Raw genomic sequence first — 61,126 nt, forward strand, 5'->3', positions numbered from 1 at the left:
AGGAGCTGTGGGGGAAGCTGGCAGCAGGGGACAAGCCCACGGGTAGGAGAAGGAGCTGAGAGCTGAAGGGGGCAGTGATGGAGGTGTGGAAATGAGGAGGAAGGACGGAGGAGAGACAGGTGAGGGAAAGCAGCAGATTTCAGGGTGGCTCTCCAGGCAGCAGCCTGCTTGGAGGGCTCCGGCCGGCGCTCCATTTCCAATTTGGCTTGTTTGAGAGCGTAAACCTCCCTCCAGTCTGGGCACCAATAAAAGAGGCAGCTCTGCAGAGTCTGCACTCAGCTGTGGCAAGCTGCCGACTTTCATTTCTTTTTACTACTGACTTTGTGCGTCTCTCGCCCCTTCCTCCCATTCTGGGGACTTTATGGACTGAGACGCAGCATCCTCCTTCCCCCAAGCAGGGGCTGGCTCTGGACCTGGAGTTCCAGGAAATTTCCAGGGTTGCCTCTGAGCAGCAGCAGCAAACGTTGCTGCCTGCAGCACCCAGCCCTGTGCAAGTAGGGCTGTGCCGCACTGACCCTGCCCTCCTGGGGGAGCACGCCCTCCTTGGCACACCAGCATGGGGTATCTCCACCAGAGCCCCATTTCTTCCTTCCAGAAGGGCAGCTCCGCATCCGTGTTGTCCATCCCAGCTGCTGTATATATGAAAGAGATGGCTACGTCACACGCTGCTGATGCTGCAAACTGATCAGGCAATCAAAATGTTTCAAAGAAGAGAAGAACAAGTGACAAAGAGCAAATGAAAGTGAAACAGAAGAACGGACCTGCCTGGAAAATGTTACCTTTTGCACAACACATGACAGTTTTTCTGTATGCCAAACTGACAGAGGGAAATCCAAACGTCCCTCCAAATACAAGCTTTGGCTGAGAAATGTGGGCTTTCCGGTAATGGTGCCCATCACTCCAGCACCTTCCACTTCTTTCTTGTCTTTGGAAATGAGTACAATGTGATTTGGGTTTCCCTGGTGCCCAATGACTGGCCTACGGACACCACCCACACCCACCTACTCACCTCCTCTCTCCAGGACACAGTAATTTTTCTGGGACCGAGACCATGGAGTTGGTTCTCGTTTCCACCAGCCCTAGCACAGCAGCAGTACTAACTTTTCTCTAGCACCTGCCATCCAAGTGTTTCAGATGGTTTAATCAGCATAAGAGCTCTGTGTCTTTTTCCAGGGTAGGAAAATATCGTATCAGTGTTTTGGAAATGGGAAAACAGAGTTTGGGAGGTGGTGGGAGTATCTAGAGATGCCAGGGAATTCACCTGGAGGGGTTAGCAGGAGCACAGTCCTTCCTGTGGGGTAACCTTGGGCATATCCCTTTGCCTTCCTCTGTCTTCCTGGACACCATCCCTGAAGACAGCAAATGCCTTGGGGTTAGGACCATCTCACACATGGGCTCTTGCACAACCTTGGCCATATCTCACCTGTGCCCTTACCCCGCGGCAGCTGCAGCGGCCACTGCAGGGCTTGCCAATACAAAACAAAGGACACCCATGTTGATTACTTCTACTGTACCAAATGCGGCCGAGCTGTCACAGCTCCAGAGCAGAACAGGAGACAACAGGGAGCTTCTTGTTTCAGACAAAAACTGCAAATCCCAACCTTAGCATTAGACAGCTTTGCAAATCTTGGCCTCCAGCACCCCTGCTGGCTGCTCCCTCCTCACTCAGCAGCATGTGCGTGCGTGGACACATGGTTCCTGGCACATGTGGCCTGTATGCCACGATCACCGATCACCACACGTCTCACAGTGTCCCCATCCACGTTTCCTAAGGCACCCCCCTGTTCCCCTGTGTCCGGATCCCCCAGCTGTTGGGGTTCCTTCGGTCTGATTTTGTCACGCTGGTGGCTGCATTTTGGGGGGCACACGTGGCCATGCCTCATGGCAGTTCTGTGTATGAACACACACTGTTGCGTTTTACCTATAAGATCATGCATTTAGGACCCAGTCTGCACCTATTTTGTGGTGTAATCATTTGTTTTGACCTATCTATACTTGTGCTGTATATGTACGTCATAGTATTTTATCAAACCTGCAAACTGCACTCTATAGTATCCACATATAATTGTTTCATAACTGGAGTGGTTCTTTTTAATTTAATTTAATTTAATTTAATTTAATTTAATTTAATTTAATTTAATTTAATTTTATTTTATTTTATTTTATTTTATTTTATTTTATTTTGGCATGGATACCAGTGAGTACTAGAATGGCAGAAGAATAGGGAAGATCACACTGGGAAACCAAATATCTTGGTATTTGTGTTTGTGTTTCTTCTTCATGGGTCTTTTTTTGCCTCAAGGAGCCACTTACGGGGCTGAAATACTGCAAGATCTGGTCTTCTTGTGGTATTCCTACCAGCCAGAGAGTGAAACACCCTGAGCAGAACAGATCTTACATTATTTCAGCTCCACAGAGTGCTCCCTGAGGCATCTGCGAGAAACGTAAGCACAGCTACAAATGCACAGAAAATGCTTGCTGCACAGATGCAAGTGCTGAACTCCCCGCGTCCCCTCCTCACACAGACAAGGGGCTGCATCCACCCCGGGCATGCTGTGACACATGGGGTGGCTGTCCTGCAAGGGGTCCAGGCAGCAAAGAGCCAAGCCCAGTCCAAACAACAGGAGAAGGACAAGGAGAGGGTTTGCAAGCTTGTGGTTCAAAACTGGGAGCACTCACAGGGTGCAGAGGACACAGCAAAACTGGGACCAAACTTGTGGTCATTTCTCCAGAGTGACTCGCAAGAAGGGGATGCCGATTGGACTTGGCGATGCTCTTGGTGTAGGCTTGCATGTGGTTAGGTGATGGAGAAAGGCTCATGCTCTCTGCAAGGGTGAGTTCATTTCTGTTACATGTCTAAAACACTCCCACACACTCCCATAAGCACCTTTCATATACCTTAAAGACAGACAGCAGCAGAACAGCACTAGCAACAAAGCAGTAACACAGACACAACTCCCAGAAATGTGTCCATTTTAGGCAGCAAAGCCTGCATGGTAGAGGATGAGGGGTGCAGCCCCTGTGCTCCTTCCACCAGCATCACTGGGTGCTGTTTGCCAAATGATGTGGCTGGGGCCATACATTTGCACTGCGGTTCCCTGCACTGTGTGGGCGGATCTGGGCACTGATGCAGACAAAACCCCATTGTCCAACCCTATTTCATTGAAGATGTCTGAGAAGTTTGGCTTTTCTACAGTAACCAAAAAATTTTCAATGGAGATAAATATTTTCCGATTAACATCTTCTGTCTTGTCATAATGTTGGGGAAAATGTTCCATTACCTACTAGCTTTGCTGATCTCTAGAAACATTTAGAAAATAGAAGTTCCAGCCTACAGGAAATTCTGTTATTTCTACATTAATTTTCATCATGAAGTGAAATGAAAAAATAGAGTGGGCAGGATGGGGTAGAACAGAATGTTAATTCTGAAACAAATTCAATGCAGAAGCATAAAAATCATGTTAAAGTTTATGTTTTGATAACATTGAAAACACAAAATTACTTATAAATATAATGAGGAAGGCAAAAACAAATAATCCATTACATTTTGGGTCAGTTCAAATATCTGCCAAAAGTTCCAGTCAACGTTTAACATTTCTGCAAAATGGTTCAATTTGGAGGTTTCTGCATTTTCCAATGGAAAACCGGTCCATCAAAGTTCTTTTTTTGATCTGCTCTCTTGATTATAGTACGCCACTAAAGAAGGATGTTTTCTGCTGTAACCGTTTTTTTTTCTAGCTGCAGGCATGTAATTTACAATTATATTTCAACTGACTAATACCGCATTAAGCATCCTCTCAGAACTGGACGTTCATTATCAGAGATTACATAACAACAAAAGGAAGCAGCCGCAATGACCAAAAAAAAAAAAACGGGGCCCACGGCAGAGGAGCCCTGTGCCCACACTGCTGCAGCACGGCCACATCCTGCACAGGGCAGCAACCTGCACCCTGCAGGTTCTGCATCGGGGCACAGAAACAGCTCTAGAAAGACTGAACACTCGGCTAGAGTCAAATGGAAAAGCCATTAAGGTCTGGGTGCCCTGGTCCTTCTCTCTCTCTCTCTCTCTTTTTTTTTTTTTTTTTTTCTCTTTCCTTTTTCTTATTTTTATTTTTATCTTTCCACATTCTCTCCCCTTCTTCCCCTTCTTCTTTCTTCCCCATCATTTTCTTCATTCTTTCCTAGTCCTGTATTAGGCACTTCCCACCTCATGGCTGCATGCCTGTGGTTCACTGCAGCTGGTCCTGCCTCCTCCCCTGACCCCCTACCCCACAAGGGGACTCCTCTTTCCAAGTCCTGGCTCCTTCCCTCTTCCTCCACACCAAATCTCCCCATCCCGTGGCTCTAGGCTCTCAGCAGGGACGTCATCCTAAACCCGCCCTTTGAGTGACACGGCGGGCAGCCCCAGCCTGGTGCCGTCCCCACCCCGCTCACGCAGCATTTCATCAGAAATCAAAAGACAAGTTAATCTGTTTGGGCTGCAAATGAAGGAAACAATGGGGGGAAAAAACGGTGAGAGAAATGATATTTCTCTCCTCCGGCAAAGGGGCACGATGGGGGTGGGAAGGAGTGTGGGGGTGGGTAGAAGGAAGGAAGGTTGCTTTATTTTATTGATTTAAAAAAAAACACACACATATCCCACAGGCGCCAAAAAGCACAGGGCAATGATTAATGTCCCCTCAGAAAAAGAAATTATATAGAATAAATTAAACTACTGTGGCAGCAAATTGAAAAATAAGGATGTAAATGAGGTTTGAATACTTAATATCTGAGAAGGGAAAGCGAGTCCCGGGCATGGAGAGACTGGTGAGGAATTGCCAGCGACCCGAGGGGGGATGCTCCCCTCTCCCTGCCCAGCAGCAAGGAGCTGGTGTTGGGCATGGAGCAAGGGCAGCCCACATCTGGGGATGGAGGTCCACCCTCATTCTGGACTTGTTTGGCCTCAGCTCTTATTGCCAGGCTCCCCTGGCCCAGCTCTGCCAGGCCGTGAGGAGGCCCAACTCCAGGTGTGGGTGCAGGCCGACATTTGCCACACAGAACCGCAGCAATGCTGCTGAACCCGCAGGCTTTCGGCCTGCTTTCCACACACGGTGTGGTGTAGTGCCCATGGATGACGAGTCTACAAAATTCAGACTTTGTTTGGCTCCCACCCCTGGCGCCGTCATGTCACTTCTTCCCTTCCTCGCCCCAAGCCCAGTGGTGTGGCGACGTGGTGCAGCCCCTGGAGGAGGCTGACCTCCACGTGTCGGGGCCGTGGGGCTGGTGGTGGGTGTCGGGGGCAAGAAGGTTCCTGTGGGGAATGTGTCCTGCTGCTGCCTGCCACCCCGTGCAGACAGATCTCGGTCTGGTTTGCTGTGTTACAGGTGCAGGTGAAAGATTCCGCCCAGGGAGCAAACTCTTCATTCACATCAAAACAAAGCACAAAAAGCTCCCCTTGTGGCTCATTCCTAGTACCTCACTGGGCTACTAGGAGGAAAACTCTGCTGATAGACAGCAAACAGCCCCTGGGGTCTCAGCTGCAAGACATGGGCTGTGTTTCCATCCTCCTGTTGAGAGCAGCAGTGGGGCTGAGGACAGAAAACCTGGTTACCCACAAGAAGGGGCCAGGGAGGACAGAAAGCTGCCACTACCCTTTGTGCTGAACCTGACCATCACAACAGGCGCAGGAGCATGCATGATGTCCCCCCTTGCTGGGCCAAGGGAAGCTCCTGCACTGGGACCCTGCTGCAGAAGGGTTGTGTCCCCCGGCTGTGGGACGTGCTTACCCAAGGGTGGGGAGGCAAAACGAGGAGGTGTGGAGGACCCAGCTCTGGGGATGAGTTCTGGCTGAGGGGCAGCCCTTTCTTCCCCTGCCCTCTGGGCTTAACCCCAGGCACTGCCATCAACCCCACCCAATGGGAAATTAATATTCCCCAAATTGCTGGAGAGCTGCTAGCTCTGGCTTATTTTCTTTCCATCTGGCTGTGGTGGAGGAGAACCTGTCCTCAGCTTGCTGCTCAGCTGGCTCTGCTTTATCTCGCACCTCTCCATCTCCCTCTCAGGCCCCTCTCTGCATCCCCTCTCCACTTCTGCCAGTGCGTGCGTGTGTGTGTGTGTGTGTGTGTGTCCCTCTCTCTTCCCTTCTGTCTTTTTTGTTCATATATATTTAGTATTTATTTACAAGCTTGATTTTTTTCCCTCTGAGTGAAGCCAGGCATGCACAGAAATCCTTAAGATGCTATAAAGCCGCTGAGGTATAAAATGGAAAGTGCTTAGCCTGCCTGTACAGAAATATCTCACTGCGCCGCACTGGAAGCCACCGAAGCTGGGCACTGTAAATCTCATAGAGTTTAGCTTGTTTGTTTACACCATGACGACGATCTAAAGAGAAAAAGAGAGAGAGAGGGAGAGGGAGAAGCTCTCGGTTCCTCTGTCAGACCATGGCACACATCCCCTCCCCAAACCGCCTGCAGGACCTTATGAGCACATCACCTCCCAGCCCCACGGCCCCTGCCCAGCCCCTCTGAGGGCAGCTCAGTGCTCGGGCAAGGCAGAGGGATTTGCTACCACCTGTCCCAGGACACGTGGAAAGGCACTTGCATTTCCCAAGGCACAACTGAGAGGGGTGTGATGAGTCTCCTGCTGCTGGGGCAGACTTTCATGCTTCTTGTTTGTCAGTCAAACCAAGTCTTTTTTTGAATTTTCAGCCTTGGGTTTCTGAGACCACCCTGAACATCCAGCAAAGGTCTTCCTCAAGATGTAGAAGTGGTCCTTGCTAGAAACAAAGAAAACCTGAACTTGGGGGAAATAGGTTTACTTTTGGGTTAATTTTTTATCTTGCATGAACCAGGGCCCCCACCTGAAACCTCTCCTGCCCATGTCCCTGAAGCACAGCTCTACCACCAGCCCTCCCACCCAGACCTTCCCTACAATGGGGCCCAAGAGAGGATCCCCCGTGTAAATCTGGTCTTGCTTCCACCACCTCCAGGTTGGTCCAGCCATGGCTCTGGGGCACAGGCCTCTCAGCACACACCAGGGCAGCCCTGGCATTGGGTGCAGCCCCACAAAGAGCCCCACACACTCCTCTCCTGCGTGGCCGTCTGGGCAGGCAAACTGCTGGAGCTGAGTCAGGTTTGTGTGCTGCCCCCTGAGCCAGGAGTTGTACAGCTCTCCACTGTGATCATGGAGGACCTGCATCCAGATTTATACATTTGCCAAACATTTTGGTCTCCATCTGAGCAAAGACTGGAGCCACAGTAACATTTGTGAGAGGAGATCTGAGAAGGAGAGGAAAGCCAAAACAGTATAAATCAGGAATTATAAGTGCTATATATAGTGCAGTAGCAGAAAGGCACGGTGGAAAATGTGAAAGCCTGCAGTGATGGCACTGTAAAAACATCTTTCATTTAAAAACAAAACAAACAACAAAAAAAACAGGCTGCTGAACTGCCTTACATCACAGGTGGGGAATTAAGCCTGCAATGCTGAAGTGACCTGACCTAACCTATACAGGGAGTTTGTTGTGCATCTGGGACATGAATTCAGGTCTTCTGTGTCCTGGACATACAACTCTTTCCAACCTGAAGGTAAAAAAGCCTTGAAACAATAAAAAATAAAATAAAATCATAGGCTGTCTCAGCTATTGATGGGCAGAATGAGTAGAAAGAAAGGAATTCAATTCTCTGCATTTGTGGCTGCACCCAGCTGAGGGTGCAAGGACCCTCAGGCTGCCTCCCAGACTCCTGCAAACCACGCTGGATCAGAGTGGCAATGCAGATCTCAAGCTTGGTGTCCTTCTGAACCAGAGCGGAGGTTCTTGGAAAGGGCAGGACGAGCAGTGACACCAGCTCCAGAAGCAAAAGCTGTACGCAGGGAAGGTCTCGCTGTGATGTCAGCCTGCGTGGACTCATGCTGTCCAGATACAACACGGGAAGAGAAATCTGAAGTCCAATATCTACTTGGCATGCTGGTGGGCTTGCACCTCTTTCCATGAGCATCCACTGGAAAGAGAGCTCCATCCATGCTCACTCAAATAAAAAAAAAAATGCAAATATGAAAACCGTAGAAAACCACTTGCAGCTGGTTGTTGTCACAAGCTGTTCTGTACACTGCTATTCCTAAAATCCACAGTGCTTCCCAGGCAAGGAGAGGAGAAACTGGAGGAAAGCACAGAAGTCATTGCTTGGGGTGCCAGCCTGCCAATGTGGCATGCAAAGAGGGTGCAAGAGTGCTCTCTGAAGGAAGATCACTGGTTTGATGTCTTGTGCTGGGCGAAGCTGCAAGACCCTTCAGCCACTGGAGCCAGAGAGAGCAGGATCTTGTATTCCTTGCTGGCAAAGCAAATTTACACTGGGGCTTGCTGGTGGGCAGTAGGGTAAGGTTTTTATTCCACCACCATTCCACAATATGGCAGTTTGTTTGTGCATCCTGATCCATCCCCCCTCCTATGGATGTATGCACGTTGGGAAGGACATTCCACCACTACTAGAGGAGCATCTGGGTCCTGCCACAAAGATAAAGACCTCATGCACGGTAGGGATGGATTAGCACTGAAATCCTTCCTCCCTCATCTTTTGCTGAAATCCTTCCTTTTTGTTTGCTTTTCTCTTCCTTCCCAAATGGCTTCCTGGCCTCTTCTTTAAGGGGGCATGCCAGGGCCCAGAGTAGGGGTCTGCATGGCGCTCACAACAGGCCCCGAGACAGCTGCAGTGAAAGGGATGCTGCAATCCTAAATGCCCTGTGCGCTCTACATATTGTGGAAAAAGCTGTTGCATTCATCAATGTCAGACGCAGAGTTTGAATAAATTTGAATGCACTCAAGCGTGTTCCCTGCAGTTTTCTATAATATCACTTTCCAGTTTGAATATTTCACTTACTTTTTTTCAAATTTCTTTTTATCCACCAGTTTTTCCTCCTTTTCATCCTCTCCTCCCTTCCTCTCCTCCTGCCACCTCACCCCCTCTCCAGGTTTTCACATTTGCAAGCCAAGCAACTGGGCAAGGAGGGCGTGCTGCAACCTTCCTCTCAGCAGTGCCCTGGGGAAGGCAGGCACTTCTCACAATGCAGTGACACCTTCCCAGCCTCTGCCCAGTTTGGATGCCTTCCCACCCCAGCGTGGCACCCTGCAGAGTGCTGTGGGTAGCAGAAATGAAGTGTTTGCGAGGCACCAGCACAGCATCAACTCGTGGGGTGCTCACAAGTGGCTCTCAGTTGCCTTGGCTCAGGAGCTGAGCTCTGGATGTGGAGAGGGGACAGCATAGTCAAGCAGTGCCATGAGCCACCAATGGTGTCCCATCGCATCCTCTGAAGGTCAGAGCTCATCATTGAGGAGCAGCAGGTCTGAAGCTGCCCTGCTGCTGGTTTTGCATAGCGCTGTCCCAAAGCTACACCTGGGCAAACAAGTGGAACTGAATTTGTACCTTCCTTTTTCATTTTTGCCACCAGCCTGGAGCAAACTATCAGCCCCTTTCATCTCCCACATTTGACTTTGTTCCCTTTGTAATGGAAATTAGACTTATGTGTTGGTAGACCACCGAGTGATGCAGGTTAAGCAGACATGCTGAAGGGTTAATTGTACTCTTCACCAGCCAAAGAGAAGGGGGTGCTCTTTGTAACCCCACTTCTTGGCTAGGTTTCCCTGCATTTTGTAAAGCAGGAGGAGAAATGGCTTGTTCTGACCTCCACGACTGCCTTCTCCTGCCTGGGAGCATCCTGGGGTAGAGGGCTGCAAGTGTGCTGGGGAGCGGAGAGGGGGAAGGGGCTGGCAGCACCCAGGAGTGAATGAATTCTGCTGCTTGTATTGAGAATTCACTGCTCTCCCTGGTAGTGAAAACTCTATGATCTTGTGACTAACCACTTTCCCCTTTCACTGTTTTTGATTTATATCCCATTACTTCGCCTGTTTGTGCCTTGCAGACATGAATTTTTTCCCTGACATCTCCTATGCAGCAGCCACGTCAAAACCTTTGATAAAATAATAGTGGTAAGACGTTTGCATGGCTGTTTTTATGTTTCCGGGGATATAGACATCAATTAAAACTCTTCATACAATCTGATCCGTCGTTATTAAAGGCATTAATACCGGCACGCCCCTCAGATTAGGGGCTGCTCACTGGGCGATTGAGGAAAGCAGGGAACAGTGTCCGCATGCGTCCCCTTCCTGCTCGGCTCCCACGGGGACCCTGCCTGGAGCACGGCTGGCATGGGCTGCCCAGGGGGGGCGTGGGGCAAAGGCACCAGCAGGGCACGGCACTGCCCTCCCCACACCTTTTACGTTATCAGGAGACCTTGAACGATGAGCACCAGCCCTGCCACTGATCCCAAAGACCAAAGGTGCCCGAGTTTCTTGCGCACACAAGCCCCAGGGTGGCCAGAGAGGGCAGCTGAGGTCACAGCCATGGAGCAACCGGTGCTGAGCGTTCCCTAGGGAAAAGCCATCTCCTTCCGCAATGCAGGTAAAATGGAGAGATGAGAGATGTGATTTTTCCCATAGCAACTTGTGCAGCTTTTCCTCATTAATGATATCTACGTGTTGTCAAATACAAGAAGCATCTCTCAAACAGGAGGAAACTGAGGACATATGGGTTATATTGAGCAGGCACCTAACTGAAGGGAGAAATGGGCTCTGCAGTGGTCAGCCTGTAAATAATGTCAGTGTCATCACTCAGGGCTTCACATGGTGAGGCAAACCAGGAGGCCTGAATTATGCTTTCCTGTCTAGACCCACTTGTGCCCAGCATTTCTCATTCAACACAGACTAAAGCAACTCCTGCTGGAGCTGGGCACAGTTGGTGTCCCCACCTAACCTCCTCACAACGCCTCTCATGGGGTGAAACCTGAATTTGCAAAGAATGTTTTTGGAGATGGGGGCTTTCCCTTTTCCCTCCAGTGTCCCCACCACCCAGAAGCTGTGCTCCCTCCTGTCAGCACCATGTGGTCCCCCAAAGGCTCCTGTTGGTGATAATGCCTGCTCCAGTGCTGCTGGAGGACTCCACAACTGGACTGAAATTGCTGCCTGGTCTAGGAAAATTTCCCTCCTCATATTTTTTCCAAATCTCCATTCCATATAGCAGTGAGATGGAGGAAATCCCCTTTAATGCATGATGGTTTGCATACTATTGCTGTCCTTGCTGCATTTACAGTGTTTCAGGTATTACTGTTTTTCTCTCTCTCCTTTTTTCTCCCCTTGTCTTGGTCCTTCAGCTTGACATCTCCCATGAGCAAGGGCAGTCGATATGAGCACAGCAAGCCCTGTCTCCTCTCCCAGTCATACCAGCCACCCAACTCTGCCTTCCCAAGGGCCTGGCAAACACAGCCAAGAAATGGTGCAAGAAAGATGGGGACAGTATCTTGCAGACAGCCTCCACCAGCAGCACCATACCCTCCACACAGGTGCAACAAGTGCCCTGAGATGCAGCAGGGCTTGGCGACAGTGCAGACCCCAGGAGGGGATGGCTTCTCTTCCAGCCTGCCCGTGGGGCACAGGAGGCCATCAGCCCAGTGGGTTGAACAGGATGAAGGTGGAGAAATCTGCCCAGAGCATTTCCCTGGGATGGGAGAGATACCCCTGGGAGGGAAATCTCCCCTCCCTTGTCCAAAAGAAATGTTGGTGACCACCCACAATGGGGCTGGGGGATGACAGGGGGCTGAAGGAGGGACAAGGCTCGTGCACATCCTGCGAGGTGGCAACTCCTTTGAGCACTGGTTTTCCATTGCCCCAGGGGAGCTGGGGGGAAGCATGTGTCTCTCAGGCACACAGCAGCCCTGACTGGGTAACGGTGCAGAACGTAAAGTGTTGTCTATTAGGTAGGAGACTGGTTAATACAAAGAGTTGTTGGTAATAACAATGTCCTTTCAGCAGTGACAGAGACAAAGTACCTGCATGTGGCGTGTACCACTGCGTGCAGCGAGTGATGGTCGCAGGGAAGCTTTGGAGATCATTTGAATTTCACATCCAGGGAGAGTCGGCCTATCATTAAAAAACCCTAATTTCAGTGTCAGGTGGAGTTCCAGGTAATCGATCATGGTGTCAGCTGGTACAGGCTCTCCCTGCCTCCTTGCCTTGCCTCCAAGTCAGCCTTGGTTTTTTCCAATTAAACTTGTTGCTGGCATCCGGAGGGAAGCGTGGGAGTGCAGGAGGGGCAGCCCACCCGGCCCCCTTCATTACTGGTGAGGTGGGGTGGAGGGGACCAGGAAGGGGGCCGAGGGCTGCAGGGATGGGTGCTGGAGGGGGCCAGGGGTAAGGGAAGGGGATGCTGAGAAAGTGATCTTTGCTGCAGCAAGGGGCAGGAGGGACTTGCAGGGGGGTTCTGGAAACATCATCGCATCTGGGGGAAGGCATTGTACACGTCCTCCCATGCGTTACTGATGCTGCCAAGCCCCACCAGCCAGTTTTGCTGCCTCCCACATCCTCTCTGCCCCTATCCAGCATCAGGCTTTCAAACCCCCTGTGCCCACGCAGGCATGTCTCACATCCCCAGCCCCTTTCATTCCCCACCAGCCAGCTCTCCAGGGCCCATCTCCTGCTCTCCAGGGTCAGATTCACTTTAATGGGTAGCAGAAGGATCCAGGCTCCTGTTTACAGCTTCAGTTTCCAGGGCAACATTTTTGGCAAGAGATTTTTTTGGTTACAAAACAACCTTCCTCTTCCCCCAAAGGTCAAATCTGCATGAAGAATTGCCACCAATTGAAACATGCTCTGTTTTCCATCACATTTCACCCCAGTTTTAAAACATATCTGTAACCAAAGTTGACTGAAGACGCATTATACAGGGGGAGAAAAATACTTCAAAAATAACACCAATAAAATTGTGCTTTATAAAACTGAAGGAATCTGTTAGAAAAAGAGCTTCTAATTCCTACATACATTTTGCAGGAAATCCCACTGAAATCTTACTACATAGGAACCATATTGAAATTGAAACACTTCTGCAGCATTTGCTCAATCCTTCGGCTAGTCCTCTGCGCTGCTGTGACTATGTGGTAGCTAAGGTTTAGAAACGGTAACAGAGCCACACTTTACTGACATTTGTACCTACAGCTCAGAAATACCAACCGTAAGCAAGGACTTGGTGTCCCATGTACCTCGTACAGGACATTCACAGACCCAAAAAGCAGCAAACAATCAGGGGCAGACCCATCATCCTGTGTGATGGGCAGGGCGCAGACACACCGAGGATGACACCTCGCGTTATGCACAACCCCAGCTGAATGACTCGGTTGTGCTGCCGTAAGGCTGAGATGGGGAACGGGGGGATCTAGGGGCAGGATCGCCCCGGTGGACTTCCTGTGCTCAGGGCTTTCATGCTCAAGTGATTTCTAAAGACGCAGCAAAGTGGAGAGAGGCTCTGAAGGGCAGCGCGGGGTGAGCCAGGTTGCAAAGCCAGAGTCCACCGGGGGCAGGCTGAAAGGGTCATCCAGGGCTGAGTGGTGGGGTCTGCAGTGTGGATGGTCAGCACATACAGCTGGAAGGGAAAACACAAAAATGACCTTAAGCGCAGGTGCAGGCACAGCTGGAGAGGTAGGAGGTGGAATGGTGCAAGCAAGCAGCTAGATTGGCTCTCGCTGCAGTGTGAGGACGCTGCCCATCTCCGCTGAGCCCCCTCGGACTTGTCCGGGCATCCACATGACAGGGAAAGGTCAAACGGGTCTAACTGCAGCATTGCAGAAATGCAGTTTTTGCTTCCAAGGGAGAAACTGGGCAGCAGGAAAGGCATTGCTGTAACACTTAACTGTAAAGCTGGGCAGGGAGCCCAAACGTGGAAAGTTGAGGTTAGCAGCATTCACAGTTGGATCAAAGGTTGGTGTGTATCGGGAACGTCCAGCCAAGGCTGGAAATCTCTCATGCACAGAGAACTGGCAATGCCATTTGTGCCAGCGCTGCAGAGGGGCTGGTGGTGATTTTGGGGAGCCAAGATGGAGCAGTGTGCCACAGGAGAGCCTGGTGAAGAGACTGCCTTCCCTCCTACTGACACAGATGTGTGCTGGGCACAGGGCCAGGCGTGCACCATGGAGACCTTCCCTGTGCTCCTGGTGGCTGGTACACGGACAGGGCTTCAGCCCAGCCACCACTCCTCCCAGGACTTGGGACCACTCTTGATCCTGGGGGCTACCTGCCAGGTTCGGGTCTCCTGCAGCTGACAGCTTTGCCTAGGTTTTGCAGGACTCCCAGACAAAGAGGCAGGAGGCAGAGCACAGCTCAGGTCCTGTTTGCCAGGTGTATCGGTCACTTCTTGCCCCTTCTGAGCTTCCTTATCTGCTGTTGGAGCAGTTCGTTTCTCACTTGGCTGTGGGGTAAAGGCAGTCCTGGCCCGAACCTGGCCAGGTGAGTGTGACAAGCCCAGGGCTGATCCTCACTGAGGTGCAGTCCCAGCTTGCCAGGACATTTGTCTGCTGCTGCAGCTCGCATGGGACTGGAGGTACTTGGATCCCACATGATGCCCAGAGGAGAGGAGAAACCAATTGCCTTTGCTTCAAGGGCACCAAGCAAAGCATAAAGAAACTATGTGCAAATTGAATGGGAGGCATTAGGAAATATCTTTGGAGAGAGCACAAGTTTCATCAGCACTGTACGGACAAAGATTGATACCTCTAACTTCTCCCTCTCCCGTCCCTCCCTGCCCCTCGGGCAGCTCTTCTGGCTGCCAGCTGCAGGCCAGGCAGCATCCCCGACCCCTCGCAGAGAAGCTGGCAGTGGCTGTGGCTCAGGTTCCTGAGGGATTAACCTCAGTGATGAATGCCCAGGCTGAGGCTCACTGCACAGAAGGGTGGCCAGGTTGGGGCAGGAGCTGGGACCTCTCTGCTCCCCTACAAATGACTCTGGAAGTCTCAAGGCAGGAAAGGCAGCTCCGGCACTGCCTGTGCCATCACTGGGGCTATGAGTGTTTAATTTTCCTGCATGATCTTGTTGGTGCTGGGAATGGCTCTCCCCAGGGCCTTGCACAACATCCCAGTTCCCCCACCCACACCAACAGGAGCCGCTGCACTGGAAAGAGCAAGGCCAGCACAGGTGATAATGCAAACTGGAGGAGGTGAGGCCAGTGCTGGCAGGCTCATCTCCTAAGCTCACGGTAACAGTGACAAATCTCCCATCGTTTGTTCCTTCCTCGCCTGGCACTTTTGTTTCTCTTTAAATGGAGTTTATCATGGTGCAATGGGCTTTTTTCCAAGCTAATGTCTGTCAGCTCCAATTTGTTCAAACGACCTTCGTAGGCTCAGGGGAATTTTAAAAATAAATAAAGAAAGGCCTGCTGGAGTGCTCAGGGAGGGCTTCACCTGACAGCCAGTGATAGAGACACCTCGGAGCCTGCAAGCGCTGCGTCCTCCTGGGACCGAGCCAGGGGAAATGAGCTGATTAGGGGAAAGACTCTGGAGCCCTGGGGACACCTACTAGGTGGAAGAGAGGACAGTGCTGAGCCACAGACAAGGGCTGCTGCTGGCAGGAAAGAGGAAGAGAAGCACACAGCACTCGCCTCCCAGCACCTTTCTCTGGGACCCATATTCCTTTGGGACCCCGTGCTGGCAGTACTTACAGCAGCCCTCCCCAGCCATCTTTCACTTGTTTCAGATTGCAGGGGAAAGAAGAGCCCAAATATTTTACTCACTGCAAAACTTGAAAAATGCCCTGATGACACACCAAGTTGCTGGGTAGCTTCCCTTCAGTGCAGTTTCCCACTGGGCAACCAACTTCCCTCAGGCTCTCTGAAGCACTGATATTTTTAAAGCACTGTTCTTTCCACTTGTACAACGGCCTGGCCTTGGGATATAAGTCCAAACTAAGTCCCCCCTCCTCACTGCTCTGCAGCCATTCCTGATTTAGCACTTCTGCAGCAAAGACATGGTACTTCAAGCTGTCCCATATCCAGCCTTCCCTCCTGACCTCCCTGGCATAAGCAGAGCTTTGCATGGCCCTAGGGATCTTGGCTACTTCTCCCAGCCAGCCCTGGATCCCAGGGATCTGGATCCCAGTGTTCACAAGGAGTTGGGCCATGAGAATACCAGACATCATTATTTTTCTTCTTGATCCCCTTCAGCTGGAGCTAGACAAGGAACATCCCTAACCCATGCACACAAACACGCACATCCCGAGGAGGGAAGCAGGCAGTGGTGTACGTGTATTACCAGGGTTGTATTTGTAGAGTTGGGAGCAGGGCAGTGGAAGTGGACATCATCATTCAGATCCTCCCGGTCCCCGATTCAAGCCATAAATCAGGCTGGTGTAGTGGAAGGTGTTCCTGCCATGGGCAGGGGGGGACTGCACAGCTTGTGCAAGGAATAATTTTTAGGATATTGATGCTTTATGAGAATTGCATCTTTAGGGTCAAAGTCGGAATATACTTGCAGTGAGACCAATGCTGGGATTGCAAATATGACAGCATATTTCATGTCCGCTATTTTCTGTTTGCAAACCTAGGTGTATTTCTGGTGTATTTCTGATTTTGCCTTGGACCTTCTGTGGTTGAGGATGGGAGTACCAAGGAATTTGTAGACAAGTCTTTAGAAATGAATTATGACAGCATCGACTTTCTCAACGTCAAAGAAAGGAAGAAAGGAAGAAAGGAAGGAAGGAAGGAGAGGAGAGGAGAGGAGAGGAGAGGAGAGGAGAGGAGAGGAGAGGAGAGGAGAGGAGAGGAGAGGAGAGGAGAGGAGAGGAGAGGAGAGGAGAGGAGAGGAGAGGAGAGGAGAGGAGAGGAGAGGAGAGGAGAGGAGAGGAGAGGAGAGGAGAGGAGAGGAGAGGAGAGGAGAGGAGAGGAGAGGAGAGGAGAGGAGAGGAGAGGAGAGGAGAGGAGAGGAGAGGAGAGGAGAGGAGAGGAGAGGAGAGGAGAGGAGAGGAGAGGAGAGGAGAGGAGAGAAAAAAAGAAAAAAACTTATTGCCCTGATGAGTTATTTAAGAGGGAACTTGAACACAAACACACAAAGTGATGTCTACCTGAGTCTGCCGACAGCCTGGACAGTAGCTGATAAAGGCATGAGCTGCTCACACCCATCTCCGTACATCAGCTCTGAAATCTAATGCTGACACTTTAGAAATAACCACTCAAAAGCTTTCCTAGCCTGAAATTTTTGCAGATGTCTGCAACTCATTTAATTAGCCACCAGTCCCAGGTTGTTTTCTGTTTCTTTCAAGAAAGCAAAACATTTTACTGTCTTTTTGTCAACAGCCAATGCAACCCTGTATCTTCCATGTTACAGACATTCATATTGCATTCAAAACAAGGCACCACCTCAGAGCATGGTAATAGCACAGAATAAAGACCTTGCCATAAATTTCAGTAAGTCTAGGAATCTCAGGATGATTCTGTTGTTCATGATTCTCTTCAGTTCATCTCTCCTGGCACATAGATCATGCTGCAGTCCTGCCTGTGCATCTTATTCCTCATCGTGGTGGGGTCACACCACTGCTCAGCTCCTCTCACAGCCAGCACTGCAGCAGTTCAGGCAGGACCGAGGGCTGCAGACTCACTGGGGGAGGCAGCATGGGCTGGAGGTGGGAGGAAAGGTGCTACTGGTGGTGTCCTGGTGAGCTCTGGAGTGACTTTTAGATAGGGCTCTTAATGGTTTGTGTTTATTTTAAATGATTATGAACAAGGTTTAAAGCTGAAAGGAGAAATGCCAGGACTAGGAAAGTTGCTGAGTGCCTTGTTACCATACTCCCAGGTTCCTGTGTCCCCTTGTGTTCTGGTAACACAAATGAAGTTCAACCTGAGTTTGCAGACAGCCTGGAAAAATTTCCCATCAGGAATGTTCTTACTGTCCTCAGCCTGATGAGGCTCATCCAGCTCCACTCTCACCTTTCTTAACAGCCCCATCCAGCCCCATGTCTCACTGGGTTCAGCTATATCTACCTCCATATCATACAAATACATCTGGAGGGCCATTCCCATCTACACCTGTCTGTGTTCATCCATCCACCTATCCATCCATCCATCCATCCATCCATCCATCCGTCCGTCCGTCCGTCCATCCATCCATCCATCCACCTATCCATCCATCCATCCATCCATCCATCCGTCCGTCCGTCCGTCCATCCATCCATCCATCCACCTATCCATCCATCCATCCATCCATCCATCCGTCCGTCCGTCCGTCCATCCATCCATCCATCCACCTATCCATCCATCCATCCATCCATCCATCCGTCCGTCCGTCCGTCCATCCATCCATCCATCCACCTATCCATCCATCCATCCATCCATCCATCCATCCATCCATCCATCCATCCATCCATCTGTCCATCCGTCCGTCCGTCCATCCATCCATCCACCCATCCCTCCTTCCACCCATTTCTAGCTGCCCAGCCCCCCGTGAGAGCTGACCCTCCGGAGCATTTAATCGGCACCACAAGGATTGCCACACGATCCTCTTGAGGCTCTCTGACCATCTCAGGGAGGATGCTCCTCTCCCAGGCAGCAGCTGGGGGGATGCTCGTGCTGATCCCCTGTCCTCCTCTCCCCTCTTCTGAAGGGGCCAGCCCTGTGATGCTGAGAAAGCGGTGCGTGGCTGGGCTGGGAGCACGCAGCCAGGAAACCTCTTTGCCAAGGGTTTTCTCCCTTTGTGCAGGCTTGTGGGGAGCCTATTTGGAAGAGCAGGGACTGCTGCCCTCTCTCCTGCCACCCTCCCCTTCCCCACCGGCAGCCCCCAGCCCGGCAGAGAGACCAGGCTGGATGGAGAGCCTTTCTCTCCAGCGTGCCGCACTATGACAGATGATTGACTCGAAACAATATCTAAGGCGATCAGGATAAAGTACCGACCATTTCAAGGCTCAGCAGAATTCAAATTCTAATTAGACTTCTCACCACATTCCAAATAAAAATTGTTCCCCTGATATCCTTTTTGCCTATCAGGTGTCTCTCCCTGATCGCTGGAACAAAACGCATAAAGAAAGTGATTAAAGCCATAACAAAGGCATAAAATTGAAATTATCGCTGGTATCACATCTGGGAGCAGAGTGTGTCACCACACTGCCCCCCTCCCCCTCGGAGCGCTCCCTCCCCAAATAGGCACAGGCACGCAGCCCCCCACAGTCCTTGCCTCGGACGTGAGCCCGGGCTGGGGGAGCAGGGGCAGAGGGGACAGGAGCAGGTCTCGCTCCAGGTTGGAAGTCCTCCACTGCAGTGGTCTGGGATGGCACCTCAGCCCACACCCCCTGCCCCACTGCCTGCAGCCTGGGGCTGGGCTGGAGCTGCAGGTGGTGTAAATCACCCCACGGGCTCCAGCACGGCTTTATGTCGGCTGAGGATCTGGCCCACAGCATCTGCAAATGCAACACATGCTGGTGCCTGAAGCACACACACCCGGGGAGAGGAAAACACATAAGCACAGGGGCCTGCTCGCTGCCGGGCACTCGCTAATGAGCAGACAGACAAACCCTTCGCTAGGACACCCCCTGCACCCCCCTCCCAACATACAGACAGCCGAGCCCCCGTGCACCGTGCACACCCCAGAAGGTTCCTCCTGCCCGCTGGTACAGCCAGAAAAATCGCCGCACACACACAAACGCAGACACAGCCCACACAAAACACGGATAAGCCTGTTATCTGTTCGCTACGCAGAGGGCTATAAATCAGCGTCCAGTCAAAGCGTCCCCATGTGTCCCCCCAGACACACATACATGCTCTAAACGTGAGCTAATTGACACAAGCTGAATATTGCACCTGCAAATTTCCACCCCGTGTGCACCCGCAGTCCCAGTACACGTGTGTGCAAGCTACATATGCCAGCTTCGGGGCATTTTTTTTTTTATTTTAATTTTTATTTTTTTACAGTGCCATCCATTTGTGGCATACCTGTATATAAATGTCAGCTCACATGCAGGTATTCCTCAATTTCCCACACGCGCCTTACAACGCATCCGCACGCACACACACATGTGCACCATGCCCGGTGCACCGTTCACCCATCAAGGGGTCGAACACATGCACGATGCTGGGGAGGGAGAGGCACAGCCCCGTCCCTCTCCCTGCCTTTGCATGGAGACAGCGTGTTGCCTCCAGCATCCCCCATCCTGATTTACACCATTGTGGGGGAGCAGACCTGGGCTGCCCGGGATGTCGGTGGCAGCGGGTGCCCCTGCCCTTTCCCCCTCCCGCACCGCAGCCCAGCCCAGCCTGCCCTCACGAATGGCCCATTTCATTTTTCAGCTGCACGAGGGGCCGCTCCAGAAGAGAGTTAAAAAGAGAGAGAGAGCGAGGGAGAAAAAGAAAGGGACTAAAGCGATATAAAATTAAAAGGTAAAAAGCAGGAACGCAAATGGGAGAGAGCTCTTTCAGCTTTCACATTATTAATGACTCTTCAAAAAATCGGCGAGTTTTCCAATCTTCTCCGAGAAGCGCTTGAAGGAGCTCACAGATGAAACTGACCTTCAAAATGTTCTTTGGTCTTTAGTTAAGAAATTCGCTCGCCATTATGGCATCATTAGGGAAACAAGGATAAAATTACTCCATGGTTAATGACCTATAGTATCTCCCCACCAAAATTTGTTTCAGATCTAATAAAACTGTGCTTAACACACTCGGATGAGTTATGAGGACTGTTCTGCAGGGTATTAAAATGTGGAAAATAGATTTTCCGAAGCTGGGGGGACTGGACTTTTCGAATCAGATAGCAGAATGGAATTTTCTGGGCAATAAATTCTTCCATGTCTCAATTTCATCTCGCTCTCGCTCTCTCTCTCTCCCTCTCCCTCTCTCTCTTGTGCTCTCTCCCTGAAATGCTAAAGCAACACGGAAATCTTTAAAGTGCAGGAGCTTATATAAACTTTACCCCCCCAGCCCCCCAAATCAGGCCCCCACCCTTTAAAGCATTTTTTTTTTTTTTTGCCTTCCATCTCCCATCAGGAGGGATTGCTGCTGTTTGCAGCCCCGGTGGCGAGGCCTCTTTGTGTCGCAGCCTTGCACTCCGGACGTCGTGCTGGCCCAGCAGGCTGCCAGCAGCCCCATATGGGTGCCAGAGTGCTGAGGTGGGGCTGTCCATGGGGATAGGGGCATGAGGGGCATCCCTCCACCTGCCCCATGTGCCCACCCGAGGCCGTGGCAAGAGCACACCGAGGACCAGTGCTGGGCACTTTGCCCTCCACTCATCCAGGGAAGGATGCCCACCGCCTTTCCAAAAAGTCCCCACCTGGCACCGAAGCAGCAGCACATGTGGGGACGCGTTGCACATGCGTGCTGGCCCCAAAGTGAGGTGCAGGTGTGCACTTGCATGGCCACGTCTCTGCCGGAGGTGCCAGCCCTGTCCCCGCCGGCGGGTCACCGCAGCCCACAGCCGGGCGGCGCGGGGGCCCCGCTCATCTGTCGTCGCCTGAAGCAGGAGCCAGGGACTCCAATGGTGCTTTTAGGTTAGTGAGGGCTAGTTACTGCCGCTGAGAGAGGTGGCTTGCGAGGTAATGGCATTTTGCTCTCTTTAAACTTTAATCTTTCCTATTAATTCCCTGCAACTGGAGAATGTATGAGAGTTAATGTTCCATGAACGTGTTTCTCAGCCGACAGTCTCTTCGAGCTAATTACCTTCAGGTGCTAAATGGAGGGAAATTGCAATCCATTTGGATGTGAAAAAATTTCGCCTTTCCAATCCCCTGTGAAACATTCTTTTTCCTGAGTGTTGCAGAAAGAATGCACTTGGCTTCTTTCTTTTTTTTTTTTTTTAATGTTTTCCTCCCCTCCCCAGCCCAGCCCTCCGCCCCCCTCCCCAAGCCCCCATGCTCACCAAGCCCCCGTCTTCCCTCGAACGCTCCGAGATCTCCAGGAGGCTCCATGGCAGGCTCAGCAGAAAGGAGCAGCATCCTTAGCACAGTCATATGGGACAGCACGCCAGCCAGAGAGAGGGGGAAAAGCACGTATATCCATGAAATCCAACTGCATGGTGAAAACATGGAGGGGAAGCAGCAAGGAAGACAGCAAGAGGCTTCCTTTGGAGGTCTGAAGTTAAAGTGTATTTACACGCTTAATAACACGCTTATTACAGCCATTTCCCAGTTGTTGAGTTTTGAATACAGAGATAATAGAATTTTACAAGCTACATAAAGCCATTATTCTTTTGGATCCAGAACTGGGGAAGGAGTTCGGCAGGACCCACTGAGGAAAGAAGGGGGAAGGCAAACAGGTCCAAACAGGGACACACATGTTCAGACTGGGCCTGGAAGTTAATGTCTTCACACATGTGACAGAGCTGGAAGGAGCCAGTCAGGGTATTTGCAAGCAAGGTGTAACTGGAGGCTTTGGATGGGCAGTGCCAGGGGAATGAACACCCCTCCTGTCTGGAAGTCCCTGTCTCTCAGGCTTCAGAGATGACCACCAGACATGTTGGCCAACCCAAGTGGAAGTCCTTGGTTCTCCATTTCTCTTCCAGCCACCAAAGATCCAAGACAAGTAGTGCCAGATGTATTAACTAGACAAAAAAGCACAGCGAGAAGAGTTGCACTAAATTCAGGGGGTCCTGGGCCATGACTAACACCAGCAGTTTTTGATCTACTCTGGTGTTCATGACACACTTATTGCTGCACTATCTGAATGGCTCTGTTCTACCTGGTCTCAGAGTCAGACACAGTAATCGCTGGGAGCAGATTCTCTTCCACAGTATGTCTCTTCCACAATAACGTAAATATGCTCCAACTGGGAGTGGTGTCGCTTGAGAAAATTCCTTGGAGCTTTGCTGAACCAGCAGGATGTTCTTGCAAGATCATTCAAATGTCCTGGTTTTATGGCTCTGCTCATAGTCCAGATGCCACTGAGAGATACAGCTAAACCCGCACTTTGTCAGTAGAATGAAATTGAAAACATTTATCAATCTCCGTAGACTAAAAGACATGCTGAATTCTCCTATCATTTGGACCATTAGTGAGTGAAGGTGCAGATGGCTTGCTATTCATCCCACTGGTTCTCTGCAGAGATGCTTTCACTCCGACACAGGTGTGGGAAGTTTGTCTATAGACTCCAGCCACAGAAAGCAGTCTGGAGCCCCTCTATGTTTGGACTTCTCTTGCTCAACTTGAATTACCAGCATTTGACCAACTGCACCAGAACACATTTTAAACTACGTTTAGAGCAATAAGGGTGATAGCAGGTCCAAAGCTTGCAAGGCATGAAGACACTCCAGCACACTGGGAGGGCTAATCTGAAATTTGTCTCATTTGAGGATCACCAGGACAAGGTATGAGGCAGCAGAATTGGAGGGGAACTCATGCTGCTGCTAAGACCTGAAGCAGTGTCATGGCCATAGACTGTGTCTGTATCCTCTCTGAAGTACCTGTCCGAGCCCAATTACTGCAGAATATGAGCATCTCCCAGTCTCCAAAGGATTAACTCCCCATAGTTCCCTGTGAGATGCAGTGATGCTCTTATCTCCAGCGTACAAACAAATAACTGAGTGATTTACCCATGGCCACCTGAAAGGTGATGGCAGAAAAAAGAGCTGAACCAGAGGCTTTCTGATCTTCTAAAGCATCCTTCCTGCCTGTCAGCCCAGTCACACAAGGGAATATCTCTGTCAGATACATCTTCAGCCATTGCTCCACATGCATATCACACGCTTATCCATCTACCCAACCACACACCTGTACTCTACTCAGGTCTGCCCACCCAATTCCCACAATGCTTTGAAAACCCAGCCCTCTGCCCTTCCACATAGCTCCATCTATTCTGCACTTGATAGGATTTTCAGAAGAAAACCAATAATTTTCTTTTAATTTTTATTGAGATCTTTCAAAAAAGTGGATTTTTCTCCTGTGAATTAGTAATTCCTCAAAATCTTAATTTTTTTTGCTTTGTGGGTGTGGATTTTTTTTTATACAATAACAATAATTTTATACAGAAGACAATAATTTTTATGGCATTGTCACAAGGAAGTTTTGCTTCCATCATATTTCTCACGGTTACGTCCACTGTTCCGTGGTCAAAATGGCTGGTTGGACTTAACTGGCTACAACCAACAGTGCCTACTTGATTCAACTGGTTAGATAGTGGGGAGATTTCTGGCTAGATAGTGTTCTGCAGGAAAAGACCATTTCTGCAAAATTTAGAGGCAGAAAAAGAAAAAGGAAAAAAGAAAAAAGAAGAAAGAAGAAAGAAAAAAGAAAAACAGAGAAAGGAAAAAAAAAAAAGAAAAGAAAAAAGAAAGTCTTTTAGCTTACCCAGTAGAAAACAGATATGTAAGGTTACCTCAGGAAATTTGTAAAGGACAAATTTCCACAGGTTTCTTCTCAGACCAGACCAAAATTTTCCATGTGAAATAGCTTTCAAAAAAGAAAGGCTCCTCTTCAATTTTCTCTTCTTGTTTTATCAGTCTTTCTGATTTGTTTATTTATTTATTTTAAATTGGTATTAGAAACATTGAAAAAAATATTTAATTCCCAAACAGGTTTGTGAGAAGGCAGGAGATGCTATCCCTGACTCACTCTCTGTGTTGCTGAAAACACTGTCTCTCTTCAATTGTTGCTTACTTTTAAACTCTTCTTATTTCTTTTAGTCACACTGCAAACAGTCAGAATGTGAGGGAGTTGGAACAAACAGAGTAATAGGGACTTTTTCTTCCTCCTGTTATTCCCATACTTCTCTGAAGCCTTTCTTCCTTTCTCTGAAAAGGAAAAAAATTTAACTGCTGACTATACACACTTTTCACCTAGCAGTTAAAAAAAAGAAAAAAAATGGGGAAATAAAGAGAAAAAAATGGATGCAAAAGCTCATGGGTTTGTAAATACCTCAGCACAGAAAATGTGGACATGGATAAAAGAAAGATTGTGCCTAGAAATCAATGTACACTGCTAGCAATGGTTTAAATATCATCTTTTAACTTCTTTAATCTGCTTAAAAACCCCTGTGGCTAAATCAGTATAACCCCCTCAGACTGTGAGCAGTTATACAGCTCCATGTGTACCTAATACCGGTGTAGCTTAATTTCATGCCTACAAGAGAACAAAGTTACGTTGGTATAAAGCCTATTTATATCAGTGTAAGTGCTGGAGGGAAATGTTCTGTGCCTATCCTGCTGTTACAGTTAAAACTTCTTGCATAGATAAAGTTGAAATGGGAATCCTGCCCACCCACCCTTTTGGGACAGGGACTGTGCAGCTCTGACAAAAATCCTGGAAGGTTTTCACTCAGCTCTTTACAGCTGTCCAAGGAAACTGCTTTAACAACACACAGCACAGGTCAGGGACATAGTAGCTGGGCTCAAAAAAAGATGCTCTGCCAAAGTCATCCATGAAGATGCTGGCATAGTTGAGGCATCCCACCTGCCATGTCCTATGGCCTTCATGTGAAGGAAGGAAGTCATGGAGAGCCAAGAAATAACCTGCTAGAATGACAGAAGTAATGGAAATTGTGTTGATGCAGAAGATTCTGAAGCCTTTAATGCCTTAAGTTGGATGCGAGAGGCATCCTTTATCAAACATAGATACAAATCCACCCAAGATGCTTCTCGGATCTGGGCATCTGACTACAAACAGACCAGAAGCTTTCAGGACAAACTCACCACTAGAGCAACTCTGTTGACTTCAGGGCTGCTAGACCACAGAGGGATCTGGCCTGATGTTTTTAATGATAGTCACAGACTCAGCTGCAGCCTGATGGGCAGAAAATAAGATGTTATCACATCCATGCAGTCCTCTATTCCACAGAAAGGAAAACATGCAGGAGCAAGAGCCTTAGTTAGACTGATCCCAAGGCCATATTGTTTGGGAGAGAAAGAATCTGGAGCCAGTACTCTGTTTGCAGGAGCATCAGGTCTATAGTACTGTGACACCCAGGATCAGTTCAGCATCAGGTGATTTGCTCATTAATTCCATCTATAAATCATGTTCCTGGTTTCAAAATGGCAAGGACAATAAAAAACACAGTAAAAGGTATGAAAGACACACACACACATATGCTGAGGGAAAATGTTTGCAAAGACAATGTTATAGGAAGAAAATAAAGATAATCTCCGAAACTATATGGAAGGCATGTAACAGCCTCCAAGGGAGGGTTGTCAAGAAGACATCATCAGTACAGCCATGCAAACTTCATGAGCTCAGAGACCTTACTAGAGGATGGCAAAATGCAGTAAAGGACCACCCAGTCCACGACCAAAGCACAGTCATTCCTTGGAAGGATTTCAGCATCTTGCTAATGGTCCTCAGCAACTGAGGTTCCTCCTCAAGTTCCCAGCACCTGCACATGTGCTGAACTCCTGGCACATGGTTAAAACTTTCTCTGTTCAAAAATGGTTGAACCCATGACTGATGAAGCAAAAAGGATCATTTACAAATGTACTGTCATTCTATGGAAGGTTGGAGTTAAATATGCAGCTCTCCAAGTGGTGTCTTTCAATATTTAAGTGCAAAAGAAACCAAAACATTATCACTGAAGAAATTTTGGCAGTGATAAGGATCCGTATATCTCTTATTTCCATGTTAGGATTTGCAAAAGGTGAGAAAAGCTGAGCTGGATCTGATGAACAAAATAACAAAAATCTTATAACAATTTTCAGAACACACAAACATAAACATGTACCTACTGGTATATCTGTAATACACAGTACCTGGTTTATAAAACATTTATTGCCAAACTGAATGCTAACTAATAAGTTCAGCTGACAGAAACACAAAGAGCAGCCTTGCTGGCACCCAAAGGAAGGCAGCATTTCCAGCAGGACCCTTGCTCACCACCCACCAGATGTCTGGGGAAATCAGGCAGGTAGGATACATGGAAATCACCAGAAGATTTTGAAAGTGTTGCTATTCATATCCTGGTGGGATCTGGTGAGGGATTTCTACTTTTTATTTTCAGGGAATACATCAGAGTTGAACTCAGTTGTGAGTGCTTAGCCCTTGGACATTTCTTTTGCTTTCTAAGAACTCAGCAGAGGAGAAAATGGGTTTCTAGGTGGTGTGTGGAGGGCGGGAGAGAGGAGAGAGGCAAACTGGCTGCTCTAGATGCATGCTGTGGTGCTGTGTTGTGGTGTGAGACCAGGGACCAGAGGAAAGGAGAATGTGGCGACAACCAATTGTGGGGAGCAGCAGGGTTGGAGAAGGCCTCCTCTGGAATGGTCCAGTGTGGCCTCATTTCACAAAGCATCCTTCAGCCTCAGGGCCAGGGAATCAGGACATGGCACAAAGCCTGCCCTCAGTCAGCAGGACACAAGGAATTACAGGCGCTTAGCTGAGGATGCACATCTAGGGCCAGCAGGGGGGCTCACTTCTCCCATCTTGTCACTCCCCTTTAGATTTTCCTGAGTATGCCTCCCTTGGGAGGACGCCTTCCTCCTCCTCCAGCCCTGGCAGCTCCTGCTAGCTGTGCTTCTTTGCCAGCTGGCAGGGGCAGCCGATGGGCAGAGGCAGCTGCCACGCTCCTGAGATGCAATGCTTACAGGTGTCACCACTGCAGGCACTGAAGGATGTCTTTCCAGGTGTTTTCCCTGGCCAGAAGAAGTGGGAAGATGCTGCCCTTTTGGTTATAGCTGCCCAACAGTGAGAGGAGACCCTGCAGATGGCAGAGCATAGAAGGATGCAGATGGACACAAGCTCTATTTTGTAGCTTTAGGATCTGGAATAAATCAGATTATGGATGATTTACCTATTGGTCCTACTTGAGAAGCTGGTTTGGGGCTCTTCACATGAGAGAAGGCTGTGTTTTAGAGTGCTGGGATGAATTTTGCACCTTTGTATGGCAACATTTCTTTAAGACAGGAACACAGATCTAATGCTTTGCAGATGCTGCTTGCAAGGACTGAAATTACAGAAATTGGCCTAGGAAGGTACATTCAGGTTGAGATTTGAAATTCCAAGGCTTCCTGGAGCCCTGCCTCCAAACCAGGATACCCTGGTTCTTCCATGGACAGAAATGCTCCATCACAAACTTTTCCCTAGGAAAGGCTTTGAAATGAAACTGTCAGCTTCTTGTTCAACATGGGTCCCACAAGCTGGGACTGTAACCTGATAGTTTCATTCAGTGGCCTTAACTGGTGCTGCCCATTCCTGCAGGGTTACCTATGGACATCTGCCTTAAACATAGCTGCAGTGCAGCACTCCTGCATCTCCAAAGGCAAATACACACTTCTGTGTATAGAAAGGAACCCAGATGTGAAGCATCTTTTATCCCAAAAGGGGAGGATAAACTCCCAGGTGCCTGATGTTGGTCTGTCCTGGTCAAGATGCTGAAATCAGCCAGAGAACTTGTATTGCCTCTCAGTATAAGTTTTGGACCCTCTTACATTGAGCTGAGATCACCCTTGGAAAAGGAACAGCACCTTATTCACAGGCATGGGGAGAGATGTTGGAGGGGCCCCCACATGTGTGGGGCAGGGATTTGCATCACAACTAATGAAAATCCCATGCCCTGGTCTTCTATGCCTTCAACATAAGCTGCTAAAAATCAGGCTTCTCTTTCAGCCCAGAGGACAAAAAATTAAAAAAACAGACAACAAAACCAACCATCTCCCTGTGCCTGTGCTGCCACCTCCCTCTTTCTCCTCTGCTTGCGACAGGCAGCTCGGGCTGCGAAGACCCGGCGCTGAGGTGAGTGTGTGTGTGTGTATTTGTGTGCATGCGGGTGTGTGCGAACGCGCACGCCTCTCGGTGCAATTCCTCCTTCCTTGCCAAAACATCTCCTGCTGTTTATTTATTTATTTCTCTCTGATAACGGAGGGGATCGCGTTTCCGGAAGAGTGCCAGCAGATGATACGAGCCCAGGACTGATACTGCCAGCAAACCCATGCCAGCCCTTTCTGCCGGAAAAATTTCATTTTTTCCAGAAGGAAGCCATGAGTGTGAAGCAGAATCCAAATCCGATTTCTCGGCATTTTTTGTTATCGCTCAGCAGCCCACCAGGTGGGGCAATGGAGGGAGCTCACTCAGCTGCAACTCAGTGCCTTAATCCAATTTACAGCTTCTCTTGGAGAGATAATTACAGCCCTGAAACCAGTTAGCACTGTACAAAGAGGCTCTCGAACCAAAGCCCCGATCCTGTCTTTCAAATATTCACCTAGAGTGTCAGGGATGCTTTGGAGAGGGAGGGGGGCACTCCAGCTAAGCTGCTGTGAAGGGAGAAGTGTGTACATACAGCCCCTCCTGGGGACATGTGTGCCTCCCTCGCACGCTCACACAAGTTTCCCAAAGGCCCACAGGGAATAACAGTGTGAGATTTTCACCCCCCAGTTCTTCAGGCAGTGGGAGAACAGCACCAGCGGTGGGCTGAGGGATAGACACACTTAAGATGTCCTGTTGTACTACCATCTGCCTGGTGACACTTGACAATGGACATACTGGACTCAGTATGCAAATTATCAGAGATGAACCTTGAGGCTTCTGCAGGTTTCCTTAAACCACATCCAGATAAGCTGTTAGCTGTAAATTAACCTCCTCAGGCTTAAAGATCCTGATCTTCCTCACCCTGATGTGACTCTGGGAGATCTTTCTTGCAGACGATCCTCACACTGACTGACTTAGTCCAGAGAAGAGCCCAGCACTTCACATTTAAGCATTGAAAAGGAACAGAAAATACATAAATGCATTTCTTGGTGGTAGGAATAACAGCTGGTGTAGGAGCAATTGGAGACCAAAACACGCAGAGTATACATAATCCACTGAGGAGTACATACCCATCTTTGTGACTGCATCTGCCATGGAGCACCAGCTCAAAGGCCGAGGGGAGCTTTCCTAGCCTGCCTCAGACAGAAGGGAAGGAGTCAGGCTGGCTCCCTGGCAGAATACCCTCTTCCAACAGGCCCGAAAGGCGATGGCAAGTCTGCAGTGACAGAGCTTTCCCTGGGAAAAAAATAAACGTTTGTGTTGTTGAAACACTCAGTCACAAGCGGATAGCGTACTTGGTTGGGATCCAGGTTCAAGCCCTTACTCTTCCACTCCTTTTCTCTGTGTCCTTGGCCAAGTCCCTGCACTCAGCAGCAACAACTGACAGCAGGCACTGTCTCTCCCGGGGTGTGCCCTTGCTGGCAGGTACAGTCAGAGCCGAGCTCTGAAGCATGGCGCTATGCAGGAGGGGTCAGCGTTGGCTAGATGCAAGAGGCATGGCTTATTTGTTCACATGCAGCCCTGGAGGAATGTGCCTAGACATAGGAAGCTGGCACAGGGTGATTTTCCCTCCTTGCAGGCTTATGGTTGGGCTGTTTTGCATGACAGACGTGCCCCATATACCTGAATGGACTGCACAATGGATGTTACTTTGGTTGGAACCTTCCAGCTCTTGCCTGGACTTTGTGGGAGTTTGTGTTTGCTCTACAAGGAAAGGGAGTAGCAGAAATCAGACCTGAAGTATAAAAACATTCCATTTTGAAAGTCCTTGGTATCTGAAGCACATGTAGGGACATCTCTTTCTTGTAACACAAGCCCATCTCTAGGCCTCAAAATTTATATCTGCTCTGTGTTGGATACTACACGCCGGGCAGGTTTGTGGGCAGGTATCCTGGGAGGTCCTCACTCGGGCTGTAGTTGCAATGTGAAGGACATAAATATATTCCATGAGAGCAGCTGCTTATATTTCCTAGCAGTGTATTAGCATCTAATCCTCTTAGCTTCTTCATCCCTTTTGCATAATATTATTGTCCAGTAATATCAAACACAGAAGGTCTATTTCAAGCCACAATGTTTCCCTCCTTTGATTCAGGTCCTCTGAATCGATGCTCTAGCTGTGGATCTTGGCTTTTCCATTGACTGCTTCTGTGGCATTTCTGACCTGCTAGGAATGTGGCTAAAGTGCAGCTGGAGCTTTCCTTCCTATGAGTCTAGGGCAAAGTGTGGTTCATCTGAAACCTTGCCTAATGCTCACGGGGATGCTACCCCTTGTGCACGTGATATCCATTTGGTATTCATGAGCACAACTCTGTCAGAACCTGCCATCCTCCAAGGGTATAACAATCTTACACAGTTGATCTGTTTGTGTAGATGCTAGCGAGCACCTGGAATTTCTTGTATTTAGGATGTCATTTCATCTGCCTCTCTAATGCAACCACCTCTAATGTGGGACACAACCATCCCATTAACAGGCTATTATAGGGTTCCTTGGGAGGTCTGGAGAGAAATTAAGTATATCAGTCTCAACAGTCAACCGAGTCGAAATCAGTGGATTCCTTCACTTGCATCTATTTGGCATCTGGGACATAATATTCAACTGTGACCAGTGGAGACATCCAGGCACACAAAAAACACCACGGTGATTTTGCTAGGGCTAGAGACCCACCTACAGCAAATCAGAGCACTGGAACAATGCTGACCCAAAGGGGAGAGTGTGGCATTAGCACTCGATTTGTTACCCCTCTGCAAGCTCCACAAGGGATGCTGCACCCACTTTGCCTATCACAACACTAATTACCCCCCAAGGTAGTCTGTACTGGGAAAGCCCAGGAGACACTGCAGTCCCACATTATACCATGCCTTGGGAACGGCTCTGACCAATGATACTTGCTGCTCTGGAAGACAGAATATGGGCTCTTCACCTCAAGCACAGACATTTTTCAATATATCGGCAAAATCCATAGCCATTAAAGGACTGCTGGCAAAGTCATTAGCATTAAAGTGAATGGCTGTGCTTGAGCTTGCAGGTGATTTGTTGTTGGTTTTGATTTTAGTTTTTACACCTTTGATTTTATTTTTTACACCCCTAAAGAAGCTGGGGCACAAGAGGGGCTGGATCCCTGCTAGGTGGAGGGACATGTGTCCTGTGGCAGTGTTTTGGGAAGCTGACCTTAACCAGGACCATTTACAAATAACTGCATCTTTTAAAGAATTTCGTACACAAAGCTTCAAACTGGGAACCTGATCCCTTTTGGAAATCTCACCTTTCACTTCTCTTCTATCTTTGCCTAGACTCAGGAAGCAACTGCATGTATAAATGGGAGAAAAGCTCATCTGGAGTAAACTAGTAAAGATCCCCTAATTCCCAGCAGCCAAGTAGCAGACTTTATCTCCCCTTGTAAAAATTACTACTTCTGACACCTAGAAGTGGGATGAAGTGGTGCTGTTGCACTTTTCTTGTCACCACATGACACCTTCAAAATGCATTTGTCAGAAGACGTGGGCTGCCCCAGGAACGAGCATGCCACACAATGCTACCACAGTCTCCTGCTCTCTCCTGCACAGTGCATGCCAGGTGACTCCTTGCACAGGGGAAGATGATCAAGGGAGGGACAGCATGACCCTGTCTCACATCTCCTTCAGCTCGTGTAAATGACAGCATAAGGCAGATGGGGATTTTCCCCCTTTCTCTCACTGTAATCTAAATCAGGGATATTGCACTGAGGACGATGGAGCTGGGTAAAACAGAGCTCTGCAGCCAGAGCAGTGGCCATCGGTGAGACTTTGTCGAGAAGCAGGGACCTGGGCTAGGACCCAACAGGTCTCTGTGGGGTCCCGATCCCTTCCACTGGGTATGGGGTTCCTCTGGCAGCAGCACAGCCCCTCCTCTCCCCCCCCCCAGGCCTGCTGCTGCCACTGAACTGCACGGCTGGAGGGGATGGCACATTGAAGCAATTTGCCAGGCTGTGTGACAATTACTGACACAGATGCTCCTGTGTCAATATGGGCTCTTCTCTCTATGCTGGTTACAGCGATGGGTGTGCCTGGCGGGGACTCCTCTCGGCACAGGCCAGTAGGATTATGGGGTTGGGAAGGGGCCATGTCTGCCTGGGCTTGCAAGGGTAGAGGCAGCCTCAGAGGTTGTCCCTGCTTCTGCCACTCCTCTAGACTGCTTGTCAGGATCTCCAGATGACCACCACCCCAGTCCTCATGCATTTCCCTCTATCTCCCTGCCATGCAAAACTGTGGGTCTGTAGCTAGAGGAAAAGGGGCAGTGCTCAACTCGCTTCTCATACCAAAGGTTCTGTGTGCCTCATGCCCCCTCCTCCTTTCAGCTTCCTCTCCTCTGCCCCTGCCCTTTCCTCTTCTCTGCTCTGTTCCCCTTTTAACTGTGTTATCAGTCACTGCCCAAGTGCCAATACATTAAAACTCTCCACAGGCACATCAGAGACGGGAGACAGAGAAGCTTTTTAGGAAGGTCAGAGCAGGCTTAAGGAATTACAGACAAACCCCTTCACCTTTGGAGCAGTTTTGGGATCCATTTTTCCCTGCCAGTTTTTGACTGGCATCAAAGTTAATATGGTTTTGCCTGCCAAAGCCTGAAATGTAGGGAAACTGCTCAAATCCAGTATTCAAATGTCACCAAACCCCATCCAAACAAAGAAATGTCATCAAGTCAATGCAAGGACCTCAGCCAGATTCAGTTACTGGTACATATATAGTAATGATCCAGCATATCCCTTTGTCCTCCTGCATGTCCGGGATGACTCCTGGATCCCCAGGGATGTGGAGCACCTGCTGAGAAGTCTGTATGAACACCAGGGTCCCTGCCCTAGCTGCAGGTTTAGCACCAGATGGAAAGATGAGCAGTCTCAGGCCATTTGCTGTCCAGAGCTGCCTGACCCTGTCTGCAGAGGAGGCCCAGAGCGGCTGCGTTCAGGTGTGCTGAGCCTGTGCCCCATGGCTGCACCTTCACCAGTTGCTACTGCTGCTGCTAGGGCTTTACCCAACAGGATGTGTATTCCTCAGCCCCAAAACAGCTTCTCTCCTATCTCTCCTCTTCTGAAAAAAAAAAAAAGGCTGTACTTCTCCTTTAAATGTGGTGCATGTTTAAAAAAATAAAAAAAAAAAAAATTGACAAGCTCCCTCACTCTCAAAAGAGTGAGAAATTTTCATTGATTGATTTCTTCATGGCTTCTTAAACAGATAATTAATTCACCGTGAACCTGCGGACACACCGTCGTGAGTCGTTAATATTGTAAATTCACATATACTTCAATAATCGCCTGACCCCCCCGTCACCCCGAAAAACAGATAGCTGTGCAGCGAGGAGGAGGGGAATAGGGGAGAATCGATTTTCGAAGACATGAAGGGATCACCCAGCAAAGGGAAGCTATTGATTCTCTTTTATAAGACACCGCTATAATATTTATTCTTTTGTAAACAGAATTAACCCAGCATCATGGGTCATTCCTATCGAACAACTTTCCTCTCATGTGCACAGCAATGCTGATTGTATCAGATGAGGTAGAAATATCCAAACTGCGCCACCCACCCTGGCCTGCACCTCCACATCCACTCTGCTCCTGCTTTCTGGGTCTCACCGCCATGGCACAAACCCAGCTGGCGCTGGGGCCGCTCGGTAGCTGGCCATGGCAGGGCTGGGGACGCACAGGTATTAGCAGCCTGGGAAGCAGCCATGCTTTTGTGACCAAGAGCTGCTGGCACCGAGGTGGTCCCTGTGCTGCCTCAGGCTGGGAGTAATGCCTGCGGCTGGAGCTGCAAATACTCGCTCATGGAGGACAGCTAAACTGAGGCTCCGTGCTGCCAGCAGCTGCTGATAGAGGAAAGCAGAGCAAGGACTGCAATACAAAGAGGAACTTCTGTCCATCCTGTTACTGTCTCCCACCGCAGACCCCTCATGGTCACACAGAAACCCACCCAGCAGCATATGGGACAGTTGACACGAGCACTTCGTGACACTCAATTGCCTCTCTGTCTACCTGTGGCATGATGCCCACTCTGTGGGGTGCAGACAGAAGGGTGCATGTGAGGCATCATGGCCCAGAGCCCTGAGTCCTGATGTCCCATCACACAGGGACAGTTTGGGGAAGATGAGCAACAGGGCTGCCTGAGGCTGAGGCATGAGCTGTTGTTTCTGGAGGAAACAACACTGCATTGCACCCAAATGAAACATCACCCCAGAAGGAAATCAGAGCCTGAGTGACAAAAGCAGCAAGCAAAAGCCAAGGGCAGGCTTCTAGGTCAGGTATCCCAAGGAGGAGCAAGCAAAATTTAGTCAGGAAATGATCTACAAATTCTGGCTGAAGCTGCTTTCCTTCTGTGTGTTTATCTGCATGAACATAGCACCTCACGTCTCCATAAAAGATTAGTCATACGCAGTCACTCAAGCCTCTTTCACTTCAAGTTCTTGAAAACTTGAATTTGTGGGACACCTGTGTGCAACACTAAAATGTGTTTTGTCTAGAAAAAGATGCAAATATTTGCCTTAGGTACAGATATACCTGAGGTTCAGAGAAGTCTGGAGGAGGTGGCTGTGAAACTCCTGGTTGAACTGCCATCGACTACCACCATGTTAGTCCAAAGCAAAGACAGAAAATAGTAACGTGTGCTTCCTGTAATATGCCTCCCAAACGTGAAGCAGTTTTCCATCAACATTTTCCCAAGATCATCTAATTCCAGGAACTGCTTTTCACAAATCACCAAAACATCACAAGAGGCGTGATTTAGATTTAAGAAGAAAAAATAAAAGCGCAAGATCATATCCGTGTTTCGTGGGCCAAACCCAGATCTAACTGCCCCAGAGCCCCTTGGGTTGAGAGGAGGCTTGGGGAGTTTTCAGCTGTGAGCATCCTCCTGGGATGAATCCTTACAGACGCTCCAAGGCCCCTGCCCCACAGCGCAGAGTACGGCCATGTGCCAGGCAGGATGTGTTCGCTTTGTGCCGGGCTGGCAGCAGCAGGACAGCCCCGTGCCTGCCCCTGCAGCACAGCCCCGGACGTGCCAGGCTTCTGGTGCTCCGGCTGGCTTCCCCTTGCCTTTCACCCATCCCGGCTGGGAGCCAAGGCAATCGAGAGAGGCCCTAAATTGTGTCAAAGAATTTAAAAGCGGTGGGGGGAAGCTGAGGGGGGCCGGGCAGCAGTGGAGGGGCAGGCGCAGGCGGCGGAAGCCCTAATTAAAAGCGGGGCCGCGGGCGGGCAGGGCTGCCATTCAGCAGGCTGACAAAGGGAGGGTCTGTGGAGCAGAACTAGGAGGCAGTGAAAGGAGAAGGCCCCATGGCGCCCCTCGCCCGCCAGCACAGCGCCCTGGCCCACAGTGCCTGGCTGACCTGGGCCTCTCCTGCCACCGTTCTCTGTCCCCCACGTCCCAGCCTCCTCTTGCCCCCGCACTGGGGCACAAGGGCTGGGAAGCCACAGTGTGATGTGGCTGCTGAGGGGAAGCCTGGACAGTGGTGGTGGGGAGGAAGAGAGCAGGGGCCAGCCCACCAGGTTGTCCCTCAGCTCCCCGCCACCAGACAAGCGCCTTTCCACTCCATCAGCGGCCCTGAATGCATTAATTAGCCCCTGATCTTGGTGCTGGGGAATGCCACATCGGTCATATGACAGCCATGAGTGAGTGGCCTGGCCCTACCCACAGCCCTGGGTGGGACATGGCAGAGGGAAAGCTGGGACCTACAGGTCCCAAGGGGTGACAGGAGTGGGGCGGAGGGGGTCTGCCCAGCCCTGCTCCTTCTGGGGTCAGTGCTATGAAAGGCTGGGGGGAAAGAGACCCTGCGCTTGTTGAAGGGCAGCCTGAACATCACAATTAATTTGGAGCTCTTTCCAAAACAAAGGCTCTTTACAGCTTTCAACATGTTTTCACAATAGCGCAGAGAAAGAGCAGGGAAGTGTCATCTGGAGGGCCCTCTCCTTATCTCCTGCCTCTTTGCTTTCCCTCTGCACCACTCAGCATGTCCGGTCACCTTTTGTTTCATCCCCAGCATTGTCTCCCTCTGTTCATACTCTTTCTTGCTCCAAATTCACATTCCCCCCCCACCCCCCCCACCCCCCCCCCCGCCACACTAGCTTTGCTTTCTAGGAACTTCCCAAGTCTTTACTGTGAGGCATCCACAGCTGAGACAGCCCCATACACGTCCAGATGGAGCATTTACCGCAGGGAAGCTCAGGGCTACAGGAGACGCAGCACGGCAGCCACAGATTAAGAAGCTACTGCTGGTGAAGGGAAGAGTCCTCTGTAGCTCTGGCCTCTTCGCTCTCATTTTGAGCAACATCAGACTCAAGCCTTAGCAGAGATCACCCTATTACAGGTCAGAAAGTGGTATTACAAAAAGGGGGCAAAAGGGGACCATTTCCTTCAGGTCAAACAGGAATCCCCAGGTTAAATTAGTGGGCACACCAGGGCTGCATGGTCTTTTGCATACAAAGAGCATGGCACATCAGAGACTTTGCTTGGCTAGCAAAGGCACAGAGAGAGATACCAACAAGCTATATGAGACCTCAGGGATAGTGATGGGATCAGTGAAAGAGCCAGGGGAGAGAACCATGGACAAGGAAGGTCACACATGAACACCAGGGCAGGCTGTTGGGTCAGGACTTCCTCCCTGAAATTTTTTGCTTTGCAAACAGAAAGGCCAGAGACCTCATGTCCCTGTAGCAAGCACACACCAATCTCATTCAGCTAGTGCACATCAGTTAAACCAGACCTTTTGTCCCTGGGGCAATATGGAAAACCACATCACTTGATTTATCTGGCTATGTTATCAAGCTTAAGGATTTCTCAGCCCCCAGGCCCTCTGTAATGTTGCTTGCAGACCTCCCAGCAGCATAATGTCCCTTGCTGGCTCTTAGAGCACTCCAAAAACCTGGAAGGAAGTTCTGACATCCTGAAGGGGAAAGAGCAGCATGGTATGGAGAAGTAAACAGCAGGCAGCAAGCTAGTGCCATTAATTAACCATCTCTCCTTTGATTTTTCTCCTCCCCACCCCACTCCCCCATCTTCTCTACTCAGCTTCCAATGGCTTCCAGCTGGGGCCTCTTTCTCACCTGTACACCTCAGGACCCTGAACACTACTGCAAATAGCCAGGAGGCTTCCCAGGGAAACTCAACAGCCCTAGCAAGAATGTAATTGCCTTCAAAGCTAGTAGTGCCAGCATGAGAGACTGCTTTCAGTAAGAACAGCCTTTCCACCATCACACGCCTCACCCAGGTGCACAACATCTTTTTCAAAGGCCCAAGGGAGTGAAACAGCTCTGAAAGGCCTTAGGAGAAAGGAAATTGCTATCAGAGACTCCTGTTGACTCCATTGCCCACCAAGGAGGCTGCTGGCTTCTACAGGCCGTCCCCCATCTGTTGGAATAGCAGGAAGTTTTACGTTAGCAATAAAAAATAAAAAATGCTGGAGTCCAACTGGTGACTTAAGCCTGGTGCCAGGCTCCGCTGCAGAGACATCACAGCTGCTTACAGTGCCTGCTCTGAAAGAGGTACTCATTAAACACTTGCCTTGGGTTTATTTTCCCTATTTGCTAAACACAAGCATCCACAAGAAAAATCTATAAGGGAAGGCTGCAAATCAGAAGTTTGATTTCATTAAAACAAATACAGACAGCCATCTGACTTGGAGCTTTTCTTCCTTTGTCCTCTGTTTTATATTTAGCCTTCAGGGCTTACTTTGAAAAGCTAATGGCCACATGAGCTAGAAGTGACTTTTATTATCTAATTGATAAAGCTCAGATTCTCAGATAATCACATGACTAAGAGACCAGAATCTTTGGTAAGATCCCAAGTAGTCAATACTCTCCTCAGAGTTGGCAACACCCTTTTCAAGTCAATAAATTACCTCAAAATGTAGAAAGAACTTTTTTCTAAGCTGTATATTTTTGGTGGAGTTCTTCCCTTTCTGCCCAGCTATCAAGACACTTTCAATAACTGCAAACATCTTTCATGCATGAGCCCTGAACAGTGACAGATCAAAGCTGAGGAGTTGGTCTGGACTCTCAAAATCCTGAACACACTTTGCTGCCAGGCTGCTCAGAGGAAAGCTCTTGCCTGAAGGATGAAGACAGTAATGCTGTGAGCAGAATTCAGAAATACTAACATCTGGAGGCTAACAACAGATCAGGTCTTCAAGAAGAGTGGGAAGCCTGTGGCCTGTAAGCTAGACAGTGCCCACAGCTTTGTGTCGTAAGGCTCAACAGCACATGGGCTTTTTACACACTAGGTGCCACTGAGCTGCACCTGAAGGTGTTTGAAAAGTTGATTTAGCAGGCTCCCCACCTCGCCCTGAAGTCTGGGAAGTCCTGTCTGGTTGCAAGCCCAACCATACTAAGGGCTGGGCATACCAGGGGCTGAGTCTCCCACTGCCACCTGCTTAGGACGCCAGTGCTCCCCAGGCACTACTGATTTTCTTGCACCCCACACCAGAGCACCACCATGCAGTAGCATCCCTGGGCACCCACCGTCTCCCACCTGCAGCTGTTCCAGCGGTGACCCCGCACCCAGTGGTCCAGCTGTCCCCATACCCCCCCTTCTCAGCATGGTCAGAACCAAGTCTGTTTCCTCTGGCTCCCTGGGCACCTGGGGGGAAGCTGGCCTCGTTGTGGAGCCATGCTGTGAGGCACTGACACGGATTGATCCACAAGCCGCCCCGATGTTCTCCACTTCTGATTGCTACATTTTTTGTGACAAATTGATAAACTGCATCTCCACTCAGTTAAAGATTTGATCTCGCTCTCTTAATCCGCTATCAATAAGATATTAATCGTGCACCCGACCCGTTCTGTTCCTCGTCTGCCTGCAAATCCAATAATCATTTCAGAATTCACAGCCGAGTGGGGCACTCCCTTCAAACAATTAATTTCAGGGGAGTCTCATTTATTTTCCCTGTAACCCTCTCCCCTCAAACCCTCTGCTGCTTGCCTGGCTGTCCCCTTCTCTCTCTCTCCCTCCCCCCCCCCCTTCCTTCCCCAATTTACACACTTCCTAGCTGAAACTCCTGCTCAGCACAGACAGGAGGTGGGAGTGCAACTTACACTGGGAGCCTGAGAGATCCTGCTCAACTCCCTTCCATTTGCTGCTCCACAGAGCCGATTAAACACCCCCTTACCCATCCCCCAGACATCTCTAAAGGTGAGAGCCAAATTCACCCCTTAGCTAACATCCTGTGCTTGAAGACAGTGTGAGGAAGGGAGCCACAGCCCAGTCTGCATGGGAAGGTGGTGAATCGGTATACAACCACCGCGCTGGGGACTTGGGCTCCAGGCACGAGCTGTGTGCACTCATCAGCCACAGCCACAAGCAGGATGCAGGCGTAAGCCTCCAGCTGCACCCCAGGCTGTTTTCCTTTTCCTGTTCCAACAGCTTCTGCACAAACATGCTGCCACAGTGGGCAGAGAGCCCATGGCCACAGTGACCCAGGCACAGGGTCAGTGGCATCCCGCAGACTGAAGGGAGAGTTCCCATGGCATCGCCTTTGTGCCATGAGTGGCAGTGCCCATGCAAGAAATGGGCTTGTCCATGCCCAGAATCAAGTTGTTTCAGGGCAGCCTAGGTAAAGGCCAGTTGGGTGAAAAGTCTCTGTGTGGGCCATGAGGACAGATGAACTGATGACAACCGAGTTTTATCCACATGTCCTTAACATCTTCTCCTAATAGACCACACTCCTATCTGTGTGCTTCTTGATTTGACTTTAGAGCATTTATCTTCTCCCTGCTGTCTGCAGGAGAACCAGACTAGGAATCCAGGACACCAGCTGTGCTCTGAGGCAGGCTCTTATTGCACTGTCCCTTCCTTGTCCAGCACCTGCTGGCATTGCATCTCAACAGCCAGCACATTTCAGGTGGTGCTGGTAGGTGAATGAATCTGTGCAATATTTATAGCCGTGACTTGTGTGAAGGCCAGATACATAAATTAGCACAGTTTGTGCCCAAAACTTGCTACCATAAGTGCTTGAGACCAAACGGAGGTAAAAGGTTGCAGAGAGCATGACAGAACATGCAAAGTCTTTAATTATCCATGCAACAAATACTAGGGAAAAGCCCAAGTAAGTTTATTTGACTGTCTAAGATGTGTATCTTTTGCTTCACCCTCTTCCTCATCTCCCCCCTTTACCTCAAAACCCGCAGGAGGCAGAAGCACTGTGAGCAGAGACAGGAAGGACTGGGACAGCAGAGCTGTCGCTGGCAATATCCACTGTCAGCATCGGCAGGAAGGCCGGAGGAAAGAGCGTCTCTGCTCCTGTGCTGGGACAAGAGCAGGGCTCTGACAAGCTCTTTAAGCTCCCTAGGCTCCAGAAAATGCTGCGCAAAGTGTTTTAGCAACAAAAGTCTTGAGAAGAACAAACACTCTAATCCCTTAATGAGCCTGCTGATCCCCCATCTTGGCTCGGGCTTCTCTAAAGAGCCACACGCTCCCCCCCTCCCCGGCCACAGCCCCTCCGGAGCAGCCCGCCGCGGCCGCCTCAGAACCGATTCAAGGTGCTCTTCGGGTCCAATCCAATTACCCTGCGTCCTGCTGGGCGGCCCCACAGGCCGACGGCTCTTTCAGGGCTGAGTCTTATGGCCTGTTAATCCTCCCCTCATTAAGAGACCTTGTTCCTCCCTCCTCAGAGATGGAAAAAAAAATAAATCACCACAAAACCCACGCTGGGAAAAGTTTATATAACAGAGCCCCAAAGCAGAGCTTGAAAGCTGGTCCACAAGCTCTGGGGGTGTCTCTGCCTTCTCCTGCCCCCAAATGCAGAGCCCCCCATGGGACCTGGCTCATGGGTGAGAAAGACAGGCAGGCAGCAAGCCCTCATGCTGTTGTTGCACCGTGGCTTTATTGGCTTCCCTTTAATGGGCCTGTCATTAAGCCAAGAGGAAGCCGGGTGGGAGGGTTCCCATAAAATGAAGGCCTCACATCTAATGAATGCAGCACCTGGGGGGAAAGGACACAGAAGCAGCAGTTGTAGTTGGTCACGCAGGACTGAGCTGGCCTTCCACAGCCTGGCAAGGACAGGGTCCCTCCTCGCTGGGAGAGGAAATGTCGGAGCAGCCCCCTCTGCCATCCACCACTCTGGTCCCACACATGCGGGAGTGACCGAGGTCCCCAACCCAGAGGGTGGCTGTTAGCACCACTGGCGAGCCCTCCTCAACACTTAGCTGGAGGGATGAGCCAGAGCTCAGTCAGCTGCAACCACCTCACAGCACACATGCTATGCTGCCTTCCTTGGGGTGATGCTGCTTCTGTCTCTTTTGCTTCCTCCTGTCCTGAGGATGCAATCACAAAACACATCATTTTCCCTCCAGTTGCTCATGCTATCTAAAGTCTGACCAGCTCAGGTTTGAATCCACCAGTCCTACTGTAGCCACTGCTACAATTGCCAGTGCTTATCAGCCCATCGTTAGGGTGTAGTAGAAAACAATCACTCCTCTTCTACAGGAGGAGCCATGTATGTGCCAGCCAGTCACTCCCTGCAGCAGGTGTCTTCAACTCGCCCTGTTCTGCAGAGCACTGAGGAAATATGGTAATGCCAAGAAAATACTTAACCACCAGCATTTTCCAAAATAAATTGTGATTCTGATCGTCACTGTCTGGTAAGCTGGTTTACATCCCCAACAGCACATCAGAAAGCAGAATTTCAGTCCCAAGTCCAAGGGGATTAAAAACATTGGTGAGGACAGAGACAGTCCTGGGATGTTTATATATGTAGGTAGAAGACAATAAAAAAGAGTTAGGATACCAGCAGAGAGTTCTCTCTAAAGATAAGGAGATGGAAATCAAGTAGAATGAAATTAAGGAATAAACTTCCTGGCAGCAAGATCCACTAGGAATCTTCACTATTTAAAGCTTTTGAAGATTGCACTGAGGATAAAAAGGCTATAGGGAATATTTTGGTGCCAGAAGAGCCTGAGCAGATGTTGTAGCACAATAGGTAGCACAGGGCTTGGGGAACCACAGTTTTGTTCTTAGTCCTGATGGCAGCTCACAGTACAGCCTCACTGCATCCCTCCTACTGTCTATACATGGAAGTCTTTCACTACATTTTGCCCAGATAGCCAGGAACTCACTTAGAGGTAACATAAGCATCATGACTTCTGTCCCCAGGTGAATGATGGTGAATGATAGTTCCTCGAATTCTTCTCAGAAGAAACCATGAGGTTTTCTCAAGGTTTTGTCATGGTGGGAAATTGGAGCATTGACTTACTGAGCATTTTCACAGTTGGTATCTCAATTTTTTTCTTGTAAGACAGTCAGCAGGGAGTGAACATATTTAGCTGGAAACTGCATTTTTCAGCAGAGTTTTGTTTTGATTTTGGGGGGCAGAAGGAAAGTTTTTAATTTTTTTTTCCCCTCCCTGGCAGAAAAATTCCTTACCAGTCTGTCACAGGCCCCAGGGAGGTGAACTGCATGATCTAATTGGGCATTATCTCAGTCTTCTCCAATTTCTCTCCTGTCACACAGTCTGCTTTTTGACCTATGCCAAGAGAAACAACGTTGGCATGCATCCTTTTTGGCTTTGACAGAGCCTGTTTCTGCTCAGCTCTCTTCCACAAATTCTTTCTAGTTATGCCATCTCATCCATTCACTTTGCACTTGCACATTTAACACCATAATTACAACAGGCAAGATTAGAAATCAAACTCACCTTTTCCCATCTAGTGCTGTTTGTTTCTTGCTCATTGTACTTCCTTCAATAGGGCCAGTGAAACTCAGCCAGTCCAGGTCACTTTTTGTTAACAGTCAGGTTCATTTTTCATCCTTTCTTACTGAACCTGGCCATCTGCAGACAACTACTTTGCTCAAGAACTTGGTCTCTCTCTGCCCAACGTTTGTCTGCCATCAGCTGATAATTCCCCTCCATCTATTGTTTGAAATTGTTTGCTAAATCAATTCTGTGAATTATTCAAACTATCCTGGTCAGCCTTGTCTGGATTTAAAGGTCACACACTCCATTTCTTTCCTTCTGGGTCTTCAGTCACTTTTAAAGTCAGGTATTGGGTGAGAATCCTGGAGTTATTGAAATAAAATTATTTTCAAATAGTTCCCACTAAATTTTACTTAAAAGTACCTTGGTCACAAATACACTGACTAGTAAACTCCTGTGCTAGAGCACTATTGGAAAACACACATCTAAGAGAGAAATACTGGGAAAATTTGTTAAAGTTTTTTTCTTGGATAGTTACATTCATGGGAAATGCTTTCTGTGTGATGATTGAAATCATTATAGGCTGAGTTCAGTAATGCTACTGCAAACGCAGACCTGGTCCTTTGACACCACGCAGAATGCTGAGAGCTCTGGACTTGATCCAGCAACATATTTAAGCACATGAGCAGCTTAAGAAATGAAGTGCATGTTTAAATATCTAGCTAGATCAAGGCCAAAACATTTGGCATCTCACAGGAGTGCTCCATAAAAATGCTTTTCATTAAAAAAAAAAAAAGTCTATTTTTCATCAAAAAAAAAATAGATTAGAAATTACCAACTTCCTTTTTAGATGCCATTTAACATGGTTGTCTAACTTGTTATCAAGCCTTTAACTCTTCTCTCCATGGGCAGTTTTTTAGAGGAAAGCTTCTTCTCACACATCGTCACTCAGTTACACCACAAAGCTCATTTCTTGCCGAGGTCTTAGCCCAGGAGCCCCAATGGTTCTGACCAGTCTCATCAGGTTCCTGGAATGAAGGGAAGGTGATATGGAGGACACAAATAGGAAAATACTTGTAATTTACAAGAGGTATTCTCCCAAACATTGTCTGTAGCAGAACATCAAGGGCTGGAAAAGATTTGTAGGTCAGTTGCTCATGTTTAAGCCAGACTTGCTCTCTCTCTTTGTCAAGCAATTACTTGCACTGTGGTTAGCACAGGAGACTGTGAGATAGAGATCAGAGCCCTCTGTGCTAGCTACCAGCATGAACGCAGAGTTACTGTCCCACAGGCCTTCTGCCTAAATAATGTCCCACAGCAAACACTGTAAGAGTAAAATGAGTCTCTCCATCAGGCAGAGCGAACAGTTCTCCTGTCTCTCTGTCCAGAAGAAGTTACTTACTACAGGACTGGGAAGATCCCTTCCTTCTCAATTAAAACAACACCCCACGGGTTTAATGGAGTTGACATCAGGGCTACCTTCACCAGCCTAGCCCAGTACCTAGCCACTGGGGACACTGGGAGTCCATGGGGGCAGGGAGGTACACCGGTATCTCCCAGAATGGATAGATCAAGAGGAAGTCAAGTCAAGCTCGATGGCCTTTTACTGAATCCTCCCTCTTGGGGCCATAAATAGCTCTTTCTGTGGCGACCCTTCGCCTCCCACAGCCCTTCCCCACCTCCACCCCCTCCCCAGCACAGGCTGCTCCTTGCCCTCTGCAGATCATTGTCTCCCTGCTAATGGCCCTGTCTAAGAGGAACAGGTCAGCAGCTTCAGGTGAGAGCCAAAGAGAGCTGTTAATAAGTAAATGATAAAAAAGAAAAAGAAGGAAAAAAAAAAAAAGTTACAGAATGAGCTTGTTTCTTGCCAGGATTTGACTTGAAATTTGGCACCAGGAGAGTCCTGTTGCAAAAGGGCTAGAGCTCTTTGTCTCCCCTTGACCCAAAACTCTAACAGTAACATGGAACTCAAACCTGGGCCCCCAACTCCAAAAAGCGTGCGTGTGTGCATGCACGTGTGTGTGTTCTGTGTCTTGCCAGTTCGGAGTCAGCTTGGAGCCCTTGGAGCCACTCTGCAGGGCTGTGTCTATGTTACGAAATAAAACAAAACCTGGAAGCAATGTGCCCCCAGATCATCCATGCTGTTTAATTAACTACAGGCTCCCTGGCTTGGAAATACGTCAGGGTGAGGCAGTACCTGGCCCTGGTCTGAGGAACAGTGTGTGCCACGAGCCAGTCCCCCTAGATAGCATGGACAAAACCTCTGGCCCCACACCAGTGTGCCCCACACCCCTGGGCATTGCCACGGGCCACATCACAGGGTGTGCAACACACATGTACTATTTGTGCCACAAAACACCACTCTGGTGACTGCTGTACACTTTTCTTGCTATTTCAGTCTTTTCTGGACTGATATAAAAACTCCACGTGAGAAGTAATAACTCCACTGCAATACCAAAGAGGATGCCTAGGGCTGGCTGGTGCGTGGTCTGTGTATGGCCAGACAGCGCTGCTTGGTCTGTGAGCTGGGGAACAACTCCTGCCTGTTACATTTATCCATGGACTGTGGTTACCAAACACTTTTCTGACAGCTGGGCCTGGTGTGGACCCCATCATACTCTGGAGAGGATGTTTCCCAGGACATGTTGGAGAAGTGCAGGAGGATACCTCTGACACAGGGACACCCTTGAGCAGACTCGTTCCCAGCAGCAGCCATCAGCCAGATGGCTCAAATTCCCCTTAGACCACCACCTTGGGCTCTCATCCTGCTCGTAGGAGATGCTGTGGCTCCTGTCCCTCTCTGGGGCATAGTTCCTCCTGGTCCTGCCCCATCCCAGGAGGAGGAGCTGCGGGGTGATGGCCAGACTCCTCCACTCCCACCCTTGTGAGCCTAACCCTGTGGGGTCTCGTATGCCTTTGAAACCCGAGTTGTGTTGATGGATATATTTGCTGGGTGCCTCCCGTCTCTCCCAGGCTCAGCCTGCCCTGTCTGGAGGTTCTGTGAGGGAGAGGGGTCTGGAGTTTAAGAGCGTTATTGTTACCGGAGGAAGGAATTTTCGGTCCTATAAATCAGAGGCAGGCAGCAGTAGGGCCAGCATACTTGGACTGTGTGAACAAACTTCATTTCCTGGGAGACTGGCCTTCAATCACCCTCTGTCATACTCCACTGATCAGAGGTGGACATGAGAGGAGTTCATTAAGGTGGAAGAAAAATAATATAATAGGTCCTCCCCATGCATGCACTATTCCCGACCCCTGGGGGTGGCAAGACACCCCTTTGCTGTGCTGAGATCCAAAACACACACGCACACAAGGAGCCACTCACCCTGAATCTGCTGGTATTCCTCTCCCTAAGCAAATTTCCTTCTAAAAATGGACACCTTGAGCATACCTCGAGGTTTTTTTTTCTGGCTACTTTTCAGATGAACTCAGTTCCACCGTCTGTTGACTCACTTTGTAATTCTTGGCTGCACTCTGCCGGAGAAGGATCGGGCCCAGTGCTCGGTGCAAAAGGAATTGACAATTTGCCGAGCAAAACAGAAAGCTCAAAGCTCTCCTTGTTGATTTTGTTTCCTGGCTTTATAAGTGGATGGATCAATTTTTTTTTTTTGATTTTTGAAGGGGTATGTCCACTCCTGTTTCTCTTCACCTTCCTGCAGCCCTATTGATTTTGAAAATGACCATAATTAGGAAAAGGGGAGAGAATGAGAATAAGTGAAAGTTTAAAAATCAAATACAATGAGTGGAAACAGAAAATATTTTAAGCAAAGGATATGGAAAACAATTTCCAAAGGAGACAATTGTTTAGGAAATATTTTTTATTTTCAGGAACAAATAGTGGGACAACATTCTGTATGCTCTTTCTTAAGAAAAGAGCTCTGCAGAGGCCCAACATGCTGAGCTGCTGCCTGCTATGCACTGGTGCAGAGGTGACAGCAAGCAGAACAAAAACTCTGCAGACTTCTGAGCTCAGGTGGGCTGGTGGCATCCCAGTTGTATGCTTTTTACAAAAAACACAAATTTTTAAATTTTTAAATAAAAAAAAAAAAAAGAGAAAACTTTTTTTGATGACTTTGAAAAGCCTTTTCTTAGCAGTTCTTATGTTGTGGTTGCAACCAGGCAGGTGAGGGAGCAGAAGCAGAAGTTTCAGCAACTGTCACCTTTATATCCAGTGCCTTGATTCCCGTGGACATCTAGAAGCACCAAATCTACCCAGAAGGAAACAAGAGAAGGGTTTGGCATGACCTTATCTTGAACAGACAATCCCAGAAAGCACAAGGCTGGGGAGCACACTGTGGAGCAGGAGCCTCTGCTCGTGTCTGACTTCACATGGCAGCACCTCACCTTCCTTGTGTTTGTGCACATCAGCAGTGGTGGCTATCCATGGCAGAAGGATTCCTTCAGCCTCTGGGAGCCAGGGAAAGCAGAAAGGTGGTAAGCCTGCAGTGCAATGATTCAGTGCATCCTCTCTGAAGATTGTACCAAGGAAACTCCTTTCCTTGTGATCTCTCTTGAGAGACGCGGTCACCAAGTAGTATTTAATCATCCCAGAAAATGTTGTAGGATATTCTCAGTGGGTTTTTGAGTAACTTCTGAGTTAGTAGGGACACTTACTGCATAGAAAACAGGACTGCCTTGTTACCAAAGTCTTCTCCAGAGAGCTTGATCAGACATTTCAGTGGCACTTAATGAATATTCAATGAAGGATTTTGCATGCCTCCCAGATGAAAGAGGTTGCTGGAAAACAGAACTATGGGAAGACTTTTCCACCCTCGCTGTTCATCACCAGACAGGCTCTTTGCAAACCTATCTTTTTATTTTGCAAAATCTTTCTGACCAAATTTTTACACTAATACCTAAAATGCCAGCTGTGCTGTTGTTAATGGATGTACATCTCTGTTGGCTTCAATGCTGTTTAGCATATTAAAATAAAATTAAAGAAAATTTCACTGAGTTATTGAGAAATCCCAGAGAACAAGGATGAAGGAAATCCAAGCTTCGCTGGACTGAAAAGCAAAAGAAATAGAAAACTGAGCTACAACGCTAAGGCAATTGCTGCAGCAGAGGGGCGAGGAGCGTGCAATACTGGTGATGCATGGGGGTACACCAGCTGGGGTGAAGAGAATATGACTGGAGATGTCCAAGGATGCTGTCAGAAGAAAGACACTATACGAATGAGGTGTACCCTATACCCAAACATAGCTGTATGCCCTAGCCCACTCCCACTACATCAGGGCTCTGTTTGGGTCATTAGTGCTTGTTTTAATTTATTTAGCCAATTTTATCGCTGGAAACACACGGTGATTTACAACCTTTCCTGAGTGCACAGATTAATAAGCCTTCTCCTCACTTCCCCTAGAGACAATTAGCACGTAGCCATGATGGGAAATGACTATGAGGAACATGCTGGCAATATGCTGAGAGAGCGAGACATCAGGCTGAATTCTGCCTACAGACAAGGTCACTTAAAAGCCACCACCCGTGCTCAAACCCCCACCTGGAGAGAAGAGCCTTCCCCATCGTGGGGCTGGGCACAAAACACACAACAAAACAGACTGAAGATCTCTCTAGGCACATCTGGCTGCAGGACACAGAGCTTGGATGCATAGTCTAGCCAGGGAGCTGTCATCTACTGTCCAGAAAGAGCTGGAGTCCCCAGCCTCCTGTCTGTTATGTTATAGTTTTTGTGTGTGCCCACGAAGCCCCTTCTGCCTGCATAGGCTACTCCCACTCTCTGAGAGACGAGTGGTTCTGTACTGTGTCCAGCCAGCATATGGGCTGTGTGGATGGACAAGTCAAGCACGCAGTGTGGGGCTTAAATCCCCGAACATCGAGGTAGGCGGGGGGAAGAGGAGGGTTGAAGGGGCCTTTCTGAAGGCCACCAAATCAAAATCAAAAAGAAATTTGTCTGTGTGCCTATGACACCTGGTCCACCAGCTCTTCTCGCACTGCCAGGCAGCTCCCTCTTTGCAAGCACTCTTAAACACCTGGATTTTAAAACTGGCACCAAGTATTTAAATTCACTCTTTCAAAATGTAAGGGAAGAGAGGTAGCAAGAATAGGCTGGCAGCTTTCTCACATTTCCACCTGTGTATTTTTTTTTTAGCTTTCTCAAACTTTTTTTTTCTCCCCAGTTCTGAGAAGTCAAAAATACTTTTGTTCTTTAAAACAGAATAAAATCCAGATTTTGAGGGAGAAAAATTTAGAAAATATTATTCAGAATTTTAGTAAACTCTCTGTCCTTTTTTTCCCCGCACGTATTTTTAAAATTGCCCTTGACAGATACTTTCCAAAAGAAGGTGAAAACAATAACTCCCACTTTACAAGCAGGGAAACCGAGTCACATACAGCCATGTGCCCTCTGCCTTCCTGCCAGCTGCAGCTCACAGGTCATTCTGCAATGGTATAGTCTCCTGAATAACACTACTGTGGTTCTCCTCTCCCATTCAGGTCCCAGGGACTGTGTTCTCCTGGCAGGTTGTCCATGGCTCTCCATGGAGCTTACTGCCATGGCAAGGCCCACGTGGATGTCTGCACGGACTGTTTCTGGGACTTACTTCAAGACATAATCGAGTAAACCAACTTCTCTTCACACAGGGAGTCTGTGTATTCCTGGCATCATCTCGTCTCAGCCTACAGCTCTTCTTTCTCATTGCTCAGACCGCCCAGGCTGCTTTCATCCCTGTTCTCCATGGATTTCCCTCTCCCTTCCTGGAGAAGCATTGAGGTCTGAGGTGGCAGCAGGATTTCAGCCTGTTTCTTGAGCAGGTGATGGGTTGGAGAGGCCGAGAGGAGCGGTTTTTGTGGTATAACCATGCTGGCTGAGTTGTCTCTCCCTCCCCTCTGAACCCAGCCCCACTGATAGCCATTAGCGGGTGGGAGGCTGGCTCACTCCAGAGAGCCTTTGACATAAAGGGAGTTTTCACCCCACCTCTCCATCAATCAAAACTTAAACTTATTTGTGCTTATACACTACTTCTTAAGTAGAGAAAATAAAAACTGGGTTTAGGAGAGTGCAAATATTTAACAATAAAAAAAAAAAAAAAAAAAAACACATTAATTTACCCTTTTTCATTTCTACAGAAGGAACCTTAATGGAGTCACATGACTCTTATTCTAAGTGATAAACCACAGGTCATAAAGCACCACTTTATCACTCTGCACAAGCAGTATAAATAACAGCTATTACCCAACCTCACTCCATCTGATAAGCTCAGAGATTTTCTAATATACATTTCTGATTTTTTAAATAATATTCATGATCATTTCCTCTTGAGCGTTATGAGTCTCTGGCTATGTGGCCCTTGAAACCAGGGCCTGCAAGCCCTTGTACCATCTCCCTGATTTATGGCCACGTTGGTTGGGACTGACGCCCTAATGAAATCTGTGACACTGCATTAATGGGGCTGTTTGTTACCACCGGAGTTCAGCGGCTGGCCGTGGTCTCAGAGCTGTGCTCAGGAAGGCACACGCAGAGTCTATAAAACCCACCCGGTGGGCAGCAAGCCTGCCCTACCTACACATGCTGGGGCACGGCTCCACGCAGAGGCTGTCCAGCGAGGGCTGAAAAAAAACCACCGAGGGTGCAAATAGCAGGTCACGGCTCCACACCACAGCTGCGTGAACGCTGGGAGCAGGCGACAAGCTCGGGGTCTTCCCCGGCACCGCAGCTACACACACAGACACACGTCTCTCAAGCGTGTAATTAATACCCAGCCCCCTGTGTGCAGTCATTCAGTTGCACAAGCCACAGCGAATGTGCACCATCAGATTATCCACTAACAAGCACGTGCGTACGCAGTGTAACCGACACACATCCCTTTCACAGGCTGGAGCTCTGCAGCCTAAACGGGACATGCGGGTGAGCAGCGGTCACCCCGCGCCTCTCCGCCATCCTGCTGGGGGCTGCTTGCTCTCTGCCTCTAGACCAGAGCAACAGGACAGTGTGCAAAACGTGCCTGCGGTGCTGCTCCTGTCGGCAGAGACATCGGCATCAAATAGGCACTCGGTTCCCAAGCAAAGAAATGGCAGCTAGGAGGGCAGCTCAAGTCCTCAGTTCAGAAAATCCCAGCCAGTACGCACACAACAAAGATCTCATGCGTCCATCGCACAATAAAACATATCTGCAAGAGGGTTATTTTAATATCAATATGCTGTATTTAGACATATTATCACGAGCTCAGTCTCAAATCTACCATGGCAAACAGAGAGACCACCAGCTGTAAGAAGGGCAGGTCGGTACTGCTCCTTGGGCTAGGTAATGGCGCAGAATATTTTAACGTATGTACATGCTTGAAGATCTGGACCTATCCTCAGCTGGCTGTGGCCATCCATTCCCTTTTTTGCTCTCAGCGCCCACCAGCACACACCTCCTCTTGAGTATTAGTTGTTCCTGTCTGTCTTTGTTTCATTTTTCCTCTTTTAAAACAGCATAGGAAATCAAATGCAAAAATTCATGTTCATGAAATGAGGACTTCTATGCAAAAGGAAAAAAAAAAAAAAAAAAAAAAAAAAAAAGCTAGAACTCAGTATTTGACCTGAATTCAGCCCTAGTGTAAGGTACCCTAACACTGCAACCTGTCATAGCAATGTATTACCTATTAAATAGTGCAACACAGCATTTGGCTTATTCTACCTTAGGTATATACAGAGAGGAATCTTCATTTCTGTGCGCTTCGTCTTACAACTTCTAAGGCAGGCCTAAAATTTATATTCAAAATGCATATTCATTAAACCAAATGCCTTATTCAGGAATGTTTTGGTGTGGAAAGTGGCAATATTACTGAGTATATTGTTGTGCATATAAAATTCTGTGCCTTTTCTCAGGTTTGCTTTCCTAGCATTTTCAATAGTCAAAATGGCTTACCAAAAAATCAGTGGCCGGACAAATTCACATCTGCTGGAATTATTAAATAATTAAAAATAATAAAGCATTCAGCTTAAAAAATGACAATTTAAAATCAGTAATATTGATATGGCTGAGTTTCATCTATCCTGAAAGGGAAACAGCTTTGACAAGACCATATTTTTAAATAAAATGAGTGTGGTATTATTCTATCAGGTCTCTTTAATTCCAGCATCATAAAAATGTGGTATATCTTTATTGATAGACTTTAGCTGGTGAATTCTCTTCTCTACGGCATATATATGTTAATGATTTTCTCAGCACTGACATACAATATGTTTAACCAGATGATTTTTCCTTTCATTCAAAGTTACTTCTCTGAGCAGTAATTTAGTGGGCACTTCTCAAATGACATCTCTGAGAAATACACACATGGTGCTTTGTTAAGAGTGTATTTTAATGATGTCTTGCTTGACCATGTTTCTTTTTTGTAGAATTGTAAATAATTCGTACTCTTCTCATGATCTGCAGCTGGAGGGATACAAGACTGCAGAACACCGGCTATGCCATCAAACCCACTGTGTGTGCAATCACAGGTGCCTTTGCAACAGGTTTTGAGTCCAAGAGAAACCAGAAAATCCTTCCCTATGTGACACACCACAGAATATTTCCCAAAATCCTGAACCAAACCAACTCGTCCTCAATAGAGCAAACAAAACCCAAACAAATAAAATAATAATAATAATAATAAATAATAATAATAATAATAATAATAAAACACCCTTAAAACAGTAATAGCATATCACAGGAAAAAGGCAGAAGGTACCTGGAGCCAGAGCATCACCCACCCCCTGCTGAGAACTGCACGGGCATGGAGGTGCAGTGAGCAAACAGTCACAGCTGATCTCAGCACACTGCAAATATAACTCCAGTCAGGCAGCGGATGTGCTCTCCTTAATGATATTACTGAACAGATTACATAAATGAGTGAGAATTTATGTACAGAATTTGCATGTGTTTGCAACTGATCTGAAACTTATAAATACATTTCTGTATTTATACGCACAAGTAAATTAATATTGATTTCCAACCAGCAGCACCACCAAAATGGCATTCAAGTGCATGTTTGCAGGTGCAAAGTATTTAGCCAGAGAGCAAAGCAAGTGAATTTGCAATGAGAACAGTAAAACTACGGATGCAGCTCTGGAAAGAATGATTTGCATTGTTTGTCTGGCAGCAGAGCTGGGAGGCTGCAGAGCCGTCGGTCTCTCCCGTGCAAGGCACTGCTGAAGAGTTTGTCCCAGCACCCGCCAGCGAAACAAGTGCCTCAGCAGAGCAGCACCGGTCTAACTCCCAAGTGGGTGCTCATTCCCTGCCCCAAAGAGCTTTATTATACTGGGTGCACAGCTCAACTAAATGGGTAGGCCATTAAAGATTTACAAGCCATTGACACTAGCTAGCTCAGGGACATTGCGGCTACTGCAAGTGCCTTGCCTGCTCCTGCACTGCTTCATTTTCAGCCCCTGCACCTCATTACCTCCCTGAATAGCTGCTATCTGCACACACTCAGCACCCCTGCGTCCCCCTCGTTGCACTCCCAGCCCCACCATACCCATGCACGCCCCGAGGAGGACCTCTCCAGCTTCCCACCTGCCTCAGCCTGTATCTGCTCCTTCCCTCTTACCTGTCCCAGATCCAGCTGCTGCCTTGGGCAGAGGTGCTGGGGTCCCAGCACCTTCACTCACTGAACATCCCCAGCCCAGCAGTGAGCATTTTGGGACTGGTGAGGGCAGGGGCAGAGGAACTGTTGGGGCTGAAGCTGTGTGACTCACATCTAAACCCCTCTCCTCATCACTGGGGAATGCAACTACTTTACCAGGGCTTTGGTTTTTAACCAAGGTTTTACGATCACATCTCTCTAGATTTGCCTTTTATTTTTTTTATTTTTTTCTTTCTTTTATTTTTTTTCCCTCTCCTTGCAACTTGTCCTGATGTTTGGTGCATTTTTCTTGGGTATGCTTTGTTGTTTTAGGGTTGTTTTGTTGTTATTGTTGCTTGCAGCCACTGGAGAGTTCCCCTTCCTCTGGTTAATGGCCCATTACCCAGCTCTCACCATGCAGGGGTAGGGCCTGGGAATTGCTGAGTTCTGGAAAATCCTCATGAGCAGGGAGCGATCTGCCAACAACAAAAATCCTCTCTTTTCAGAGAGGGCTCTACAAAATGGGGTGGTGAGGGGGGACAATCCCCTTGCAGGAGGGATGGCGACAGAGCCCATGGGACTGTGGGGAGAGGGTGGGAGGGAGCCTGAGCCACTGCTGCTTCTTGAAAACAGGCATTGGCTGTGGGGAAGAGGGGGGCGAGGAGACAGAGCCGGATTGTTAAAGGATTCAATGAGCTGTGCCCAATGTATTCGAAAGGTGCTTAAGACAGGCAAAGCTCCTCACCAAACACACTCTGCTGCGAAACAGCACGGTGCACACCCCTGAGCGGAGGGCAGGCACTGAGCCCACCGGTTTGGGGATAGCCCCACAACCCCAAACACACCACCCCAGGAAACAGTCAGTGTCCCTGTGCCAGGTCAAGCACAGCACGGCCAAGGCAGCACTGCTCCAACCCACAGCACGGGCACATAGACCCCTGATCACCAAGCTGGGCTTACTGAGCTTAAATTTATAAAAAGGGGGCAGTTTCAGTCTCAGCAGTCAAAATGTATCCTGATCTGCATCTGGGGACAGCTTGGGCTTGTGATCATCCACTCATCATGGCTCAGTCAGGTACCTCCCATCAGCTAGGCTGCAAAAATTACTGTTTTGGGGGGTCTTGTGGCCCACATCCACTGCAGAGACAGCTTGGTGGCAGAGACACCCAGGTCCCTTAAATTACAAACCCGTGTGCAGGGACTGGGTTATCACACAGACTGTATTCACAGTGTGATGCCTGCACTGGTCTTGGTGGTAGCTTCTATAAGGCCAGCTTTAGACCCCGGGGCAGTCCAGGATTCACATGTGGCAGGGTGAGAAGGAGACCTTCCCTGACAAGATTTTGACTCAGAGAAAGACCTGAAAAAAAGTTCAGCTGGAGGACCTGGTGAAAAGGATGTCTGCAGGCCCACCCACACAGTGCTCCAGTTGCTCCCAAACAGTGAATTCATGTGGCAGAAGTTCTGGGGAAAGTGAAAAAAAAAATACATACATGGAGACAGAAACTAGCCCCACCAACCGCTTGCACCGTTTGACATTAAAAAGTGCTGACAGCGGGGCGGGAGGAGAGGAATGGAAGAAGGGCCACTTTCATCTCATGACAGTCTCCTGCCAGCCCCAGCCACTGCGTCTCCCTCTTGGCCCCCCTCCTGGCCCCTTGCTTTCCTAGGCATTTTATTAAAAAGGGTCACAGCCCGCATTAGGGTCCCTCCCCCAGCCCCGGCCAAAGGAAAACACCCGCCTGTCCCTGTGACCCCCACCTGCCCAGACCTCCGGCTCCATCACTGCTTCCTCCCCTCGAGAAGTGCCATCTCCACCCCACGGCAACCTCCATGTTTCACAGCGAAACATCAAGGCAAAGGGCTCCACGCAGGGGGAAGGTCTCCCCCCCATTTCTTTTTCTCTTACATTAATTATCTCATTTAGTTGAAAGAAAAGTTCAAAAATGAAGCTTTCCCTTGGCAATTTATGATGCTGGCGCAGTAATTTATGGCTCAATACAACTTTATTTTGCTCGTTCTTTACACACACACACACATACACACACATACAGATACACTTAAGGAGACACTAACCTGAATTTATCACACTAAGTACCTGCCTGCTGAAAGTAAAGAGCTAAACATAATTTACAAGGCAGGACAGGGAGGGGCTCGCATGTGGGGGGAAACATTTAGAAGAGTTAATGTTTGAAAGTCGGTCTTTGAAGGTAGGAGGCTCCTCTGGATAGAAAGAGAAAACCTAACTAATTAAAACTGATGTATCAGTTTCAGAAGAAGAATGTGGTAATGAAACTGCCTGGGCAAAAACAACAGGCAGCGGGGTTAGCCACCACGGCTGAGACACCCTCCGGGGAGAAGGTCCCAATTCCAGCCTCAAACCAATGGGGTCTGCGATTTAACTTCCTGGGGCAGTAGCCAAAACCTCCGCCAAAGCGGCTGGTCCCATGTGGAACGCATGACTGGGGGCAGAAGCAAATGTGGGTCATCTGTAGGACCTGAGTCATGGCCATGGCATGCTAGCAATGTGACCCACTGCAGTTCCCATCAGAGGAGGAGGGAGGGAACTAGCTGTGGATGTGTGCTGGTCGTTTCAGGAGCAGCTAGGCACAGTGGATGGTCAAAGGAGAGAATATGCTTGCCCCAAAACGCTGACCGACAGGGCAGGCAACAGCAGGGAAAGAGCAGAGGCCACTTGCTTGGGTGATTCAGTGGCTCTGTGCCATGGCTGGTACTGTGGAATGAAATGTTTGCTGGGCATCACAAATCAAGTGTAAGAGGTTTTCAAGCACACCTGTCTTGACAGTGTGTGCATATGTCAATTGGTGGGTGCCCAACTATAAATAAAGGCCCACCTTCCCCAGATCCGTGCTCTGGCTGAAGCTTTCCATGTTGCCACACTCACATCTTTCCAGGCTCTGCCACCTCCAGGAGATACAGGAAAGGGAAATCAAATGGAAACATCCTGGCTTCATCTCTGCATTTTCCCCTAGAGCCTCACCCAGCCAGCCCCCTTCTCCAAAGCTCCGTGACTTTGATGTCCAGGTGAGAGGTCCTTCCACACACTGCATCCAGGAAGATGAAGGCAATAAATACTGAACAAGAAAGCATGCTGAGACAAGAAACATGTGCAAAACATCTCAACTGCTAGCTGCTTTTCTTTTGTGCACCTGAACTTCCCAACTTCACAAGGCATCTCTATCTTCCAGCTAGGAAACTGAGCCGTCCAGTGACTCAGACCTGGGTCACGTAGCAAGCAAATGCCATTAAATTGATGTCAGCTGAGTGCTAGGTGAGCCCCCTGCAGCCAGACAATTCTTCCGCTCCGGGGGACCAGCAGTCTATTTGATGGGGCACTGACTTTAACCCCATCCCACTGTCTTTGTACAGGACCAAGTGCACAGATTCCTCTGTATCACAGACTTCTTTTGCCTTTATACACCCAAAGAACTGAAAACCACCAGGATAGGAGGTACGCCTGGGTTTGGAGGAAGGAAGCAAAAGATGACCTTTTGTTAAAAAAAAAACAAACACATATAATAACAATAATAGTAAAGAATTGTTTTTAAAGTGATTAGAGAAATGCTCATTACCCAAACATAGATTCATTCAAAATGTGCCTTTCTGAAAAACAGTCAAGCTGACAGTGTCCCTTTAAAGCAATGTGGCTCTGCTTTGGGCAAAAGTACACAAGACAATAGCCTGCGCTTGTCAATCTACACAGCAAATTTCTCGAGCTCAACAACAAAACCCCCAGAAGGTGATCTGTATGTAAACATAAAACACCCGCTCAGTTTGGTAGGAAAGGTGTTATTTTTCTTACTGCTTTCTCCGTAGACATCAGCTTGTTCACAAATCTTACAGCAACCCGCAGCTGTGGCATTAAACAGGTGAGGAGAATAAGGGTTTTTCTTATTGATTTAGGGATGGTTTCATTTGTAAGCAAAAGGGCAGCTGTCAATAGACAGCGTGATCTAGGGCACCAACCTAGAGAAATCGTAAGCACGTGAGCACTCCAGAGCAAGCGGGGGACTCAGGGCTGTTGAATTGGGGCCAGCAGCCTAAACCAGGCTTTATTTCACATTGCATCATAACTCTATTGTGTGAATGAGAGGGAACAACTATTAAATAGGAGGATGGAGGGGGGGAGGGAGAAGAAAACATGTCTGTTTCTTGTCTGGTAATGTTAACAATGTATTTATTAAAACGAAACAAGACTAATCTTCATTCTTCTGTGCTTCTCAGGTAGCCCTGTCTACATTGTCTGTTTTGTTTAGGTTTCACAGTCTTCACCACAGAGGTTATCTGTATTTTGTGTCTTGCAGAAAACTGGATGCTTTTATGTCATAGCAATAATATACAAAGTGCACAAATAAAAAGGTGCAAGCAGTGATGCTGCAGAATTGTTTTTGCCTGAAAATAACAGCAAAAATCCAGCTTAAAATAGCCGTGTTTATTTTGATAATAAAATGTCTGTGCGTCCACATGCAGGTGCGTATGTATGTATTTATGTATATATGTGCATACAGTAGGGAAAGAGAGGCAAGGAGAGAATAAGCCCATCACATCGCTAAGTGTGCAGCACCTCGGCATCACACAGCACCCTGGCTGCAGCCAGAGCCCTCTGATGCTCCGAGGGAGGCAGTGGAAGCGTGCGAGATATGAGGAGTGACAGCCCATCAGGGCAGCAGGATCGGAAGGAAAACTGAAGCAGGGTGTCAGCTCCAATTGTCCTTATCCCGTTCAGGGAACAGGGCTGGGCAATGCAAAGCAGAGGCAGGAAGAAAGGAGGCCGGGACATCTGGGGACTAATCCCCCATCCCCCAGGGATGCTGCACCCATTCAGGATCCGGGGCTGACCCCTGCGTCGCTCCTGGCCCTGCTTTTTTTTTTCATCTTGCGCCCAGGGGTGACAATTTGCCCTGGCTTTCAGGGTGCTTGGAGGGGAGGGTCAGGGGGCAGGTGTGCCAGGGGAGGCTGTGGGGTGGCAAGAGGGTTGTGCTGCTTGCTGGGTCCAGGCAGTGCCGGGGCGGAGGGGAGACTGGGAGGGCAAGGCCTATAATCCCCTTGGTAAATCCACGCCTGAACTATAAAAGGATAATCCATGTGCAACCCTGGCCCCACTTATAGGATTTAGCTCTTAGTGTGGAATACTAATATTTGGCTGTTTGTTTACCCCTGTGAACTAATTTGGCAGATTCTTATGATTCTCACAGGGAGAATTTATTTCGATTTTGATATTACTCAAAGCCTTGGGTCCTGGAGTCATAGGATTATATGCAAAGCTCTGAGCAGACTTTTTTAATCCTTTTTCTTAAGAAATAACTATTTGTTGTAGATGCGGCAAAAAGCTTGAAAGCTGGCCTGCTGTTCCACAGCACAATGGCATCAGAAAAGAAGCCACTTGCTAATTCCCTTTTTTTTTTTTTTTTAACATGGTGATTTTTAAGCCAGTTTTGCAACTGTGAGAGGTGAATGGGGATCAAGCCCGTGATTTTGAAGAGCCAGCACGGTCAAGCCAGGCTCTGTTTGTAGATTCCCACTGTTTGGTGGCTCCCGGTGCCTGGCTGCCAGCTCCTAACCCAGTGGCATTGCTTGGGACAGCAGTTTCACAGGCAGATGCAGTGTCCTTCCTGCTAAAACAGTGTGCAGACTTTGGGGAGAAAGAGGCTCGGGAAGAAAAAAGTCACTTGTTAGGACTGGGAATTCAGCTTTCAATTAAAAAGTAACTTTCTAACCTTGGACAAAGCAGAGGATGGCTTGAAAATGCCGCATATGCAGCCCCTTAAAACAGAAAGCCAGTACAAGAATCCTAACTATGTTATTTTTATAATCTTGCTGGTTTGAGGGCTTGCTCTTTGATTATTAAGTGTTAAAGTTGAAAATACCAGAAAAGATGTGTTGTTTTTGTAATGTATTCATTGCAAAGTGTAAAGAAATGGAATGGAAACCACAGTTCTCTATAAATGTATTTGTGAGTGTTCCTCTCCTAGCATCCTAAAATAAAGTTTGAAAAAATAATCACAATTAGAAACAGGGCAAGTTGAGATATTTTCTAAAGATTCAACTCTCAATTCGGGAAAACATTAAATTTTAATTCTGAGCCCAAGACCGTTTCTTCTAAGAAGATTTAAGTGCATGCCTAAAGTTGAATAACTGCAGAAGGGCTCCACCAAGTCAGGGCCTTGAAGACAAAGCTGGCAATAAAATAACAAAATTTATCACGATTAAAAAAAATTCTCCCTTAGTAAAAACTGAAGCAATTCCTAAAAAACAAACCTTCATAAATCAGGCAAACAAGACAGGCAGATGAGAATCATATCAGACAGTGGAAATGAGGCAAAAATAATTTAAATTATTTACACATTTTGAAACTTCACAGGGCTGAGAACAGAGGGTAAAAATCTTGCTGAATAAATCAGGGACACAACCAAAATTTGTGAACAGCAGTTTAAACTGGAAGCACCAGGTACAAATCCTAGGAGTCCAGCCGCAGAAAGTTTTTAGAGGACACACGTGCAGCGCAGGTACCTGTTTTATTTTCCTCGTCTTCAGATCTTCCTGTGAGAGCTTCTCTCGGACGGTTTCAGCCCCTCAGACTGCCCCATTTCCAGAGCCGGCTGGACAGGGAGCTCCCATTAGGGTTCACTTGCTTTCCACACTAGCTGGGCGTCTGTGCCGGAGCAGCACAGCAGAGCAGCGGGCGAGCATGCAAGGATGCTCGGGCACTCTGCAACGCTTCCTTTCATTCTCACCAATACCCTGCAAATGTGCGTGTGGCTAAATACATGCATCGGCTGTCATTTTTACCCCTCGCTCAAATGCTGACAGCCAGTTCCGTCTCTGCTAGTAGCTGTTAATAATTAATCTGAAATGATACAAAGATTTGGAAAATATCTTTTACACCAGGGATGTTTTCCCAAATTTGTTACAAAGACAATGGGAAGGGAGACAATGTATTCATACAGACAAAGGGGAGGGAGTGTGTGGCTGTCTGATTTTCCAGGGGTTTTAACTTGTTTCTGTTTCCTGCTCTTTTCTTCTAAGCTTGTTTTCCAGTGGCAGGATTGAAGAGCCCTTAACATTAACCAAAACTGGGGGAAAAACATATTACACTGAAGATTTGAAGGGAGTCTTTTGCTTAGTTTATTAAAAAGATCAAGAGGTGACTTGCTTCCTGCATATACTTTTCTTCCTAGGGAAGAAATATCTGGTACTAAAAAACTCCTTAATCTGCCAGAGAAAGCCATAACAAGAACCGATGGATAAATGCTGAAGCCAGACAAGTACCAATTAAAAATGAAGTAGGAGACTATTCTTGTTTTGTTTTATTTGTACGAGGAAGTCGGGGCGATGAACCATTCAAGCTGGCTATTATGGGAAGTGCCAGAGTCTCCCTTTCTCAACATCTCTGGATCAAGACGTGTTCCTCCTGGAAGTGCAGCTTTACTCACACAAGTT

General features: G+C 48.4%; 1 long non-coding RNA gene across 1 annotated transcript; it reads right to left on the reverse strand.

The window, feature by feature from the left end:
* Nucleotides 1-21,687: 21,687 nt before the first annotated feature.
* Nucleotides 21,688-60,642, reverse strand: LOC137859473 (uncharacterized). The gene is made up of 3 exons (XR_011098315.1): nucleotides 60,197-60,642; nucleotides 25,444-25,534; nucleotides 21,688-22,985 (listed from the first exon to the last, which is right to left on the reverse strand). It is a non-coding gene; the product is annotated as an uncharacterized lncRNA (long non-coding RNA).
* Nucleotides 60,643-61,126: the final 484 nt, after the last annotated feature.

This window comes from Anas acuta, chromosome 7, assembly GCF_963932015.1.
Source record: "Anas acuta chromosome 7, bAnaAcu1.1, whole genome shotgun sequence".
Taxonomy (NCBI): Eukaryota; Metazoa; Chordata; class Aves; order Anseriformes; family Anatidae; genus Anas; species Anas acuta.